At 39.7% G+C, this 71,755-nt stretch overlaps 2 protein-coding genes across 12 annotated transcripts; one reads left to right on the top strand and one right to left on the bottom strand.

The window, feature by feature from the left end:
• Positions 1 to 26,901: 26,901 nt before the first annotated feature.
• On the bottom strand, positions 26,902 to 52,250 carry LOC140844976 (putative malate dehydrogenase 1B). 9 transcript variants are annotated; one of them, XM_073218235.1, is made up of 11 exons: positions 51,881 to 52,250; positions 47,993 to 48,105; positions 43,616 to 43,750; positions 43,273 to 43,415; positions 40,843 to 41,339; positions 37,582 to 37,723; positions 36,055 to 36,218; positions 33,789 to 33,928; positions 33,463 to 33,514; positions 30,841 to 30,918; positions 26,902 to 27,289 (listed from the first exon to the last, which is right to left on the bottom strand). In XM_073218235.1, the coding sequence occupies exons 1-11, from the start codon at positions 52,248 to 52,250 to the stop codon at positions 27,267 to 27,269; spliced, it is 1,857 nt and encodes a 618-aa protein (XP_073074336.1). In that variant the 3' UTR covers positions 26,902 to 27,266. The 9 variants fall into 9 exon arrangements, 7 of the variants coding, with proteins under 7 accessions (XP_073074336.1, XP_073074337.1, XP_073074338.1 ...); XR_012123580.1 differs by lacking the exon at positions 33,463 to 33,514; XM_073218236.1 differs by lacking the exon at positions 30,841 to 30,918.
• Positions 52,134 to 69,461, top strand: LOC108408858 (FAST kinase domain-containing protein 2, mitochondrial). 3 transcript variants are annotated; one of them, XM_073218231.1, is made up of 13 exons: positions 52,134 to 52,272; positions 52,901 to 53,708; positions 54,083 to 54,203; positions 55,923 to 55,989; positions 56,675 to 56,783; positions 57,095 to 57,218; positions 57,482 to 57,621; positions 58,720 to 58,892; positions 61,808 to 61,971; positions 65,834 to 66,046; positions 66,450 to 66,537; positions 68,143 to 68,257; positions 69,249 to 69,461. In XM_073218231.1, exons 2-13 carry the CDS (start codon positions 52,995 to 52,997, stop codon positions 69,366 to 69,368), a joined length of 2,148 nt encoding a protein of 715 aa, XP_073074332.1. In that variant the 5' UTR covers positions 52,134 to 52,272; positions 52,901 to 52,994; the 3' UTR covers positions 69,369 to 69,461. The 3 variants fall into 3 exon arrangements, with proteins under 3 accessions (XP_073074332.1, XP_073074333.1, XP_073074334.1); XM_073218232.1 differs by lacking the exon at positions 54,083 to 54,203 and having other exon boundaries at positions 55,886 to 55,989; XM_073218233.1 differs by lacking the exons at positions 54,083 to 54,203; positions 55,923 to 55,989; positions 56,675 to 56,783.
• The last annotated feature ends 2,294 nt before the right edge of the window (positions 69,462 to 71,755 follow it).

Raw genomic sequence — 71,755 nt, 5'->3', positions numbered from 1 at the left:
ATTTGGTTTAGTTTCATTCCTTTATTCAAAAACTGTTTTTAAGGCATCTTACCGTCTTAAGTTATTGCAGATAAAAAGATTACAAATAAAAGCAGAGAGCTCCTTGTTCAAGGAGACTTCACATTTAATGAACAGACCAATACACAAATAATCATTATTGATGTACTGTGACGATTTCTACAGAATGCAGTGAAAGCACAGGGAAAGAAGTGATTATGCTGTGACACACTTAATTACGTGTTTAGGCAGAGGGCATTTGCAGGTAGAAAAAGAAGGTAGCTCATAGCTTGTTTGTCATGCATTTTATTAGTGACACACTCTATTCCTAACCCCATCTGAGATAATTTTAATAACTTTGGATTGTTTCACCCCATTTTCTGTACTAATACAAACACCGAATACTTATTTAATTTGTTTTTGAAACAAAACGGCATCATTTTGTATACATTATTCTGCCACTTGCCCTTTCTCTAATGTAAGATGATGAATGCCTTCTAGTATAACAAGTATTAAAATTTGTTCTTTTAAGTAGATTCATTATATTCTGTTGTATATCTGCATCACATATGTTCAAGCAGTTTTCTACCAGTGGACTCTTAGCTTATTTCTATTTTATTGTGCCCCACCCTCCAATGTGACAATGTTTATCCTCATTTACTATGTAGTGATGCTTTTATTCCTATAGGATAGAACTCCAAAAATGGAATGAAGGGACAATTCTGCATGTATTTGTTTTTATTTTGGTATCATTAACATACAATCACATGAGCAACATTGTGGTTACTAGATTCCCCCCATTATCAAGTCCACACCATGTACCCCATTACAGTCACTGTCCATCAGCGTAGTAAGATGCTATAGAATCACTACTTGTCTTCTCTGTGCTATACTGCCTTCCCCGTGCCCCCCCCACTACATTATGTGTGCTAATTGTAATGCCCCTTGTTCCCCTTCTCTCTCCCTTCCTGCCCCCTCCAGTTCCTTTCACTTTGATAACTGTTAGTCCACTTTTGGGTTCTGTGAGTCTGCTACTGTTTTGTTCCTACACATTTTGCTTTGCTGTTATATTCCACAGATGAGTGAAATCATTTGGTACTTGTCTTTCCCCACCTGGCTTATTTCACTGAGCATAATACCCTCCAGCTCCATCCATGTTGTTGCAAATGGTAGGATTCATTTTCTTCTTATATCTGAATAATATTCCATTGTGTATATGTACCACATCTTCTTTAGCAATTCATCTATTTATGGACACTTAGGTTGCTTCCATTTCTTGGTTATTGAAAATAGTGCTGCAATAAACATAGGGGTGCATATGTCTTTTTGAGACTGTGAAACTGCATTCCTAGGAGTGGAATTCCTGGGTCAAATGGTATTTCTATTTTTAGTTTTTTAAGGGACCTACATACTGCTTTCCAAAATGGTTGAACAAGTTTACATTCCCACCAACGTTGTAGGAGGGTTCCCCTTTCTCTGCATCCTCACCAGCATTTGTTGTTCCTAGTCTTTTCTATGTTGGCCATCCTAAGAGGCATGAGGTGATATCTCGTTGTGGTTTTAATTTGCATTTCCCTGACAATTAGCGATGTGGAGCATCTTTTCATGTGCCTGTTGGCCATCTGAATTTCTTCTTTGGAGAACTGTCTCTTCATATCCTCTGCCCATTTTTTAATAAGGTTATTTGCTTTTTGGGTGTTGAGGCATATGAGTTCTTTATATATTTTGGGTGTTAACCCATAGTCAGATATGTCATTTACAAATATATTCTCCCATACTGTAGGATGCTTTTTTGTTCTACTGATAGTGTCCTTTGCTGTACACAAGCTTTTTAGTGTGATTTAGTCCCATTTGTTCATTTTTTATTTTGTTTCCCTTGCCCGAGGAGATGCGTTCAGGAAACAGTTGCTCATGTTTATATTCAAGAGATTTTTGCCTATGTTTTCTTATATGACTTTTATTGTTTCATGACTTACATTCAGGTCTCTGGTCCATCTTGAGTTTACTTTTGTGTATGGGGTTAGACAGTAATCCAATTTCATTCTCTTGCATGTACCTGTCCAGTTTTGCCAACACCAGCTGTTGAAGAGGCTGTCATTTCCCCCTTGTATGTCCATGGCTCCTTTATTGTATATTAATTGACCATATATATTTGGGTTTATATCTGGGCTCTCTAGTCTGTCCCATTGGTCTCTGGGTTTGTTCCTGTGCCAGTACCAAATTGTCTTGATTACTGTGGCTTTGTAGTAGAGCTTGAAGTCAGGGAGTGTAATTCTCCCCACTTTATTCTTCCTTCTTAGGATTGCTTTGGCTATTCGGGGTCTTTTGTGGTTCCATATGAATTTTTGAACTAATTGCTCTAGTTCATTGAAGAATGGTGTCAGTATTTTTATAGGGATTGGATTGAATCTATAGATTGCTTTAGGCAGGATGGACATTTTGACAATATTAATTCTTCCTATCCCTGAGTATGGGATGTGTTTCCATTTATTGGTATCTTCCTCAATTTCTGTCATGAGTGTCTTGTAGTTTTCAGAGTATAGGTCTTTCACTTCCTTGGTTTGGTTTATTCCTAGGCATTTTATTCTTTTTGATGCAACTGTGAATGGAATTTTTTTTACTGATTTCTCTTTCTGCTAGTTCATCGTTAGTGTACAGGAATGCAACAGATTTCTGTGTATTAGTTTTGTATCCTGAAAGTTTGCTGAATTCAGATATTAGATCTAGTAGTTTTGGAGTAGATTCTTTAGGGTTTTTTATGTACAATATCATGTCATCTGCAAAAACAGTTTGACTTCTTCCTTGCCAATCTGGATGCCTTTTATTTCTTTGTGTTGTCTGATTGCCATGGCTAGGATCTCCAGAACTATGTTGAATAAAAGTTTTTACAAAATTATCTATTAATTCTTTATTAGACTTTCCAAAGCTAATCAACAAAAACAAAAGATACAGAACACAGTATTCTAATATTAAATACTTTAATATTAAAAATGTTCTGTATCTATCTGATGCCTTTAGTTGGAATATGTCTAAATGATTGGATGGGCCACTTAAAGGCATTTTGGCCTCTGTTCTATTTTAAAAATAAAGGTCATTTCTAGAGGAGATAAGTCTTAATACCTCTCCCACCCCACAGCCTGCCTGCTGTAGGCTCCTGAACTTTATGAAAACTGCTGCATATGTCCCGTGCTGACTGTAGGACCCAGCATCTGGGCCCCAGCGCGGCCGCTGTGCAGGACTGCCACTCACAGACACACACCTGGCCTGTGTATGGTTAGCCATGTGCTTTGGTTTCACCTGCTCCAGAAGCCAAATCTTCTCAAAGCTCCTTTTTTCCTACAGCATCCTTGAAGCAAGTTGTTTCTGAGGGTCCTGAGGAAGAGTTTTGTTTTTCCCTTTGCTGACACCTGCTGGAATGGCCAACGTTATAAGGGGTGTCAGATCAATCTAACCATGGTCTTTTTTCCTTGTTTGGGTGGACTGGCCACCACGAAAGTATTTGAAATTATTTCACTTACTTTTGTCCTCAGACAATCCTTATTTTCCTACTACTTAAATTTCTTCACATTCTCTCTGTCTACATTGCACACATTTCAGAAATCTCCAAATTAAATACTCCCCATCTGCAATAACTCCTCTTCCTTAGAGCAATCCACTAATGTGGAGTTCTAAGGCGAGAAGCGAGCATGAACAGAGCTAAGCCCACGGTTGTTATTTGGAGTATGGATTCCTTGAGAACTGGATGATCATCCATGGATTCTTGTCCAGAAAAAAGCAAGTACATTTAACTCTGCATAAAATGTCAGTGGATTCACAGACCATCTGAAGTCCACCCATCAACTCTGTATTAAAAACCTCTGTGAAAAGGACAAAGAAGATATGAGATGTTTTATTAAAAGATTTTCAGCTCTTGAAATCCGAAGTATAATAAAGTGACCACGTGGTGTCAATCTAACATTGATGAGCCCCATTTCTCCCCAGCCATTTAGAAACAGGAAGATCATAGGCTAATGAACCTGAACAGGATCTGGGTTGATAAAGTTTAGTGGCAATGGCCACTGGAAAATATTTGCTAAGACCCGGGCACCTGACTTCCGTGGACTATTCATCTTAAATAGAAAATGAGGGAAAACTGTACTTGGTAGAGCTAGTTAACCAACCTCCTTCACTGTTGTGGTATGAGAAGATGATGCCGTCTGTATGGAGAATCTGATTCACAAGAACTTAGTGATGAGAAGGTGTTCATTATGGAAAAATTAAAATGCTCTTTGCTTAAAATTTACTACCCTACTTCTCTTTCTTCTTAGAAAGACCCAGATTCTCCAGCTGAGTACTCACAATTTTCTTAAATAAGTCATTTGGATGGCAGCTCTTGGTTTTACACTCTTCCAGTCAAAACTGGGATAGTAATCTTTCTCTTTCCCTAAAGAAAAAGTATTTTAACTTTAGGGCTCAAGCAAAGACATGTTCAAAAAAAGAAAAATTTCCCAACATGTCTGAGCCATTAGAAGCTTTGTTTCATCATTTTTTATCAAATCCTTTTCTTTTAATCCACACCTATTTCCAGTGCCTCTCCCCTTCTATCCCTCAGATATTCCCTAGTATATGGTATAGGATTGACAGTTTTCAGATTGGACTCTGGCTTTTTCTTGTCCCCAGAGGTTTGATTAAAATCTACTATGTAAAGAAAGCACATTTATATTGAGAGATATTTGAGGTAGAGTTTGCCACTTCCTTAGTTTTAAATATTACAGTGTATGATAGCAGAATCTGTGCTCTTACTGAAGGGAAAGTTTTGAACTGCTGCAGTTTACATGGATTCAATTTATGAGTCGTTTGGTGCATGGCACCAGCTGTTACCTGGACGCAGTGGTCAGTCACAGGATAGGACTTCTGGTGGGAGTTGCTGTAAAGACCCAATAAGAAACACATTTGGCAGATGTCAAAGTTGAGACATTTCAGACAGAGATATCTGCCAGTGAAGGTGGAGGTGTGGAATATATCACTACTAGTAGGTGAGCAACCGAAACCACATTCAGGTGGGGAATGAGCACTCCAGAACATACAGGAGCTGTTGGAGCTATCTAGCGCGTCTAAAATTTCTCCTAAACTTTGTAGAGATGTTAAATGACTCTGATGTGTTTATTTAATCAAAGAAATCTTTTGATAGTTCTTTTATAGTATATGCCATTAATTATTATAGTTTTATCCAAGAAACTGTAGTACGAAAATCTGATTCAACCCCCTCAAAAAACACCACGCACTTTCCATGTGGAGGGTAGGTACTGTGCATTGCAGCCCTGGAGGATACCCTTACGTCTACAGCCACAGTTTATGTAGCTGCACAATGTGTTCAAGTATTTCAAATTTAAGTTGCCAACTTAACAGAAAACTGGGAGATTTCAATAGAGTTTGAATTCTGACTTTTCCTGCAAGTTTGCAAGATGTGATGATTCCTGCATGGTGTTGGGGAAAATAAGACCAGAGATAAAGAATTTAAAGTAAACTTTTGTCATTTTCTAAAACTTTGTTTATAGGAAAGAAAAAAAAGGGAAGGAGGGGGAGCTCCTCTCCAGCCAGTGCAGAGGAGTGACCACCACCTCCATTTCTTAACATGTCAACATAGTATGTTTTCTTTTATGAAGAGTTGCCACCTTTAATCTGAGGTCATAGGAGAGGAGGAATCTTGAGACACTGGTAAGAAGGGTGTCTTATAACACTCGGGGCAAGTTCTGTGCTATCACAGGTGGCCTGGTGGGACCTCACAGTCATGAATTAGTGACTTTTAGGGATATCTGAGTGGGAACCTACTGTTTGTCAGAGATCAGGGATCTATAATTTTTTTTTCTGATATTTGAATTCTCTTCTCCAAGCACAGCGTATGTGACATAAAGCTTTGTGTTCTTTGTCAATGGCAATAATCAGTGAGCACAAGGTGGCTGGAGATACACTCTTCAGCTCACCACAGTCCCTCCTAGCCACTTCCTCCTTTATAGTACTTGCCTTGCGCCTGTAAATGCTTGCGTTTTCAACCCTTGTCTTAAGAGTTACCTGAAAAGAAGTATGAACATGTCGCTATTCTCTCCACATTTCATATCTCACTTCAAAGCGATGGTACGGAAGCTCAAGGTCCTAACTAGCAAAGTTAGGTACATTATACCAAATGAGGGGCACAGGAATTAAACCCCTCTAGAAGAACCAGAGAGAATCTCTGTGGCCCGGAATGGTCTGCAAAGTTTTCTTGGAAGAGGTGAGGCTCCTGCTATACATAGAATGCTGGAGAGTAAAGTGGAGGAAACCGGAGAGAAAGAAGAGGAAGAGTCAGGGAATGGAGGCTGGAGTGAAGAAGGGTTTAGAGACATCAACTCCGTCAGACCTGCTGATTACCTAAAGAACAGAGGAATAAAAACTTGGAATGCCCCTAAGGCCAGATGGTAGGTCTCAATGGAGAACCACCTGAATGGAGAGCCAGCTATTCCGGCCACTATAACAGATCACCAAGGTAGGAGGCTGGAGGCTAAATTCACACATTAAGTCTATCAGTGACCTTGAGGTTGGAAACTTAAGCTCATTCTCCTGGAGGATACCTGATATGTGGTAGATTTTTCAATGAACATGAACTGAATGAAGTTAAACGAATGACTTAGTTTCTTCATAAGGGACATGGGACTAGTAAATCCTGCTCTCCTGGCCTTGCAAAGTTTTATCTTTATGAAATTTTTTACTCCATGAAAAATTTTCAGCACACATCATTGGGAAGATTCATTCTTTACATGAGAGATATAACATAATAAAGTACTTTTAAAAGGATTATTTTATGAGCCACCTGTACTTGCTGTGTCCAGCATTACTATGGGGTTGCTTTTGACTTATTTAGAACAATACACTGACCCTAACCTTGCATAAGTTCCCCTCTGCTCTGAAATTACCTGCAGGAATAGGAGAAAGGGTGTAGTGTGGATAATGAGATTGGTCTGTCCAATAGAGAACCAAGTGTTTTCCCCAACCTCAATCCAACCTTACATGGCTATTACAGGGCAAAAAATGTGACACGTCCTGCTAAAATTAAACCTTTGACTTAGGAACAATCTCTGGTCTTTGTACTTCTCTTACTTCAGGAGGTCAAGCCTTTGCTTTCTTTGTCCTTCTTCCATATCTGCAAACACTTCTGCTCTAAAGTGGTATTATTAATCTCACTAAAACAAAAGCCTTGAGGCTGTTGCTTAAGTTTGTGAGAACCAAAAACAAAGGCTTAAGGTTACGTTTAAGCAATGTCTAACAGACTCGGACAGTTAACAGCTAAAGGAAGGCTAAGACATCATTTCACCCACCTCTCCTTATTTTGCTTACAAAGAAACTGAGGTCCAGAGAGCTTAAAGGCCTTGCCCTGTCACCTGCCATCTACGTGTATGAGGACTGTATATTGCTGTGAATGGCTAGGAGGAAAGATGGTTCATATGAGGTATTTCTAAGAGGAAGTTTAATCTCATTCTCAGTAGATAAGGACTAATTGAAAACTTGAAATATGACATTTCTTGCCCTCTGCCTTTGCTATTTTTTTTTGAGTAAACTGAGCAAGTGATTCAAGCTCTTTGAGACTTGATTATAAAATAGAAATAATAAAATCTGTTTTATGTTACACATGATGATTTTGAAAATATATTTTAATATAAAAGCTGTGTTTGATATAATTGCAAAGTGAATTCTATACTTGGCCCAGTGCAGGACATGTAGTAACTGCTTAATTAGTATTTATTTATTAATTAAATGACTGTAATGTGCATATAACATGGTAAATCATATTCATGCTCCTCGACTGTCCAATATAAAGAGTTCATTTTTCAGTGTAGTGTGGGGTTTTCTTTGGTTTGGCTTGCTTGGTTTCCCACAGTCCTGTCCATTTATGTTTTATTGTTTAAAGTTCAGTTGTTTACAAAGAGTTTTCATGAGTGAAGTTTTACTGTGTCCTCAGAATTCTCTACAAATCCAGCTCATTTTCTCAGCAAAATTAAAACCTGATTTCCAGTTTTTTAGTGGATCCCAGCCAATCTACTTTGTATCTTTGGGGAGCATGTTTAAGGGCTCATTTAGGTGAGATCTGAAAGTACAGGAAGAGAAGAGGAACAGAGTAAGTGGGAGCCAGCCCCTGAGTCCTCACCTCTCCTGCCCTCCTTAGTGTCCCCTCCTGGGACTTGTTTTTAGCTGCTCAGTTGTTCCAGCTCATCAGCCGGCACTTCTCCAGCCTATACACTTGTATTCACTTACCGTGATAATGGCCTCCCCTGCTGGTGTCCTTTTCTCCTCCCCATGTCATCACTATAATTTCACTTCCTACCGTTTTATTCATGGGAGACCTACAACACCCTTTCCTTAAGATGGGATTATGACTGTCATCCACAAAGCTGTGGAAAGATCTGAGTCTCCTACCTCCAAACCTCGCTTTCACATCTGCCCTTTCTCTAGGTAGAGAGGAGATACAGTGTGAGCCGCTCCCACAAAACCTGACCATCCGTTTGGGTCCTGGGAGTGTGTTCTCAGTTGTGTGCACAGGGAGGCAGTATAGCATCATGATTGCAAAGCAGGGCCTCGACTCAGACTGCCAGCTTCTGCTCCTTGCTAACCATGTGAAACAAGTTATTTAGGTTCTCTGCAATTTGTGGATAATAAAAACACCTTTTAGATAGGATTACAGCAAGTCTTAAATTAAATGATCTATGTGATCCTGTCAGCCAAACACTTAACACTTAATACGTGTAAACTATTATTACTTTATTGTACTTCTTGTGAATGGCGCCAAAGTATTTAAAAGGTTTTTCTTGTAGCAAAATAAAAAAATGTCCCCTTAGAGGAATAAAAATGTCTATGGATCAGATTATGTGTCAATGGAAGAATTTAATATTCCCTAAATTAGAGAAGATAAACTATAATTTGTTATCAACCAGGATCCCTCAAACAGAAAATTGCTGATCCAAAAATATCAAATAAATTCCAGATGCATGAAAAGGATCCCAGAGAGAATCTGGAGATGCAGCTCCAACTCTTGACCTATTTGCAGAATGACTGCCCATGAAATACTGGTGAGTGACTGTACCGTAGTCCTGTGATTGGGAAGTTCCTGCAGATTCTACACCGAACAAGGTGAGTGACCATTTCAGTAGCTGGTGATTGGCAGCAAGTTGGGAGCCAGAGAAGGGTGGGAGGCTCAGCCTGTAACCAAGGTAGGAAATTCTCTTCTTTAATTGCGGGGCTCAACACCTGAAAAATAATGGTGGATTCTGATGCATTTCTAGGCATGGTACTGGTCTCTAGTATAGATTAAAATGTATTTTCATCTACTTTGTCAGCTTTGTCAAAGAAGTTTATCGCATGAAAAGTCAGAAGCAAGTCTACCTCCTAACTTAGGTTGTCTGGGATGTTGTGTGGAGTAAATAGTGTCTTTAATTTAAACCAGTCAGTAAAAATGTGTTTGTCTCCAACTCCCAGGGACATTTGCTTGGTACTCACCCCTTGGAAACAGCTGTGGGTAGCGCTTTCCATGGTCTACAGAGCTCAACTCTCTCCCGCAACAACTGGGATCTACAAGAGAAAAGAAACCCCCTGTCAGCTATTACAAAATGGAGAAATATGTGGCCACCAGCATCGGCAGGCTTGCTGTGGTGCTTATAGCCACGGAATCACAAGTTTTGGTGTCTGAGAGTGGATGAGTCTCAATCCAAGCAAACAAGAAATGTATATGGGGTTGTGCAATGTATGAATTGAAATTATTCATGCATTGATTGACTGGTGCATGCATGAATGAATGAATGAATAAATGAATGAACAGATGGGAAGAAGTGGGGCTGGAGAGGGAGGAGAGAGAGGAGGAGAAAAAGTCTGGCAATTGTGGCAGTGCAGAAATACTTCCCATTTTTCCACTTTCTATGCTCCTAGTCAAGTCATGGTACCCTTGCTTTGCCCTTTCTTTACTTATGAATTACATATAACAACAATACTGTATTGAAGTTCAGAGTCACTTGCAGAAAACCTTTTCAACCACTTTTGCATCATCTCATTTTAACAAACAAGCCAATTTCTGAGGTGAAGCAGAAACCATTTTCCTTTTTTAAAGCAGGGGGTGATTGAGATTGGTATTTTGCTCAAGGTAGGAAGAAAAGGGAAGGAGCAGTTAGCTGCAGAATTGAGATCTCAGTCCAGGACTCCTTACTCTGTTGAGGGATTCTCCCAGAGCTTTGTCACACCTGACCTTATATGTATTCCAGTGTCTCAGTCGGCACCACCTCACTCAATGGTCCATCTTTCAATCATAGTCACCACAAAGAGTGTAACTAAGGGACTAAGAACCCCTTGTGACGGCCAAGATGGCCAGGGACTTGGCTCTGACATTATCTATATGCACAGATATGTGTACCTGTCACCTCCATTTATGCCCGTTTGCTCATGGGTCCTAATTTCATGTCAGATATCTTCTACAGCAAGGCTGTCAGAAGGCAGTGCCTGCAAGCTCAGAAGTAATTTCAAAGACCCCCCTGCTGAGTCCATCAACTCGAATAAACATTCTTCTAATCAGGAAAGTGGCACTTAGACCCACTCTGCTGACAATTAGCCAGGCAGACGTCATCAAACATTTGCGTAATAGTGACAAAATGGCTCCTACTTTGAATCAGTAGTAACCCTGCCACCAACCGAATGCATGTAACTGCTCCCTATTAGATTTAGCATTTGCCTGAAGAATGACTCATTACTCCTACTTCAGTTTGTGAGTGAGGACCTAACTAGACCACTTAGACAGTGTCCTTGAGCCCCGGGAAAGGAGTTTAACTTCATTTATAAAATAAGGGAAGTGGATCAGATGAGACCAAGTTGCCCACTCTGTGATTCTGACTCCACTCAGAAGAAAGTTCACCTTTGTAGTGGGTTTTAACCTATGTTTTTGGCTCTAAGTGTGTGCAACAAAGATTTTGTGGATTAATTGCCTATTTGACAAACTTTTGCAGGTGTTCTGTGGGAGAATGAAGTGTAGGTAGATGGCGCACTGGCACAGGCAGAAGGCCCTTTGAAATGATAACTAGAATTCTTGGGCAAGGGGTTTGAATTGCACAGTAGCACCCGGAATTTTCTCTGGGAATCCATCTCTGAGTTCTTAATGCAAGTCAGTGGAATAATTTACTGCTCAAACCTCCACCTCTCTAACAGATTTCTCAGGAGCATTCTAATACATTATGGGGGGAGCTCTCTGCAGAGAGCTGTGGTAGCTGCCATTTCTGCAGTGTATTGACCCCAAGAGGAGTCAGTGGACCTCGAAGAGGGGCAGATTTTTAGGGCCTCTTGCAAAGGGTGCTAGCCTGGGGCCAGTTGTAGTAGTCAGGAAGTGAGCACAGTATTTCTATAGGAGAAGAAAAATGCCCTTCAGTCTTCTTTCATAACACCCACCCAAACACTCTGGTCTTACTAGTCTGATTCAATAAATGGATGGACAGGTTTTCCTACTCTACCTGACTCCCCACCAGCTTGAGTGCTAAGATGTGGGGATTGTTGGGGAAGTGCCTCCACTGTGATGGCTCCTTGAGACAGGCCTGGTCAGCAGAAAACTGGCAATGGAATCCACGTGCTACTGTGGTCCCTAGAACAGCTCTGAAATGACTGTACCTGATGCCTTAACCTTACAAATTGAAAAAAAAAAAATCACTGCTCCACTTAAGAAATAGCAATATCTTAAATATTGTTGGGAATTTCCAGAATATATTATGATCAATATGAACATAATATATTAATATTAAGACCAAATCAAAGCAAAGGTAATTTCAGAAAGGTTTTTCTAAACCACGCTCTCTGTCCTAGACTTCTGATAGTCTTCCTTTTCACCCCTTTCATAACTATCTTCTGTTCAGAATCCTTGGCCCTGAAGGGTAACAGAATATGCCCCTCCAAAATGTGCCTCTTTGGCATATGGATTATTTTGAGCTAAAGGCCATGAAGAACCAGCAGATGATGCAGGAAAAGCTGAAAAAAAGATCACAAGTTTTCCCTGTGTAAAGGAAATGTACATTTATAAAGGATATTTCCTTTTGTAAAAGGCATCTCTGTCTCCCTATCAGGAAAAGGAAGACCTATATTAATGGAGAAGGCATTGACTTAAATATGCATAACAAACTCTACTAAATCAGCCTTGTTTACCACACTTTTCCAGGTCACTTTCTCATAACTTGCTTCATCCAGAAACCCAGACCTCTTTCCCTTTGTTTAGCCTAAGATGGTATATAAACCTGAGTTCTAACTACCCCTTTGAGTTACTCATTGTTGGATGCTCCCATGTGTATTCCCCATGCATCTGTTAATAAACTCATTTCTGTTTTTTGCCAGTCTAATTTACAGGGCCCCAGCCAGAGAACCTAAGATGGGTAGAGGAAAAAGATTATTGTTTTCCTCCCCTGCAGCCTAGACTTAAGGGAAAAATGACCGCAAGTTACTATGGCTTCACAGTGCAGACAACCTACCTACCTTGGAGATTTCACACGGGCTGGAAGAAGGATAGGGACATCCTGAAGACAGGTGTGAAAGTTATAGTGAGAAAGCAACAATTTACACAAAAGACAATCCACAGTCTGCTTAGTCAATGTGTAGATGTTCTTTCTTGGTTACCTTGTTTTACATCATTTTAACACTTAAGTAACATATTTTCTTTAAGGAGGTTAAATTGTCTTGCCTAGCAAGGACAAAAACAATGTCAAACTTGCACATTCTTAAAGCCCAGGAAATGATGGAAAACCTAACTATTTGACTATTCATTGTTGCACTTCACTTATGTTTTCATTAAGTGTTTGTGGAAAGGCTTAGTACTAGGCACTTTTTAAGCCATTGGTAACATAAACATGAATGAGATAAAATCCTTGCCCCTGAGAAGCAGTCTAGTAAGGAAAATATATATCTAGGTAATAACTGTGACAAAACTTGACGAGAGCTAGAAGAAAGTTATGTACAGGGAGTTATAGAAGCTTTTAGCGAGGAGGTGACTAATAGTTGACTGATCGTGAAAGACGAGCAGTGTTTATCAAGGGAAGGGATGGACAATGGTGTTGCAGAGAGACAGACCTGCGTAAAGCAGGCATGGGGAGCTTGGCACAGGCTGGGCAGAGTAACGATTCTATATGCAGGAGTGAAAAGGTTTAAGGAGCGTAAGGAAAAATTAAGCATTATGGAATAAGCAAAAGATACCCCTGGCTATGTTTTCAATGGTGATTATCTGAACCTCTAGAGATATGCATCATGCCTTTGACTAGGCTATTTACAACTCCATAAAAGTTAAAGTTGCCTTGTAGAAAACTGGTGAAAATGCAAGTAATTCTTATCTATAGACGTGCAAGTAAATTCTGTCCTGGTTGAGGAACAATCCTTCCCTTCCACCAGAAGCCAGTCTTGCATCCAGCTGCAAATTCATTTTCGTATTCCTAATCCATCAGCCTATTCTTTGTTTTTTGCCTTCAACTAGTTGTAACATCTTAGTGGTGCCCTCTTTCAATTAATAAATTAAATGAATTTTTGGACATATGTCCATTTTATATTTTTATAAGAATCATGATTTTGACCCTTTTTGAAAAGGAAAGAATTGGGTCAAATCATGAAAGTTTTTATCAGTATGCTAAGGAGTTTAGGCTTTATTTTATAAATATGAATAGCCAGTGAAGAACTTTAGGCATGAGAGTGATATGTGCATTTTGGAAAAGTCACTGGCTTCAATGTGGAGGTAGGGTTGGAGAGAGGAGAAGCTTGAATTGGGGAAACTGGTTAGGAAATTATGGCAATTGATCAGACCTATACACAGATAACACAGTGGCTACAGAGGGCAGAAGCTGCATGGAGAACTACATTAAGGAAGAATTGACACATAAAACCAGAATCTTTAGTAATAAATGTTTACTCTTTAACTATTCTTTAGCTATTTGTAACTATTCTTTAGGTAACACTTAGAATTCTTAAGTATTAGAGATTTACCTGCTGTAGATCTGTTAGTAGGTTTCTCAAAGCCCTTTGATTCATGCATGCCCCAGAATCATGACCACCCCTGTCAGTTTCTGCGTAGAACTGAAAAAGAGCTACACAAAAAGGGGAAAAGAAGTCTTTAAACTGAATACTTGCAATGTATCTTGGAAGAGTATTTTGAATTCTGGACAGTTTATTCATGGGCATGAAGGGAAAAGGAAGGCAAAGTTATACTTCTTGATTCTTTGCTTGCTATTTTGAAGGATTCCCAACTAGATAATGTGTAACTAATGAAAATCACATTTCAACCCATTGATAATTCAGCACATCCATGATGAAGACCATGAAGTCGGTAAAAGGCAATGTGAAGGGGGTGCCAGCTTTAATGGAATAATAAGTACTTATATCTGAACAATCCCCATGCAAATAACTATCAAGGATAACTAAGCTATGAGTAATTAAAAAGCATTGATCAACATCTTGAGTAATTCCAAGGTGCGCTGAGTACATGCTGAACAAGCCATAGAGGAATGAGTGAAGAAGATAACGTTTTGGAGATTTGGGGGTCACTGCCCCTCAGACACTCGGAACCCCTGCATCTGTTACCTCTGTATTTTGTAAGAGGGCTGTCCCCTGAGAGGGCAATCAGGGCAGTGGCTGCAGATGAAAGCTTGAGAAAACCCTTTCCTATGCTGCTTAGAAACAAAACACAAAGACAAGAATGGGGAAGGCAGGGTTATTCTCAGTGAAGTGGTTTCTAAAAACCAAAACTATTAGTGGAGGCTTCTAACACAGTGTTACAAGTTCAAACTTTTCATGGTCTGATTTCCTATATCTAGAAATTGTCAGGCTAAGAATTTAATTAAAATGTTCATTATTCATTTATTCATCCTTTCATGTGTTCAAAAACATTTATTGGGTTCCTCCTCTGAGCTCAGAGCTGTACTAGCACTGGGGGTGTAGGGCTACATGCTGCCTTCCTGGAGGAGGCAGTCCCGCTCCCCTGGGACTCACGTGCCTGGAAACCAACCACCAAGACAAGGATCAAGAGGCAGGTGAAAGGAGAAATCTATGTTTAAAAAAATCCACCAGTTCCCAGGCCCTCACAGCCTAGTGTCCCTTGCCTACTGGCCCTGCATTTTGCAAACCTACAAAACAGTGTATCAAAGGCAAGAGGTTTGTTAGAGGCAGGCACTGATGTCAGAATGACAGTCAAAAAGCTTAATGTTTAAGGAGGCTGATATCATGGAAAAAACAACTTGAGAACATGTTTATATATTATTTGTGCAAGAAAAACAAAACAAAACAAAACTAGAAAGGGAAATACTGGAGGGGATTTGCCAGGTGGTTAAATTGTGTTTGCCTCTGCAGGGCAGAATAGTGGGTGATATTTCCCTTTGTTCTTTTCTGCACATTCTAAATGTTTTATATTTACTATGACTTTTTAAAAGTCCATTTTAAATGATGAGACCTACTGGGTCAAGATCACAGAAAGTAGAGAATAAAGTGGGATAGAAGAATGGTAAACCCCTGAGCCAGTGTAACACAGAGAAATACATACACTGATGCCACTGACTCCGGGATATGCATAATCAAGCCTCTGATCGGTCTAAACTGATTTATAATACAACAGACTAAACGTTTAGGTCCCCGCAAAATTCATGTGTTGAAATCCTAAGCCCAATGTGATGGAATTTGGAGGTGGGACTTTGGAAGGTGATTAAGTCATAAGGATGGAGCCCTTATGAACTGGATTAGTTCTCTTAGAGAAGTGACCTCAGAGAGTCCCCCCACCCCTTCCACCATGTGAGGACCTAGCGAGAAGATGGTCCTCTACGAACCGGGAAGTGGGTCATTTCCAGACACCAAATCTTGACCTTGGACTTCCCCAGCCTCCAAAACTGTAAGACATAAATATTTGTTGTTTAAGTTATACAATCTGATGTTTTTGTTGTAGCAGCCCAAACAAACTAAAGCAATAGGTTAGCAATCCACCCACAGGTTATTCAACCTTACTTCACCTAAGAAACAAAACAAAACAAAAAAATGGTAAGTGGTTACAAAGAATGAGCAAAGAAATAAGCTACCAATGACCCAAGAGAAAAGTGTAATTTTTCATCTGTATAGATATGTAATCACCCTAGCAAAAAGTGTGCATGATTCACTAGGGTGGAAATGAGTTCGTATGAGAGAAAAGTAATGTGGTGTCTTTTTTTCCATTTTTGGTATCCATGGGTCTGTTATATTCATGAAGCTGATGAACGTCTACTTCCTCATTCTGAGTAGTACATTTGTGGACAACAAACACAGAAGCCTTCTTATGTGTCAGACCTTAAGCTAGCATTTTGTGTATGGGGTTAAACAATAGTCCAGTTTCATTCTCTTACATGTAGCTGTCCAGTTTTGCCAACACCAGCTGTTGAAGAGGCTGTCATTTCCCCACTGTATGTCCATGGCTCCTTTATCATATATTAGTTGACCATATGGTTGGGTTTATATCAGGGCTCTCTAGTCTGTTCCACTGGTCTGTGGGTCTGTTCTTGTGCCACTACCAAATTGTCTTGATTACTGTGGCTTTGTAGTAGAGTTTGAAGTTGGGGAGCATAATTCCCCCTGCTTTATTTGTCCTTCTCAGTATTGCTTTGACTATTCAAGGTCATTTGTGGTTCCACATGAATTTTAGGATGATTTTCTCTAGTTCATTGAAGAATGCTGTTGATATTTTCATAGGAATTGCATTGAATCTATAGATTGCTTTAGGCACGATGGCCATTTTGACAATATTAATTCTTCCTATCTAGGAGCACGGAATGTGTTTCCATTTATTGGTATCTTCTTTAATTTCTCTCATGAGTGTCTTGTAACTTTCAGAGTATAGGTCTTTCACTTCCTTGGTTTGGCTTATTCCTAGGTATTTTATTCTTTTTGGTGCAATTATGAATGGAATTGCTTTCCTGATTTCTCTCTCTGCTAGTTCATTATTAGTGTATAGGAATGCCACAAATTTCTGTGTATTAATTTTGTATCCTGCAACTTTGCTGAATTAAAATATTAGATCTAGCAGTTTTGGAGTGGATTCTTTAGGGATTTTTATGTACAATATCATGTCATCTGCAAACAGTGACAGTTTGACTTCTTCCTTGCCAATCTGGATGCCTTTTATTTCTTTGTGTTGTCTGATTGCCGTGGCTAGGACCTCCAGTACTATGTTGAATAGAAGTGGGAAAAGTGGATATCCCTGTCTTGTTCCCAATCTTAAAGGAAAAACTTTCAGCTTCTTGCTGTTAAGTAAAATGTTGGCTGTGGGTTTATCATATATGGCCTTTAGTATGTTGAGGTACTTGCCCTCTATACCCATTTTGTTGAGAGTTTTTATCATGAATGGATGTTGAATTTTGTCAAATGCTTTTTCATCATCTATGGAGATGATCATGTGGTTTTTGTCATCCTTTTTGTTGATGTGATGGATGATGATGATGGATTTTCGAATGTTGTACCATCCTTGCATCCCTGAGATGAATACCACTTGATCATGGTGTATGATCCTGTTGATGTAATTTTGAATTCGGTTTGCTAATATTTTGTTGAGTATTTTTGCATCTATGTTCATCAGGGATATTGGTTTGTAATTTTCTTTTTTTGTGGTGTCTTTGCCTGGTTTTGGTATTAAAGGGATGCTGGCCTCATAGAATGAGTTTGGAAGTATTCCTTCCTCTTCTATTTTTTGGAATACATTAAGGAGAATGGGTATTCGATCTTCACTAAATGTTTGATAAAATTCAGCAGTGAAGTCATCTGGTCCAGGGTTTTGTCCTTATGTAGTTTTTTGCTGGTAATTGGTCTGTTCAGATTTTCTGTTTCTTCCTTAGTCAGCCTTGAAAGATTGTATTTTTCTAGAAAGTTGTCCATTTCTTCTAGGTTATCCAGTTTGTTAGCATATAATTTTCATAGTATTGTCTAATAATTCTTTGTATTTCTGTGGTGTCCATAGTGATTTTTCCTTTCTCACTTCTGATTCTGTTTATGTGTGTAGACTCTCTTTTTTTCATGATAAGTCTGGCTAGGGGCTTATCTATTTTGATTATTTTTCTCAAAGAACCAGCTCTTGCTTTCATTGATTTTTTCTATTGTTTTATTCTTGTCGATTTTATTTATTTCTGCTCTTATATTTATAATGTCCTGCCTTCTACTGGCCTTGGTCCTCATTTATTCTTCTTTTTCTAATTTCATTGATTGTGAGTTTAGACTGCTCATATGGGATTGTTCTTCTTTCCTGAGGTAGGCCTGTATTGCAATATACTTTCCTCTTAGCATGGCCTTGGCTACATCTCACAGATTTTGCAGTGTTGATTTATTGTTGTCATTTGTCTCCACATATTGCTTGATCTCTGTTTTTTATTTGGTCATTGATCCATTGGTTATTTAGGAGCATGTTGTGAAGCCTCCATGTGTTTGTGGGATTTTTCATTTTCTTTGCATAATTTATTCCTAGTTTCATACCTTTGTGATCTGAGAAACTGGTTGGTACAATTTCAGTCCTTTTGAATTTACTGAGTCTCTTTTTGTGGCCTAGTATATGATCTATTCTTGAAAATGTTCCATGTGCACTTGAGAAGAATGTGTATCCTGCTGCTTTAGGTTATAGAGTTCTGTAGATGTCTGTTAGGTCCATCTGTCCTATTGTGTTGTTCAGTGCCTCTGTCTCCTTACTTATCTTCTGTCTGGTTGATCTGTCCTTCAGAGTGTGTGGAGTGTTAAAGACTCCTAGAATGAATGCATTGCATTCTATTTTCCCTTTTAATTCTGTTAGTATTTGTTTCACTTATGTAGGTGCCCCGGTGTTGGGTGCATAGGTATTTATAATTGTCATATCTTCTTATTGGATTGACTCCTTAATCATTATGTAATGTCCTTCTTTGTCTCTTATGACTTTCTTTGTTTTGAAGTCTATTTTGCCTGATACAACTGCAACTCCTGCTTTTTTCTCCCTATTAGTTGCATGAAATATCTTTTTCCATCCCTTCACTTTTAGTCTGTGTATGTCTTTGGGTTTAAAGTGAGTTTCTTGTGGGCAACATATTGATGGGTCTTGTTTTTTTATCCATTCACTGACTCTATATCTTTTGATCGGTGCATTCAGTCCATTTACATGTAGGGTGATTATTGATAGGTATGTCATTGCAGGCTTTAGATTCGTGATTACCAAAGGTTCAAGGTTAACTTCCTTACTATCTAAGAGTCCAGCTTAACTCACTTAATATGCTATTACAAACACAATCTAATGGTTCTTTTTTTCTCCTCCTTTTTCTTCCTCCTCCATTCTTTATATATTAGGTATCATATTCTGTAGTCTTTGTCTATCCCTTCATTGACTTTGGGGATAGTTGATTTAATTTCACATGTGCTTAGTAATTAGCTGCTTTTCTTTCTTTACTGTGCTTTTATTACCTCTGGTGACAGCTATTAAACCTTAGGAACATTTCCATCTGTAGCATCCCTCCAAAATAGACTGTAGAGATGGTTTGTAAGAGGTAAATTCTCTCAGCTTTTGCATATCTGGAAATTGTTTAATCCCTCCTTCAAATTTAAATGATAACCTTGCCATATAAAGTAATCTTGGTTCGAGACCCATCTGCTTTGTTGCATTAAATACATCATGCCACTCCTTCTGGCCTGTAAGGTTTCTGCTGAGAAATCTGATGACAGCCTGATGGGCTGTCCTTTGTATGTGATCTTATTTCTCTCTCTGGCTGCATTTAATAGTCTGTCCTTATCCTTGATCTTTGCCATTTTAATTACTATATGTCTTGGTGTTGTCTTCCTTGGGTCCCTTGTGTTGGGAGATCTATGGATCTCCATGGCCTGAGAAACTATCTCCTTCCCCAGATTAGGGAAGTTTTCAGCAATTACCTCCTCAAAGACACTTTATATCCTTTTCTCTCTGACTTCTTCTGGTACCCCTCTAATACGAATATTGTTCTGTTTGGATTGGTCACACAGTTCTCTCAATATTCTTTCATTCCTAGAGATCCCTTTTTCTCTCTGTGCCTCAGCTTCTTTGTATTCCTCTTCTCTCGTTTACATTTCATTTATCATCTCCTCCACCATGTCTAATCTGCTTTTAATACCCTCCATTGTGCTCTTAAACTATTGGATCTCTGACTGAAATTCATTCCCGAGGTTCTTGAATACTTTTCTGTACCTCCATGAGTGTGTTAATGATTTTTATTTTGAAATCCCTTTCAGGAAGATTCATGAGGTTGATTTCATTTGAATCTTTCTCAGGTTTTGTATTCATAATTTTACTTTGAACCAGGTTTCTTTGGCATTTCATATTTGTGTATGGCACCCTCTAGTATCCAGAAGCTCTTCTCTCTGGAGCTGCTCAGCCCCTGAAGCAATGTTGGGGGTCTCAGGGCAGCGGTATTGGTGCCGGGGGGGAGGAAAGAGCTGTTTCCCACTTCCTGGCTACTATGCCTGTCTCCACTGCCAGAACCAGTGGGCCGAGCACAGCGGTACAAGCTTCTATGCTTTGTATTTGTAGTTGCTGTAGATGGGGCTTCCCTCTGGCTGGCCTAACACCAGAGTAGGCTTTGCTGGTTTGCAAGCCAGGTGGGGCTGGCTGGGAGAAAGGTGCTGCAGGCTGCGTATCATGGAGGGGGTCCTTCGAGCTCTGTAGCCACCCGGGGAGCTGGAGCGTCTGAAGATTGAGAAAGTTCCCAACCTGCTGGGCAGAGTGCACCCGGACAATTTTGTCTACCTGTCCTTCTCCTGAGCAGTAAGCTCTGTGCAGTCATTGCCCCTTTAGTAGCCCTCTTGCTGTTAGGAATGCTCTCAGACTGCCCACTTTTCTTTTGTCCCCAAGCAGCCAGATATGGATCCCTGCTTTCCACAAGTGGCTGGAATCTCAGTGTCTCCAGGTATTCTGCTTGTCTCAGCTTTCCAACCCCCTAATCACAGAGTACCATGAAAGCACCATGAAATGTAGGTTTGTGCTTCCAGAGCAGATCTCCAGGGTTAGGTATTCAGCAGTGCCAGGTCTCCATTCCCTCCCCACTCCATTTCTTTTCCTCTCACCAGTGAGCTAGGGTGGAGGAAGGGCTTGAGTTCAGCTGGGCCATGACTTTGGTACATTACCCTGTTCTGTGAGGTTTATTCTTTTCTCCAGGTGTATGCAGTTTGGCATAGCCTTCTTCCCTGTTGCTCTTTCAGGATTAGTCATATTAATTATATTTTCATATTATATGTGGTTTTAGGAGGAAGCCTCTGTCTCACCTCTCATGCCGCCATCTTTAATCCCCACCACTGCCTCAGCTTATTTTTTAACTTTACCTATATATTGTTTTTTTTTTAACCTTTGGTCCTAATGAAGTAGTTTGCAACCTAATTTAGCATTCAGGCCCAGCCATAAACAGCATAGTAAAAGGCAGGAAGGATCCCATCTTAAAAATAAGATTGCATTTTAATACCCAGGAAGTTAAGAAGATTCTTAACTTACTCTTTAGCAAAAGGACAATAACTCAGCCCACCTTGGGGGCTGGGCAGTCAGTCTTGTTTGATATGCTTACAGACCAAGATGCTGGAGAAATCAGAGCATGAAGTTCCTTGTGTTAATTCTGAATATTCAGAGACCACCTAAAAAGTCTGCATCCCCAGCCCTTAGTCACATTCCTGAAGAATCCTTAAAAGGGGTAACCCCCAACCTTTTGGCGCACTCCTCTCTCTGAGGTCACCTGCACTTTCTAAGGGCATAACTTCTTAACTTTAAACTCTCTCTTTTCAACCTTTCAGGGGGCACTCCTCTATCTGTAGTCGCCGGTACTTTCTTAAATTTTTTCTCTCTGACCTTTCAGGGTGCCTTTCCTTACTGGGGTGGCCTGTACTTTTTCTCTCTTTAAGTAACTTTAAATAAAACTTTATTTCACTACTGTGTCTCTGCCTTTCAATTCTTTGTTGTGGCAGGGAAAAGGACTGAGGAAAATACACAATGCTCCCCCAAGAGTTTTGTTGACTTGGTTGTATGAGGATCATTAATGGTGCCTGCAAACTACATTTCTAATGCTGTGAAAATGAATAGGCTTTGGTGGTATATTCTACCAACATAATATTACTACAGTACATTATCTTCTCAGTTCTTTAGAGATTTAGTCATTTTTCATTTCTTTTATATTTCAAAAAATAATACTGAATACCATTAGAATTTAGAAGAGAGGGATCAAAAACATATTTGGGCTTGAGATCACTAAGAGGGGTAGATTACAATATTAAATAGCTGGTACATTTAATAAATTTAGGAGGTTGTGAAATTTGAGCAAATACTTGAAGGAAATGAAGGTGTTAGCCAAGTACCATTTAGGGAAAGCTTTCCAGGGAGCAGCTCTGAAGTGTGAGTGTGCCTGGCAGATGTAAGATAGAGCCAAGAGGCCAGAGCGGCCAGAGCACAGCGGGATGAGCTGGGGGGAGCGGTGGGAGAGAGCAGAGAGGTGCAGAGGTGGGGTGGGAGCAGACTGCATGGCCTTTGAGGCCGTTGTCAGGACTTCGGCTTTTACTCTGAAGTAAATTGAGAGCCTCTAAAGACTTTTTGAACATAGATGAGGTATAATTTGATTTGCGTTTTTAAAGAAAGGATCACTTTGGCTGCTATTCTGAGCACAGTCTGTAGGAGGCCAAGGATAGAAGACCAATTAGGAGCTCTGCAATAATGTAGAAGACAGACAGTAGTGGCTTAGACCAAGGTGGTAAAGCAGAGATTGGCTTCTGGCAAATTCAGAAGAATATTTTGAAGATAGAGCCAAAAGTTTCCTAAGAGATTGGGTGTAGAAAGTGAAAGAGAAGACAAGGATGACTAGGAGTTTTTACACAAAAAGAAGAATGACGTTCGCCTTTATTGAGGCTTTGTGGGAAGAGTAGGTTTGGGATGGGAGATTTTGGAATTAACAGACAAATTTGGAATTTGCCAATTTCTTTGCCTATTAATCATTTAACTGGAAATCTCAAGTAGCATAGACTTGTTTGAGGATTGAAACAGATGACAACCTGGACGTATAAATTTAGGAGTTACCTACATCGAAATGGTATGCAAAGTCATGGGATTGGATGGGATCATTAATAGATGAGTATAGAAAGAAAAGATATCAAGGTCAGATCCTTGGAAGCACTCCAACATTACGAGGGGATAAGAGGAAGAACTAGCAAGGATACTGAGAAGAAGTAAGGCCCTTCATGGGGATGAAGTAGAAAAAAAGCAGGAGAGTGCCATGCCCTGGAAAGAAAATGTATCAGAGAGAAGGAAATGATCAGTCATGTCAAACACTGCTGATAAGTCAAGTGAGCATGAGGACTGAGACCTCATTCATCATGGGATTTTCCAGACATCAAGGTAATTTTGGGAGAGTGGAGTTAAAAATTTTATTTGATGGCATTACTTGAGTGTGACTATTGCATGTTGTTGAGCAAGACACACCTGGTTTTGCAGGCACTTTCCCAGCAATAGGGAGCACGCCCCCAAGGAGGGAGGAGCCGGCATGCGACCTGCAAACCCTTGCTTATGGCCCCTTTGCCCAGGAATCATGCTTCTTTGTGCCAGTGAAGAAAGTTGTGATTAGATCTCTTTGTGGGCTCATAATGCCTGCCCAGAAGAAATTAATAGGGGCAGAGCAGCTGCTCACTGTTAGGGTTATGGTATTGCTTCCAGCAGCTGAGTTGTAAGTTCTGGTAACCTTTCTGGGTCCTCTGCAGAATGAGTAAATATTAAATTCTAGGCCAGGGCCACTTGAGAGTTAAAGATGCTCAAGTAAAGGCCAGCAAAAGAGCAAATGCAGATTGTACATTACATTTCCCACTTGCACCGGCTAGGGAGTAGAGGGAGGAAAAAGGCTCCTTAATCTATTTCTGTCTGTTGGAGTCCCATAATTTTCATCTCTCTGAAATAAAAAGAATGAAATAATGATTTGAGCAAGAGAGGGAAGACCACCCCATTGTGTCAGACTTAAAGAGGGTTCAATGAAATAGGCAGGACAAATGGTTATGTGCAAAGGCAGGGAGGCTGCAAACCTAAGCTGCAAAGGATTGTGGCAAACAGGATGAAATTAAGAAGTCCTAAAACAATTTACTGGTAAGTATGCAGAGGAATCTTGTGGTCAGAAAGTGAAATTCAGACTAAAGTATCTGAGGTGTAGGTGTGGGCAAAGGGAATTGGGAGATGGCTTACTTAGGAGGTGACTGCCCACAGGTTAAGGCAGCAGTGGTCAAAATATGGTCCCCATGAGCAGCATCGTTATCCCCTGAAACTTGTTAAGGATGCAAATTCTCCAATGCTACCTAGGACCTGCAGAATCAGAAACCTTGGAGATGGGGTCCAGCACTATTTTAACAGATGATTCTGATTCTGGTAATGTTGAAAACTACTGGTCTAGGACTGAGCTAGGCTGATGGCATTTACTAACTGGAACTGGGGAGAATGTTAAAAATGTAGGAGTCAATACAGGTTTTAAGCTTGGATGAGTGGGAGAAGTCACTTGTTTAAACGATCTAACTATATTACTTATTCATTCCACTAAAAACAAATAAAAACCTATTGGAAGATATTTTTCTAACAAGCTATATAGCTCTTTGGCTGTAAGTACAGATAGTCATGTACATAAGAATATATTCATTGGCTATAAGTAACAGAAACCACAAGTAACAGGGGCTTAAACCATAAAGTTATTCATTGTTTATTTGACAGAAATTCTGAAGTTGGTCCAGGGTTGGTTCAGAGGCTCTTTGAGACCACCAAGTCCTCAGGCCAAGATGCCAGGCTTTTCTCTCTTTCTACACAGCTTCCCTCTTGTTGGCACCCCACTGGTGATGTCTCTCTTCATGGACCCAAAGTAGCTGCCCAAACTGCAAGCATTATATCCTGGTAAACAGTACTGAAGTAGGGAGGAAATAGGTGGAAGCCGAAGTGCTTTCTCCTTGCATACCACTCTCTCTCTCTCTCTGTCTCACACCTCCAGAGACCTCTTTATGTGTCATTGTAGAAAACTGGGTCACATACCCGTCCCTAGACAATCTGGCTGTGGGAGTAGCTTAGATCTATCAAGATTCATGCCTTAGGTTTGGGCCCATTGCCCATCCCAACAAAATCAGAGCGCAGTTGGTAAAGAGAATGGGGACAGGGCTGTAGAGAGGGCAACTAACAGTGCCCACTATAGTTACAAGGATATATACATTTAACCTCTATTTCCATGACCAGTAATTATTTTACTCACACAATGCCTTTCTCTAAGTAATATTCTAAAATTTCTACAGAATATTTCTCCTGCAGGCCTTAACCATGACAGTTTTAATAATACAGAGAAAATCATTTTTAATAACTGCACATTCAAGTTACTCTAAGTGGGATGAAGACATGTGAGATTTCCCAAGTTGGGCCACTATATATATCAAGCTACCGTGTGAACTAGTGCATTAGCTGAAAAACAAAATAAAACACCTTGCTGAGAGGTATTTTTGAAATGGCGTCATCGTTAGTAAACAAATAGCAAACACTAATACTTCCCTCCGTGTGTAATTCCTTATCTCATATTAATTTGGGACAAATGTGTATAGTAGGTATAGTGATTAAAATCAGTTTGTTCTATTCTCCTATGGGAGTCTATCCTAGAGCATCCCAGTCATCCTGTAGTGGTACAAAATAAATGATACCTTATGTTCAGGCTGGAAAGTACAGTCTGTTGGGGGAGGGCCTGAATATTTCCTACAGTGTCCCTAAAGGGAAATTCTCATGTCTCTCTCTCTCTGGTCCTTTTTTAGATGTCAACCTTTTAGAAAGTGTTGACTGTCTCATCGGTCAGAGCTTGACACCACTGGGAAGAATATCATTAAGAGGCAGGATTGCTACCTTGAAAAGCCATGTATGTCTGTGGTCGTATTCTCTGTTCTGGCTTTTCCACCTGGTTTCTGCTGATAAGTGACTGGCATATCGGATTCAGGGCAGTGGGGAAGCTGTGCTTGGGTGAAGAAGCTCTGCATGTTACGGGGCAGCCACCGCCTGCCCTGCTGTGAGCACAGCAAGAGGCGACTTCCCATTTGGGTTCTGTTCTTTGTGTTCACCCTCCTCTGGTTGACGATCCCACAAGGAGAAGCAGGGGAAATGGTAGGATTAAAGACACAACATGTCCTTAACATGGGCAGACATTAAGTTTTCTTCACAGTAACATCAAATGAGGTGCTGATTTGGAAACAAGCAAAAGTTCGTCATGATTCTGAATCATGATGATATGGAAGCAATGTAGAGGCATCTGAAATACTCCTGAACTTTCAGAAGGTAATTTGTACCCTAAGAGCTGTTCATAAATTACAGAGGAAGCACAGACATCAGCAGTTTTCAACATCACTCCTAGGCTTTTAAAAGCTCCTAATTGGCATTTGTAAAGGGAACTATTAGCTTGAAGATTTGTAAGCATATTGGTTTGACACCTACTTTAATAAGACTGTAATCTTTACTTAAACCATCAACTATATAGTAGAAATATTATGCTTTTCTTTCAAAAGTCAGTTTATTCAGGCCAGACCTGGTGTCAAGAAACAGAAACCTATTCAGTCTAAGCTAAAGTAAAAATGTGATGAATTGTAAATATAACTATCCCAGGCAAATCCAAGGAAAACCTATACACAGCCAGGCTGTATGGAGACGGTGGCCCTGCCTAGCTCTCACAACCTCACGGGCAGGACTTTGTAGCCGGCTTTAGTTCACTTCCATCACTCAGACACCAATTTACTCACCCATTTTTCGCAGTTCAAATTTTTTGAAAGAGCAAGAGAATATCTGATTGATTCACTTTGAGTCAGGTAAGTCTATTCTGGCCCAATCAGTTGAGGCCAAGGTAGTTTGGACATCTGAGCAAACAGGGCCATGGAGGCCCGTGTCTTAGGTATGGCCTGAGGAAAGAAGCAGCTTCTCTCAGATTGTTGTACGGGCAGGGATGCAATGACTGATGCCTCTATTTTAACTTAGTTAAAAGGATAGCAACTGGCACCAAATTATTTATGAGAAAACGCAACAGTAAGCAAGCATGTGAGTGGATACAGGTAACACAAAGTGATCGAACTCCGCCCTTCTGTGTGTTCTGTCACTTACTCGTCTGGCATGATATTATCTGAGACTGAAATAAATCTTTCATATTATTCTCTCCTAAATACAGACATTTATGGGTCTTTCTCTTTGATATTGGTCTCTTCTACCCAGTTCCATTTACAGATTACACTCCCAAAGAGTTTTATAGTTGGTCTAATCAGATCTGTTCCTGTTACACAGTTTTGCCTTCAGAATCTGTAAAAGGAAGAAAATGAAAAGATATAAGTATTTTAAACATACATTACTGATTGTGTTTTTATAAGCCTATTTTTCATTCTCTTCTTCCTTGTGTTTGCTGGATTCCCATATGCAGTCCTACTTAACAGCTGAGGAGAGTGCATGTGAGAAGGATTTGACGAGGAAAGTCAAACCACAGCCCTGTCCTTGGACATTTTCATAGAGCAAAACTAAGTTCTGGCCTCTGCCCTGACCTCAGGCTATTTCACTGAGCAGTTTCTCTTGGCTCCTTGGCTTCTCATCCTGAAGTCTGCAGCTGCACTGTCAGTTCCACGTCCTTTCCTGTTCCTGCTTCTCCTCTGTGGACCAGTTTCAATCCCCCATGTCTAGCCCCACTCTAAAGCCCATCATACTGTACATTTTCAGAGATACAAGTTATATCTTTTGAAAATCTGGGCTTGTGGACATACCTGTGTCCATTTCCTTACTTATTCACTCTGAGGAAAGGCTTCAGTTGTTACTGACATACCTGGGTTATAAGAGTAGGAAGTGAGGTGCTAGGAGAGTCAGTAAGCAAGGCAGAGTCCCGTGGATGTGGGAAGAGGGAAGGTTTGAAAAGAGCTGTGTCGTAGGGACAGTTGATTTCTTCTACCCAGTTCCTTGTAGAGAATAAGAAAAGACTAATGTTTTGTCTTATCACCTGCCGCTAATGACTTCTTGACCTTGTGGCTTTTCAGAAGTGGTTTGAGGCATCAGATCTAAGAAATCCACTGCAGTAAATAGAGAATTAATGGAGGGGAGTTGTTAGCATTTAAAGCACATGCTGTTTGCAGTGAGTCTTTCTCCCCTATCTTGTTCCTTCTATCCCAGGTTTCTCTGAATGCCTTGCTCTGTGTGGGAGCTGCAAGATGCCAGACCACTTTTATTCAGAGTCTCAGTGCATAACAGTGGCTTATCCTTGGGCTTATACACATCCACTGGCTTACACCTATGTATACACATCCTTGAGGAGACAAAAATTCCCAGGTTTTCCTTCTCAAAGAGAATTCTAACTAGGCTCTCTCAGTCTCTTCCTTTCGCTCACCTTCTGAGGAGGCTGACTTGCCACTTCTGCTCCTTGGGGCAGTGAATTGAGAAGGAAAGGGAAAGGCCACAAAGGTGAGACACAGGGCTAGAGCTGAGATTACAGTCTCTGGGGAAGGTCTGAGGTGAGTATGACATGTTCCAGTATTTTTTTAAAAATCGTTGACTTTTTTATTCCTCCTTCAAAATGTTTATGGAGTATAAGAAAAGAAAGACATTTCAAAATTACTTTGCTGGACTATGTTCTTTTGATCACAGCATTGTTCTGTAAGATTGGACAATGTGAGTCATGACAATTAGCATCACAGGGATTGTTTGTAACTCGCCTGACTTACCCTCTGACATAACTGGTTCTTTTTTTCCTTCTTTGATTAGATCAGCACACATGCTGTCCTTTTGTTCTTGCAAAATTAAATAATCTGTTGGTTTTAGAATATCACTAACAACTTGTCAGATGTTCCAAGCCAATGTTCATCAAACTTTCTTGGCCATGACCCACCGTGAAAAATGTGTTTTATGTTAGAGCCCAGTATGTGCACTTGTGTGCATGAAATGAAACAAAAAGTTGTGTGAAATAATACTTGCCCTTTTATAATTTATTCTTACTTTTTTCTTATGTTTTCTACTTGTCTTCTTTTTATTCTATTCTATTCATTGGAAAAAAACTTCTGGTCTCCTTACTTATCCTTTTCTTTTCAGTTTTATTCTAGGAAGAATGCTAGTTATTAAATTGATTTCATGGCCCACTAAATTTTTTTTTACAACATACCTAACCCACAATATGGGAAACACAGTGTTGTATTTGATTCTAATGTTCATTCAACAAACAACCCTCAAAACAACCTGAAATCAACCCTATTTTCTCCACTTTATCACTACTAAAGTTTTTTGTCTATGTACAATCAGGACTTAGTAGAGGGTCTAAGAACCTAAAATTTTCATCAGCAGAGCTCATTCTGATGCAAAGATTTGGGAATACCTAGTCTACAATCTGGCTTCTTTTACTCCGCCCTGGAAAGCTGCCCGTTGCCTTCCTCGGATCATGTCTCGGTTCTTGCTCAGCCCTCTCACAGGGGCTCAGAGCCCTCAGTCCTGCCCTTGAGTATCGCATAATATAATAATGCTGCCTCCCAGGTAGGTCCCTAGGGACACCTTCTCTCTGACTGGGCCTTCCCTATTCAGACTGGAACTGAGCTCACAGTGCTCCTCTGGATGGTGAATCGGTGCTCGGTCATCCTCTGGTGGGCCAGTGATAAAGCCAGGTTGATGATGATGAGCCTGACCCCATTGATTTCATGCTTTGTCCCACCACCCATCAGTCATTTTGCTGAGTTCTTAGTAATTCAGGCAAACAGCAGATGGCCTCTACCTTCCTTTTCTAGGTTTTCTCATCCTTTATGGATCCTCTGCTCTAGCCCAGCTAGTCTACTTATCTTCTAATACAACTGATACTGCCTCAGGCTCACACTTCGGGTCAAACCCTGGTCACCTGAAAGGTCTCCTTTGCCCGTGTTTTTTCCTTACAATCTCTTTTCTACCACCCCTCCACTTGCATGCACCCTTCTCACTAAATTACACAAGTAATTCCTCCTCATCCTTCTAGACTCACCTCCCATTTTCTCTCTTCCTGAAAGCCTTTCCTAACACTCCCAGTCTACGTCAGGAGGCCCCCTATGCAGCCTCACTATACCTTGGCCTTCCTACCCTGACACTTCTCTACTGAGCTGTGTTCATTTTGCTTTGTTGTTTCCCATGCTAGACAATGAGCACTTTGAGGCTAGAATAATGTTTAAGTTTACGTCCCTAATACCCAGCACAGTCTCATTCTGTTTTTTGAGGTAAAAACAATATAACCTGAAATCTATCTTAACAAAATTTTAAGTGTACAATGCAGTATTATAAACTATATGCACATTGCTGAACAGAAGATCTCTAGCATTTTGTCATCTTACATGACTGAACTGGCATTGTTTCTGAATAAATAAATGACTACTTGATTATCTTTAGCCATCTGAAATCCCAACAAGATCTCAGAATTTTATTAAATTTTATCCCTCTTACATTACAAGGATCTTCCCCTTCCTTGTGAGTTTCTAGATTATTACACTCTTTCTTTTCCTTTTATCTGTCTTGCTCCCCTCCCCCACCTTTTTTTGAGCTCTGACTCATTGTGTGTCTTGGCATTTACCTCTTTGTAGTCTTATGGTTCCTTCCCCCCAGACATGTTTGTATGGTCGTAAATCCATGATTGTGTTCTTCAATGTCTCTCATAGTGACCAGCATATAGAAGGTACTCAATAACTAACTGGTAATTTCCTTTGAAGATTTCAATAGATTTTAAATATGACCTTACTTTGGGGTATAGGATGAGGGTGATGAAAGACTTAACTCAGATTTCATGGCTACTGGGTGATCAAATTCCTTTCTTTGAATTTAGTGTTAAGCTTTGGATAAGAAGTGCATTTTTTTCCAGTTGACATACCCACCATCTGAGTCTCTTTGATTTTCCTGGTTGCCATTTATGGTACTTAAGGACTTTTCATCTTTTTTGGCTAAGTCAGTTTCTAAAAGTCAGGAAACTAAGTATCAGTTAATTGCAAAGATTAAAATAACGGAATCATCTCGGTAAGTTCATAAGCAGAGATATCTGAACTCTGCAAAGGTCTGATTATTGTCAATACTCTGACCATGTATATATACACACATATACACATGCTTTGACCTTTCTTAAAAAAACAAAACCGCATAAAATCAGGTCACTTTCTTTCATGAAACCCTCCATAATGCAAGTGTTATGGGAAATTTAGAACTATCAGTCAAGAGAGTAAACTTTAAAATGACTGCTTGGTCGTTGTTTTCCATGAAAGCACTTTGCAGCTCTAGACTGCCACATGCAGGAAGCTGTACAAATGGCCTCTCACTTCTGAGAGTGAAAGAGTTCAAGTTCAAACCAGTTGCTCTCTGGACTTCTGAGCCCACCCCTCCTCCTCCTCCATGCTGCACTGGGGCTTTGCTTGGTTTGGCCCATCGCTGGTGACTTGACCACCTGCCCAAGTTGCATCTGAATTCCCAAAGCCCACCCTCTGCCCATATAACCCTTTTCCTCCCTGTCTCTCTGCCCTTCCTACCACTGCTGGTATTTTGGCCTCATTAAACCCTCTCTGTTCAGGACCAAGAGCAGTCCTGTCTCCTGCCAGGTTCTTTTTACCAGTGAATCCATTCTGAGAGGTGAGCAACTGTTTTAATTGGGTGGCATCTGTACCATATTGGTTGTTAAATATTTCCATATCACCCTGCCTTTTATTTCTATTTGTTACTCCCTTCTTTATCTAAATTTAAATTAGACCCTTGTAGTCCATCACTTTATCAGTTTTCTTGCAATTATCTCCAATTTCTTTGCCTCACCTCCCTCCTTCTCAAATGCTATGTAACAAAACTATACTCATTTTTTATCCCCATATTCATTGCCAATAACCAAATCACCTTAGGCCCCATAGAGTGACAGCAAAACAAGCACACACAAAAATATGAGAAAAATAAATAGTTGGGGGAGATAATTTGGTATTCTGAATAAGATCATCATGGAAATATTCAGCATTTTGTTGGAATACAGTGTAGTGTTATTTTTATTCTAATTGCATTTGTTCTAATTTCAGGGGTGGCAATACACTCAAATACTTCCGGGCTTACTACAAACCATGCATCTAGGTTCCCACTTTTGCTTTTACGCAGCCGAGCACCTCTGCAAGAAATAACAAAACTCTATCTGGGAGTCACTACAAATTCAGTCTCTAACTTCCACTGAGCCCCTAGCTCTGAAAAATAAATGGGGTTTTTTTTTCTGTTGTCCTTCTTTCCTTTTGTCTTCAAAGTTGTTTCAGACCTTCACCTCTTTCCCTACGACACTAGCCTTTTCTCTAGTTGTTGACCTTTGGGACCTGGTCTTGCTGCCTAGTTGTTCTGAATCCTTCCATTCTACACACTTCCTTATACCCACAGCCATCATCTCTTTCTCTTGGGCCTCAGCAGTGGAGACACCTTCTGCTGGAGGCTGATCTTGGGCTCTGGTTTGTTTTCCACTGCTGTCCTGAGGATCTTCCTCCTCAGCCCACTCCATTTTCATCTTCTTCCTCTCCAATGGTAGTTAAATGTTAACACCCATTCATCCAGCTGTCTATCTACCTATTTATACTTTTGAATGTCTGAAACATGCACATGGAACAAAATTCAAAAGGTATGAGAAATCATGCAGTGAAGTCTTTCTTGCCCAGAGGATCACCATGGTTATCAACTTTTAATAACTGATAACTCCATATCCTCATCTCCAGCCCATACCTCTTTCCTGGCCTCCAGAGACATGTGTCATCACCCCTCAGACATTCTCACTTATATGATAGTACTTCCTTGTAAGTTTATGGTCACAGAAAATGCCAATAAGAAAAATGAGCTTTTACATTTATTTAAAAGTAAATGTAGTGTTGTGGGTTGAACTGTGTCCCCAAAAAGATATGCTGAAGTCCTAATTCCTGATAACTGTGAATATGACCTTATTTGGAAATAGTGTTTCAGCAGATACAATCAAGTTAAAATGGGGTCATACTGGCTCTAAATTCAATGACTGGTGTCCTTATAAGGAAAGGGGGATTTGAAAACATAGACACACACACACACATATATATATATATGTGTCTATATAAACACACACACTAGAAGAGGGAGGGAAAGGTTCTTTCCTAGGCCCTTCAGTGGCAGCATAGCCCCGGAAACACCTTGATTTAGGTGTTCCATTGTCCAGTCCATGAGAGAATAAATTTTTGTTTTAAAACATCCAGTTTGTGGTAATTTGTTACGATAGCCTTAGGAAACTAATACATATGGTGCACACCAAACTTAAAAGGTCATGGTGTTTTTAAGATGTGCTTTCTCTAGCATTCTTATGAAATGCTTTATTTCGAAGGGTACACTGAACCTGGAAATTTATTTTGTCAAAAATTTAAGTGTTAAAATATGGATTATAGTTATCTGTATCAAGTAGTGACTCAGTTTTAACAAATATTTCAATACTCTTTCACTAGCAGCCCAATAAAACATCACATCTAAAAGTTTACCTGATTGATATGGCTGAAAACTTATCAAATCTCCAAGAGCAACAAGTTTTTCCTGTTGAAAAATTTTATAATCAGACAATTAAATGGCCACAATGACTAACTTAATTGTTCTTTAACAAAAAAACACTTATTCTTAATTTTTAAGTAACCAACAAATATTTTTTAACATACCAGAAATTATATAAAATAATGAGTAGTGTTCTTTTGCTGATTTCTTCAAACTTTTATTGCCTCCTTACTGTTTTTAGGAATATGATGAACACTGAACCCACAGAAAATCAAGGTCATTATCAAAGTCAGTTCCCTTGTATCTATTCTGACATTACCTGAAGTAGATCACTTGTTATTCTGGTCATTATTTTTTCATTTATTTTGATATCTTTGAGATCTGTAAGAACCACCCAAGTTCCATTCTCAAACTTCACAGGCATAGAAAAGACAATCCCTTCAGGAATCCCAAATTGGCCTGTAGTGAGCGAACCAAGCACAGCCAAACACAAGCACCGTTAGGCATTGTAGACAAGGACAGGCAGCGTACGTAATTTTTAATGAAAATGGTGGGATCACATTTCTGGAATTCCTTCCCAGGGTGGCCTGAAACACCTACCCTAGAAGTATTGATTGGGCACCTCTCCAAGTTCTGACCATTCCCCTTCTGTGTGCCTCTCAGCAGGAAGAACCACAACTCTGTTTTTTTATACCTTTTGGTCTAGCACTTCAGATCCTCTGCCTCTGCCTCGGGGGCTCATGTTGTCTTTCTCTTCTGCCTTGTCTGGATTCCTTTAGTCTTGCCTTCTGGGGCTTTTCCTTGTCCCTCTAGGTACCCATGAGCCCCAGGCATTTGTCCAGTCTCCTAGCCTACTACAGCAGTCCCACAGCCAGCATGGGATGACAGGGCTTGGAAAAAGAGAGGGCGGGAAACTTGATGACTTCCTCGCAGCTCCCAGTTCCGAGTTAGGATGTGCTCCAAATAAAAAAGACTGATGATCCTTAGTACTAACTGAGCAACAGTCACATTAAATTGCCCTCCCCACCCATTTTTGTGCCTCAATCAAATAAGAAAATTATTCTTGCCATTCTAGTCATCAAAAGTGTCACTAGAGCAAAAAATTGAGGATAATCAAGAAACCAGGATCTAAAAGACTTCCTTAAAGGTACCTCACGTCCTCTATTCACTCTCCATTTGTTGTATCTGTAAAGAGCCAGACTCATGGGAGGACACATGTGAGGGTTTCCCTGTATGATGCGGTTTCAGGGACACAATGATCACCTGCTCCTTGACCTCAATATTGCATTATTTATTGATGATTCCTAAAGAAGTTAATTAATTTCTTTTTACAAATAAAGATAAGGCCTTAAATGCCTATTTCAGTGAAAAGGTCACATATTGATATGAATCCACATCATGGGGGTGCTTGTGCATCTTAATTCTAATTGAGCTGGCTCCACTGAGCATCTACCCATGAAGGGGCAGCAAGAAGACCCAGCCAAAATGCTGCCCTAGGGCGCACACGCACTAACAGAGGGAACAGATGCAGCTAAGCACATCACCAATAAATGCAGGCTCTAATATGTTGTCTGATAGAGGATCAAAATGATCAGTGAGTAGAGACAGATGCATGCTGACTTGGGGGATTTGGGGATATTTCCTTGAGCTGCACTGTGTCCTTGGAACAACTGGAAGGATGGTGGTTCCTCTAATAACATAAGGAGCACAAGAGGTGGATCAGACTGGGGAGGAAGACCGTAAGTTCAGTTTGGTGTATGTTAGTTTAAAGTGACAGTATGACATCTGGGTGACAATGTTTCAGTCTAGGGCTGAGAGGGATGTCCAGGCCTGAAGCTTCGGGAGTGAATGAGCTCGCACAGGGAGAAAGAAAAGCACAAAAGGAAGAGATGCTTTAAGTAAACCCTTCAGAACAGGACACACCAACTGTTCTCTGATTCCTACTTTTCAAAAATGGTAGAAGTCCTCTGAATAGTGTTTAGTAGATTAAAGCAGTAAAGCTGTAAACATACTTATGCAGAATTTGTAGATAGAGAGCAAGCTTTCCGCATTCTTGTTGCCCTAACACCTGGGTCCTGACGGGCTCTGCATCCTGCCCCTGTCTTTGCTCCTACGGCTCCTGTGCCCGGATGTTGTTCCCACACTTAACGGCAAGTAATCATTACTCAGACTTGAAGGCTTCCGCAGTGTCATCTCCTTTATGAAACTTGTCCCGATTCTTCCAGCAGCCTGCCCAAATAAAACTGACCATGCTCTCCTTTCCTCAGTTAGGATACAGCGAGAAGAACTTGATAGAACTATTTTGTTTATGTATCTGGCTCTCTTGTACTCTTATAGAATTCCAGAAGGTGGAGGACAGATCTAATACCTCTGAGTGTTCCCAATGCACGCATACAAAATACTGCTGAATTTCTGAATGGATAACTGAATGCATACATGAATAAATGAATGGTTGTGGAATTAATGAAAATCCAGACAGCTTACAGACCATGTTAAAAGGTAGACAGGTGGGGATGCATAAGTAGGAGCACATGGAACACATGGAGGTTTTAAAATATTACAGGATATGAAAAACCCAGATTTACCTTCACTTAATACTCCTAAAGACACAATCTCCCCCGGTGGTGAGCCATGGTACCAGTATTTCAATGTAGTGGCTATGCTGTGTGCTGCTAAGATGCCTCCAAATTGTCTTCCTGTGGTGGTCAACTTTTTAAGAGTTGCCACAAATTCCTGATTTATCCACTCACTATAAGGAGAAAAAGAAACAATTTTACAATGGAGGGAGGAAATGGAAATGAAAAAGAATGTTCTTTGAGTCAACGGATCTAACTATAAGAAAGCATCTCTCCAAAATAGAAATATGACTTTTTGTGACCCTACCTCAAGCTTCTTTAACCCCATTAAAAAGCCTGCTGAAAAGTGATGAGATATAGCAGAAGGGAGTCCCAAAGTTTCCTACTAAGCATCTGATAATATAAATATGGCACACAGAAAAGTGGTCAAAGGCTGCAAGAAAATTACTTTTATTACAAGGAATTTATTCTATGTAGATGCTATTTTGGAAGCAGTGGTATCCTTCATTTTAAATAAAATAATATCATAAAATGTTAAATCATTCACATTGAGAAATAGGGAACTAATTAAGTTTTTATAATCTGAAATTTAAACTCAGGGACTAGCCCACCTGGGCTAGAACAAACACTAAATGGCTTCCCCTGATGAGGCAGCGCGATTCAGCTCCACGAGACACGGCCCTTACGTGGCAGCCAGCACGCAGGCACCAGGCTCCAAGAGGGTAGACCCAGGACACACAGTTTCTAGGCATGGATGAAGTGCCTATGTTCTGAGGAAGGGAAGGTGAGTAGGGACGACGGAAGGAAATGCTACATCTGAGAATGTACTGCGAAGTTTAGAAAAATGCTTCCAGGCCCTCTTCTGCCTCATCATAATGGTACCGTTGACTGTGACAGGTGCAGTTCTAAGTGCTTTGCATATGTGAATCCATTTCATCTTCCCGACAACCCTATAAGGCCCATACTATGTTACCATTTCGACTTTGCAGATGAAAAACTTGAGGCACAGAGAGGTTAAGGAACTTCTCTGAAGTTGCACAGCAAATAATTGTCTACGTGAGAATTCCAACCTAGGGGCTTGGTTCTAGACACTGTGGTCCTCACCACTTCTTGATTCTGCCTCTTCTGGGACCAAGCACTCAGCATGGCCTGGGCCTGCTCAAGATCCTAATCCCTTATTCCCAAAAGTGCTGCAACTGATTTCAACTTGTATAAATATCTCTGTCTTTATGTTAAATAAGACTCACTTTACATATGCTTGCTTTAGAGATAATCTTAATGGAATATATGAGCTGCTTTAAGGATAATCTGAAATAAAAAAATGCATAATTTCAAAATCAAATAAATTGGAGGTGGGGATTAGCTAGTTGAAATTCTGTGAAATTAGCCATTTGTTCAACAGAGAGTATAAATAAAGATGAATGTGAACAATGCTAAATTATTTTCGTACAAAGATTTGTAAGATGATTTAAGATTACAACAACTAATACACTTATTCAACATTGTTAGCATACTTCACTGAAAAATTTACTATACCTATCAAAAATCAAGCTTAAAACAGGGCGTGAATAGTGAGGAAGTCCCCAAATAGCACTCTCATATCCGTAAACTTTGGCTTTTCTCAGATCAACATAGTTATTTCCAGTAATATTACCCCAAATTATCACATCTTTGATGCCTGTGAATAAAAACAATAGAAAATTAATGTACCAATGGGTGTTAAAATTAAAAACTTGCCTGCAAACTATTTTTTGTTTGTGTGTTTGTTTTAGGAGTGGTCCTTTTGCTGTAAAACAGATCTAAGTTTATGCTCCCGAAAAATGTGCAAATGATGGGGATCACCTCCTTAATTATTAGACTGGCAATTCCTCATAATGTCTATAAATAGTGTAGGCATATGATTGAATTCAAGAACTACTGAAGGAAATGTTCCCTGAAGAATATTATTACTGAAAATTATACCACTGGTCTGGTCCTAACTTCACTACTCTTGTTTTCCATTAGGAGAAATTTTGATCTGCTTTGATTCTGACAGAGTCTTTGATTTTAGACTGGAAGAGAAATTTAGGCAAATCGCTTTAACTCCCGGTGGGTTTCCTTTCCTGCGGAATAAGGGTGTTGTAATAAAAAGACCCTGAGAAACATCTTAATCAGCAAACAGTTAGTGAATTAGCTTCTATGTGTGAAGCACTTTCAGATGGGAGGCTTAGCAGAAAACAGATCAGCCCAAATCCTCGCAATATTCTCGGGTTGAGGAGAGTGGGTGAGAAAACAGCTACTATAACACGTGATATACACTATGAAAAAAAAATTAGGAGGATGGGATTAAAGAGAAATAAGGATTGGTGTTTAATATGATTCCATAATTGTGGATTTTCTAGGTATGTCATATCCAAAGTAAAAATAAGTAATTTTATTGACTTATTAACTTATTTGCTTAAAAACTTAATTCTCTTATACTGTCATACCACATCCTATTGTGGAGATTAAATTCTTTCCTGTTCTGTATGAGGTAAAATTGTTGTTGGCTTCAAGTAACAGAATATTCTACCTGCTTGGCTTAACTAGGAGTTTACTTTTCTCAGATTAAAGTTTCAAAGACATTAGTCTCTTAGCCTTCCTCTCATGGTCCTAAAATGGCTGCAGCAGCTCCAAGTATCACATTCTCACACAGCTGTGTTCAAAAGCAGGCAGCTGGGGAAATAATTTTTCCTATCAGCTCCAAGGCTCTTCAGAGCCTTAAATGCCCTGAGTTATGCTGGAGAAAATTATAATGGACACCTGCAGTTTTTTCTTCCTACCATCTCTTCCTACTTTCTTTCTTTAACAACATCCTGATTTTTCTTTAAATAACTACCCTTTTGCCAATTTCAGCCCATATGGTTTGGGTGGAGCTGTCCTCACCCCTTAGGTTTATCAATAGGCACGAGCCCCAGATTCTAGATTCTTGGCTACAGTGATTGATTTGGAGATGGGTAGGTAGTCCCAGAACAGCCAATGTGATATCACGCTAAGGCTTTTGTACAAAGAATTGAGAGAGAGAGCCCTCTTTCTTCTGGGGTAGGTAAGCTACAAATGTACGAGTCTGGGGATGTCAGTGGCCATTTTGCCGCTTTTTAGAGAGAGCCTTCCTGAGAATCAAACCAATGCTGAGGAAAGCAGAGACGAGTGATAAGCCAAGAGAGAGCACAAGCCAGACTTGACATCATCATTTGAGCCCCAGCATCCAGCTGTGTCTGCAGTAAGAACTACCTTTTGCACTTTTCACTCACATAAGAAGTTCTCTATCTGACCCCAGTGACTTTGAGCGGAGTTTCTGTCACTTGCAACAGAACTAAGCCAATGCACATGGCCTGAGAAACAGGGTTATGTGTGACTGAACTCAAGGGATGTCCTGAAAGGGCATGCTACTCACTTGGCATCTGTAATGTTCCCTGACTGATTCTCTTTGATGGTTGTTCTATTTCATTCCCTTTGTTTAACTTCTTTGTTGTTGTTGGGTTTCTACTTTGACTGCTGATCCTCTAATGTCTCTTTTCTTTCCCTAACTTTTCTGCTTCTCATATGCTTATTGGCTTTGAGTGCAGCAGGGCATAGAATTTATGGCCCCTCACCAGCCCTACAAAAGAGCAGCTTTCTAGTTGAAAGCCCCTGTCATGTTTTAAATTGTGCAACACTGCCTTTTCTTGACATGTTCATCAGTGTATCATAGAGCTTTTATGATAAATCAGTGCTACAATACACAACAAGGTTGACAACAGAGATAAAATGATTAACAAATGTTTTCCTTTCCTACTGAACAATTTTGGTATCAGTTTGGCTGAGGTATGCAGTGACACTGGGGTGAGACACTCAAGATTTATGTGCTAGAATACCAGAAGTTATGATTCTAGGGCTTCAGTGTAAAGAAATGGGTAATACAGCCCATGTTGTCATGTGTTAGGGACTTAGAAGTCCTTTATGCCCTGATTTAGGGCATCCTAGGCTCACATCACTGTCTTCCCAATTTTGCTTGAGGGATGCCCTGCACCTCCTAGCATTCACAACAGACTCTGCTGGGACTGTGCTGCACCTGCTCCGTAAGGGCCTGGATAGCTAAAATTTGTCAAACATGACAAATATTTTTGAATACAGCACTCCCCTTTTAAATACAACAATCCATATTCCAATCCAGTCTCATCCTTATAGGATTCTGATGACTACAAAGATTAATAGGAGAAACTGTTTGGATATCATAATCTCATTGACAAGTTTAATATCCTTGCAAATGTTTATCAGGTGCCAGCTGCTCTTCTAAGTGCTTTAAAAATATTATCTCTTTGAATCCTCTCATCAGTTCTAGGAAGCAGGTGCTATTAACACCCACATTTTACAGATGAGGAAACAGAGGCATGGCAAAGTTAAGTGATTGTCCATTGTCACTCAGGTGGGAAGTGGGTAGAGCCACTTTAACATAGCCTTGATTACTTTTTTAAAAAGCACTGATTATTTTAGTTGACTATTATCATGGAAAAAATTAATATTAGGTTTCAAATTATTACTTGAAAAATATTAATCTTAAATATTTCTTTTTTAGTATTTTATAATGATGGACAAAGTTAGATATTCATGAAAGACAGAAACAAAAACTATTTGCATAATAGTCAAATCGCACAATGAAGTTCTTTGTGTTTGCTTCATACTTCCTATTCCAGGTACCCCAAATGATCCTAGAGGATACAGGGTTCTTCCTAGCTGCTTTGAAATCACATTATTTAAAAACAAAAACAGAAAAAACAGACACAGGAGTTCACTCACTTGAGGGAGTTGTTTTCAGTTTTCTGGCCAGCACAGCTTTAGCTTCACCTTCCACCCCCAATGCAACAGCGATAATATTACGGGCGATGCTTGGGGCATATTTCATAAGCAAAAACGTCTTAAGATTCACAAAGGTTTTTCCTCCTACAATAACTCTGACGGAAGCATGCGCGTTCTTCTCAATCAGGTACCCGTACAGCCTACACAGAGGAACCCTGCTTTGGATGCAGTCCTCTAACGTGTATACCTCCTTGTCGGTACACTCGTCCAGAATGATGACTACGTGGGCCTGGCGGAAGGCGTCCTCCACTCTAGTGCAGAAGGAGACACTCCGGAGTAAGGGGGACACCAGGTCCCGAGTCTCCGTCAACAGGAGTTTCAGATATTCTTCTGCCTGCTTATTGTCAAATAGATTTATGCTAATTTCTGTTTGCATTCCAAACACTTCACCGCTTGTCAAGATGGGAATTAGGTTGTAGCAGGCAGGAGTAGAAGCACTGATAAAAATACAAGGCCAGATTGTGAATGGTTACAACTTTCACCCCATTTTAAGCCTTTATTCTCAAGAGACATTTCTGTATGTGCATTAATAGGGTGATTTACTATGTTAAATAGGCATACACAGTTGAATAGGCATTTTTAAGGCAGAAATCAAACCAGGACAAAAGAATTCTCACTACTAGCCCCTGGCTCTGGCCATCTAAGAATAACCTCAAAATTAGAAGTGCACCTGTTTACAAGGCTTTTCAAATGAAATAGAATATTCAGAAAGCGAAATTTAAAAGAACTTTCACATCACGCTAATTACATGTTTATATTTTCTCTTAAAAGGATAGAAAAATAGCAAGTTTAATTTAACCGTAGCTCTTTTCTATTTTATACCTTTATCTACAAAGCAATGACATTTTTTTGAAAAGGACTATCTTTTCTGAATCCTTATGAATAAGCCTCGGCCAACATCAGTTAGGCGTCACGTACCTGCACCCACCTTTCAGCAAGTATCCAGGTACTCTGTAGCTTGGCTACCAGCTGGGAGCTGAGTGACCCCTGAGGGGAGTTCAGAAATGCATCTGGGCATTTTTGGTTTTCATAGTGGGTTTGGGGAGGAGTACAACAGTATCTCTACAATTTTAATCCTTAAAAAATAATCTAAAATTAAATATGGGTTTCAGGTTCATGTATTTTTACTATATCATTCTTAGGTTTTTTTTCTATATTCGATACATTTTATAACAAAAACTTTTTCAAGTGAGTGTCTATATTAGAATACACACATGTGTGGTGGGAAGGGCAGTTTGCGAGGTGGAAGTTGGGGGAAGGAAACGGGGAGAGAGCAAGAAGAATAGCAAGACAAAGAGAGACAGACGCAAAGACAGAGAGCAGGCGATGACATACGGCATGCCCCAAGACCTAGAGTAATGAGGGGCAAAAGTGAGCGGTGGGGTGGAGGTGTAAACCCTGACAGATTTTTTTTCTTTTAAGTAATGCAAATTCCTGACTTAAACTTTGACTGCCAGGGAGGCATCCTCTTCAAAGATGGCTGTCTTGAATAAACACACTGCCAGCCACTGACTAGATAGACAGCCAGGCCGCCTCCCCACATGGAGGCTCCTTTGTTTTAGCAATCTTGGTGATTTCCGTAACTGACCACTCGTTTTGTCTCTTCCTGAGCTTTAAATTCCTGCTCTTGGTTTTAATTTCCCCAGTAAGAAGTGAGCCTGCGAAGCCTCAGTCCCTGAGTGCTTGCATGTTCTCGCTCTTACCTTCTCTCTCCTGCCTCACTCTGTGCCCTCAAGTGTGCCACATAATTTCCAAAACTTCGAAGTAATAAACCCTTATTTTCCAAGTTTCCTGATGGTTAAGGGTGAGGGCATCTTGCAATCATAAGATCCACACAGGCCAGTCCAGCCTCAGCATTAGTTACTGATAGGCTGAGCCTGGCACACAACAAGGGGTTACAGAGAATGAGCGCCAAGCAAGAGCCAAGGAGGGCGCTGGCAGGCTGGAAAGAGGGAGAGGGCAACAGCTAGTGCGATGGGGGTGGGGAAAGTAAGCAAGGGGAAGAGAAAGACGGACAGCAAGGCAAGGAGCAGGATGAGAGCCGCAGAGCATGAAAGACACAGGATGAGGGGACAGGAGCTGGAGACAGTCACCAAAGTAATTTCTTCGCTATAAAGTTGCACTTAGATTCACTATGTGTGTATATAAATATTATCTAAAACTCATACATGGGGCTATAATGGGGGACATATATGTATAAATACACCTATCTATCTAACTAGCTGGCTACCTATTTATCTATCCATCCATCCATCCAAATCTCAGACTTGACATTCAGCTATTCTTCCATCATGGAATTAATCCCACATCATTGTCCTTTCTAAATACAAAAAAACCAAACTCATAGACCCTGGGGTTTGATTCTCCCACCTGGTGATCCAGACCTGCAAGGGGTTGATGAGACCTTTCTGGTCTTCTTCCTCCAGCTCTTCTGCTATGTGTGTCTCTAGGTTCTCTTGAGCAACTACCTTCATCAGCTCAGTCGTCATGCTAGGGGCGACTCTGTAGTAAAGCTAAGTATCGGAAAAGGAAAAGTCAACACCAGAGAGAGAGAGAATTAGATGACAATGGCTATGATGGAAAGTTCTTGTTTAAAGCCTGAACAGAGTTAAAAAAGAGAGCTGAGAGAATACCTTAGAAAGGAAGACGTGAAAAATAATGAGAGAGAATGGCAATGTTTCAATAAACAGAGAAGTCAAATTAATTTATATACCTGGGCATGCTCCAGGAATTCATTATATCCTCCCAAAAGCAAACCTTTCCCTCCACGATCCAACAGCTCTCTCCAGATGATGGGGGAATTTCGGTGACTCCACTTATTCTTTTCACACAAATCTTTCAGCCATTCCTAGTGGGTGATATTCCATGGGAAGTCACACATTGAATCTGCCTCAGAATTCAATACTTTAGAATTTAAACACTAACTACCTTGTTTTTTTATTACTACTGTGTATAATAAAATTTAGATATCTTTAGACTGTCAAAATGTAAATATAGAAAATAGTGGCATTAAGTAACAAATTAATCAAATAAGAAAATATTCTTCAAATCCCTTGACCAAGTAAAGGCCAACTGAATAAAGGTACTGACAGTTGCTCTCTTTGCTGAGGAGACAAGAAGTATGTGTTTAGCTTAAAGAGAAACCAAGTCTTCCAACTCAACTGATTTCAAAAATACTTCAGCTGATTCTTTGCTTTTCTACTGTATGAGATATTTCCAATCTTAGGGCCATAACAATATGACATTGCTTTCAAATGTGTAGATATAGTTTACATCATTTAGATTGAATTGATTAGCTCAAAGTTACCTGGGGATGTCTGACAATATTTATTAGAAAAAGTTTAAATCATGATTATCCGATTTGTGAAAACTAGGCCTCCCAATGACAAGAAGTGGGTAGAGACAGAGAACAACATCCTGTGGGTAAAGGACATGATAGCATTCTTATCTTTGGAGGCATGTGTAATGAAACTACTTACAAATCAATCTTAGAAACGAATTCCTTTTGCTGATGTTGAAGAGATCTCTGCCTTTATCCCACCTTAAAGCAAGTAGTGCTGCTGTGAGGCTTCCACCAGAGTCCCCTTCGTCACAGCAAAGCTGGACCAGGGAAGTGCTGGGCTGCTGGAGGAAGGGGCTGTTGCCGGGAAGCTGGTCCCTGAGCACTAGGAGAAACCTCAACCTGGACCAGCTGAGGGCTCTTGACTCTGGACGGGAAAGAATTCTCCAACAGGTCAGACGAGTATAGGTAAGGAAGGAATTCATTAAAGCGAGAGTAGTAGGGAATGGCAGCTGCCCTCTAGGCATCTGAGAACAGGGAGAGATCTTGGCCAGCCCCCAAAAGATGATACTGGGGTTCTTGTTTATGGAGTCAAAGAATGAACTTCGCAAATGCTCAAGGTAGGCAAGCAAGCAGTTAGCTCTCCATTGATAGAAGCAAAAATACAGAACTCCCAGGCACATACTGGGAGGAGCAAGGCTGCCCCTTACGGGCTCAGGTCTAGGGGTTTTATGCCTGTTGCATGGACTACGCATGTGAAAAATAATGAGAGAGAATGATTCTAGCCAATCATACTAAAGGTCATTTCTATTTTTAACTAGTATTCCTTGGTCAAGCTAGTGAGCTATGTGACTTAATAGTCAGTAAAAATGGTTCTTTATTACAGAGGTTCAGTGAGAACCTTCTTATACATTGTTGCATTGTTTCAGCTGCAAGTCTCCTTTTTTACATTTCCAAGGTCCTTAGTAAGCGTCTCGTTTGTCCTTCCCAGGGCCCTTGTCTTGCTCTAACTGGACAGGGGCTGCCCCCCTGTTCTTCCCTGTGTCAGGACTTTAACCCAGAGGGCCTTCAGCACCAAGCAGGGCATGTTGGTGTCCTGGCAGGAGCTGGGGGAATATGTATAGGATGGGATCTGAGGGGCTAAACAAGACTGGAACGTAAAAGTTGGACAAGGGAGAATTAATCAATAGGAATCACTCTTCTGCAGTTCAAGAGTGTACACCCTGGCAAGGACTTCTCAAGATAGTGACAACACATTGCTCGGATGGCTTTCTGAAGTTTGGAGAAAGTGATGGTTCACACTGTGAAAATTAATACAGGGAAACCTCCCTGACGTGACACTGGCAGGCCAAGCCAGTGCTACTTCACTACCAGCAGGAGGGTGGAAGATTTGGGTCTCCTCCTCAACAGCTCAGCCAATGAGAAGCCACACACTTGGAACTCCTAGTTTATTCCAGTGGATATTTTGTTTATAACAGTGCTTCTCAACTGGGTACTTCCTCTCTGAAAGAGTGTTCCTATCCTTTGTTCTCTGGACTTGCCCATGGTTTTGCCACAGATTGCATGTCCTGAAGTGCAATTCTCTGCTATTCCTGAATAAAGACATTTTTGCTGGTAAAATAATGGACTGTTTTATTTTTAAGGTAACAACATGAAATGAAATAGAAAAATAAAAATGCCAGAACTGCCATGGAAGACAATGAAAGAAGGAATCAAAAAGCTTACAAAAAGTGGACATGCTGGAGTGAATTTGGTACAATGCAAGGTTGGAAAACCTACTAGTCAACTGTGTTCTCAGCCTACAGTCACCAAAACGATAAGGACTGCACTGGGGAGAGGGGTCTCAGGATCACTGAGAAGTGTGGCGCATTCTAGGCCAGGGCTGTTAAAGGACATGTTGTTATAATGCTGGACTCCCTGGCAGTTGGGTTGATAGAATCCTGAAACAAAAGAGGTCAGGAGGCAGTGTCCATTAGAGAATTAGAGAACATCTGTTGTGAAAGAAGCATGAGACAACTAAGCAGGTAAGATGATTTAGATGCTGAAGGTGTGATGGGCTTACAAAGAACACAGCCCTAGGGAGGCAGCTACTGTTCACCAAAGCTGATCTAGCCAGCCTGCTGCTAAACGTCCAGTGTGCCAGAACAGAGACCAACACTGATGCCCTGATAATGGCACTATCCCTTGAAGATGCCAACTAGCCTCTTGGTGACTTGTTGATTACATTGGGCCCCTTCCACCTTGGAAAAGGCAATGATTCCCTTTGACTTGATTCAGCACATATACAGCTAAGGAAGCTGCAGGCAGCAGCTTGGAGGCTAATACCTTGCAAGGATGGAGCACCATCTTTCAGGATGCAATATATACCATAAATCAATATAGTGTTTTGCCCAAATAGGTAGAATACATGAATCCAGAAGCCAAGGGATGAAATTAAGAGTGATCCTGTCTACCATTGCTCCTCCTTGGGGAATCTGTGCTTCCCTCAACCCCCTCCTGTAGATACTATGGGTCTGGAGATTCTAAATCCCACAGTAGGGCTGCTTCATCAGAAAGACTCCTATTAAAGTCTAAGCTATGGCTGCCACTTGGTCACTTTGAGCTCTTGTGCTAAGAGGCCAGCAAGCAAGGAAAGGAGTTACCATCCTGGGAAGGGTAACTGGTCCTTCTAATTGGAAGCAAGTAGGGCAGCTACTACCCCATGTGGGCAGGAAAGACTTTGCCATCTAGGTGATCCACTGGGGCATTTTTGGTACTGCCTTGCTCAATTTTACAGCAAACGGGCAAGTACAACAGTCACATCTTGGAAAGGAATAGAGACTAAGGCTCAGATCCCTAAGGATATAAAGCTAGTCAATAGAGCTAGTAAGTCACCTAGACCAGCACTGAGTGAGGGGAATCTATAATGGAGAGTAAAAAAGAGGTGATGAGTATCATTAAAGCCCTGAAAAAATGTGCAGGGGAGACTGCAGGCCATTTGATGAACCTTGCTCTTGTAAAGCTGCCCCAGGGAAAGACGCCAACTGGAATCCCAGAAGGGCTATTCTCAGATGGAGCGCGTGTGAACTTACATGGAGCGCATGTATCCAAAAGGCACAACTGGATAGTAGAGCAGATCCATCTTGTATAGTCCAGATTCCCCTTCATGATCAAGGCACTCATTCCCTCAGCCACCAGGTAGACTGGCTGCTGATGGCTCAGTGCTCAGTCTCCAGGAATTGACCTCAGTCCAAGGAAGTTCCCTTGCCTAAGGTTAATTCCCTCCCCCAAGGGCAGCCCCAACCGTTAGTAACTGTTAGCTGTGGGAGTACAACACCCCAGCCCCCTTGCCTATATTTGGGGTCGCTCTGGAGGGTCAGCCCAACTTCAGGGTCCCTTCGTGGGGCCAGCTGAGCCTTCTGTTGCAGCTCTTCGGCACTTCACCTTCTGTTGCCCAGCCCTGCTGCTCCCATTCCTTCCTAGGATGTTGTTCCCAAGGGCAACTCCTCAGTAAAGGAAACTCCTTCACCCAGATATCCATCTCAGGCTGTTTCTGGGGAAACAGTCCCCCAAAAGGGTATTTCAGATGAACAAGTCCCTGATGTCATTAGAAATCACTATGAAAGAGAATTAACAGTTTAAAAATTCAATATAAGCTACCTGGTTTCTTGGGGGGGAAACCAGCCAAATTTATTCTACATATTGGTTAGGGTCTTCTTTGTTCTACTGGGTATTAGGGGAAAGTGCATAAATAATATTTTGAGACTGATAACTGGAATTTATTAGTATTAAAATATCAACAGTACATGGGCATGTATTGTAAAGGCTTACCTCCCAAACATGAGGATGTTGTGTAATTTTATGTATCCGAAAGTCAGGAAGATTCTTTTGCAAGTAGTCTGCTAGAAGTTCTGCTTTAGCATAATATGGGCAATCTGCTCTACCTAAAAGAGTTCAAAGTAGCGATGTTTTTTTTTTATCACATAGCAATTATCACATAGTTATAAGTATTTGCCATATAATTACAGAATTAATCAGTTGTGATAGGTTTTATAACAGAATTAAAGTATAAACTACAACCACATAAACTTTTGATTTTTATTATATTGCTAAAAATAAAACAAATTTCATAAGAGGTCAGATTCTCAAGTAATAAAATGTGGAAAGGAAAATAGACTACTGAATATTTACTCTCTTCTAGTTCTATGCTTAGACCTCACCTCCTCTAAGGGGCTGCCATGCTACTAATTAAGCATGAACCACTGAAAATGAACCACTCATTAGAAGCCACTAAAAGGCAAAGTGTGAAGTGAGGAGTGGTGGTAAAATCACATACAGATTTGATACATGTGGTAGGGAGTATTGGGGGAAAGAGAATGAGGGAGAAAGGAGTTTGGGATAACTTCTATTTTCAGGCTTGGGTAGGTGATCCTGACCTTGCTAGAGAGAAATCATGGGAGAGAAGTTTAGTTATAGACAAATTTAGTTGGAGATATTTGTAGTTTATCTAAGTGGGTAGGACCATCAGGTAGCTGTGTGTGTAAGTCTGATGTGCAGGCCCCACGTAAGGGATTAAGATGCAGACTTTGCAGCCATCAACATACAGGAAATTAAGCCACTAAGTGGATGGGATTGGGTGTCTGATAGGAGAGAAGGGGCGAGAAGGGGCAGGGGCCAAGTGCAGAATCCTCTCTATAGCATTCTACCCTAGTTACTCCTGACCACTAATTCTTTAACCTCAGGACAACTTCTAAGTCATCAACCTCATAATTCCCCCATGTCTAGTAGCTTTCTTGTCTAATTCAAATCCATGGTACATGCATTCAAACCACTCTCTGGCTCATGCCTTAAACTATCTTGCTCCACTGTGCTTCTGGCAATCAGCCTGGTAAAAGCCCCTGGTAAACCTGATTACCTGCTTTTTCTGTGCCTGGATCCCATCTCCCAGGTACCCCTGGGGAAACATGGTAAAACCAAGCAGAGAGGTGGCATTACAGATTCATGGTCACCAGCCTCACTCAGCCTTCAGCACTGCTTGGAGATCCCTTCGTTTCCCTTAGTGGCACTCTTTTGTTCTTCACAATTACTGTGCCAAACTTTGTCCACTTTCTGCAGACTTTTTCCTTCTCTCCATCTTTCTGTCCTATCAGAAGACAATAGACAGCCTTGCTTTCTACTTTAAAAAAGCTAAGCCACATCTTACAAAAGGCATCAGTTGGGAAATCCCCTAGCCTCCTGCCACCACACCTACAAGCCTGCCTGCATTTGGACTCATCCTTTCCTTCCTTCTATTCAGGTCTAGGTCTAATCTCACCACTTATGCCCTGAAGACCACCCTCTTCTGCCTTCTGAATTGCCACTAATTCTGCCCAATTGGTCGTCCTCTTTCTAGCATGTTATCTCTATTTGTAATAGCCCTTTTCTATCATCTTTAAATATACTCATCATAAATTTAAGTTCACCCTGTCCTAAAAAACAAAAGGCCCATGTCTTTTTCTAGCTATTGACTTCCACCTGTCCCTTTCTATTAAAACATCTTGAAAGAATTCTCTACACTCGCCATCCCCAGTTCTTGATTTCCATTTGTTTCTCACCCCACTGCAATCTGGCTTTTTCCACAATTCTTTAAAAGGGCACCAAGGACCTCTGTGTCACTAAAGCCAGTGGATACTTTTTGATCCTTCTCTTGTTGACCTTTGGCAGCTTTTGTTCCCCCTTTTGATTCTACCCTTTTGAAACCCCCACGATGGTGGGGTTATTCTTCAGGATTGCTTCCTCCTTCTCTGGCCACTCCTCACTATATTTTGTAAGTTCTTATTACTCTATCAATCCATTAAAAGGTTAGCATTCTGAAAGGCATCTTGTCTTCACACTGTGCATTTTCCTGACTAGTCTCCTCCACTCCCTTGGTTTCAAGTAGCAATCTGTATGTCCAGTTCAGAACTTTCTCCTTGTACAGAAGTCTATGCCCTCCTATATTTTTCCATCTCTTTCTGAATGTCTCAGAGGCACTCCGCATGTCTATGACAAACTTTGCTACCACTTCCTCGCTAAATCTTCTCCTTCTCTTTTGTTCTTTCTGTGCATCTACCCAGTTATTTAGAAGTATTGAGAGTATCCAGAATATTAAGCCTACTCTTCTTTTTTCCAGACTCCTTCTCTACAGTTATCCAAACCAGTGCTTGAGAACAATCTTAACTTCTTCTCCCTTACTTGCCTTCCTCCACACCATTAGACATCTAGTTCTATAGATTCTGTCTTCCCAGTATCACTCAAATCCACTCACTTCTTTCCATTTCCATTGCCTACCATTGTAGGCCAGGCCACCATTATCTCTTTCTTGGACTCTAGCACCTAACTAGGGTCTTTGCATCTACTATTTCTCTTCCAACACTGCAGAGATAACACTCAGATAAAATGTAAATTTGATTATGTTCTCCCCTTCCAAAACATCCCATGTACTTTGGATAAAGTTTAAAATACTGGACGTGTTTCACAAGAATCTGCATTATCCAATTCTGATCTCAGCCTCTGATACGCCTTCCTGTACTTTTTGCTCCAGTGTTACTGAATCTTTTAAAATTTTTTGCTTATTGTAACCTCTCAATCATCACCAAACTAGCAAATTAGCTCCCCTCATTCCAACCACACGCCTTGCCATTCATGCCTATAAATTACTCTCCTCCTTCTACCTCCTTTCTGTGAGACAATTCTTTCTCATCTTTCAGATCTGCTTAAAAATCACTCCCTCTGGCAAGTCTTTGCCTGACTAAATAAAGTCCCCTGTCATGGCTCCTATAGAGTTCTGCCCGAACACTGCCACACATGCAACCTTGTCTGTAAGTTTATTTACCACCATCTTCTCAGCGTACAGTCTGTCAGTGCTCAAAAAAAAAAATTCTTCTGAATGACTAAAGAAGCAAAGGAAATAGATTCTCAGACAGATGGGAGATGTCAATTGTGGTAATGCATCAAAGAGGTTAAGTAGGACAAGTACTGGTAAGGGCCATTTATGAAGGAGGTAGAAGCTAGATGAGTTAGAGTAGGACCTAGAGATAGAAGAGCAGTCTACTCTTTCAAGAAACTTGCTGAGAAAGGAAGGAGGCAGGTACAATATTCTGTTGTAGTAAAAATCTCTTTCGTGGTTTCTCGGATGCCACCGACATTTCCAATCCTTCCCTCCACTGCTGATAAGGTGGGCTTCCTAAAATGTAAACCCATTAAGGATACTCTCCTTGAAAACTTTCACTGACTCCTCATTGCTTTCAAGATACAGTTTTTACAAGAGTTTGCTTGGTGCACTTGAGGTGCAAAGATCTGGCTCCTCAGGTCGTCATTTTCACCATATCCAGAGATAATAGGGTGTTCTAGCCTTTGTATTTTCATCTGGAATGGCATTCCTATCCCAAACCTTCACAAATCAGTTCCTGCAACACCTAGAGTTCTGTGTACGTCTCCCTCATTGCATAAATCACGCTGTTTCAAAACTACTTGCTCACATGCTTCTGTATCTATCAGACTGAAAGGCCCTCTAAGGGAGGGATCTGTCTTCCCTCTACTGTGTCCCCAGGGTCAACAATGTTTTGCACATTGGGTGGTCCATACAGAGGTTGGAGTTAGTAGAACAGAAGCCAGTTAAGATCACTGCCAATTGGCCACAGGGGGTGAGAAATGGTAGGCGTTTTGAGAGCTCTGTGGACGGACGCGGGAATCACTCACCAGCCAGCACGAATTTGGCCATGGTGAAGCCGAGACCCCCGCCGCGAAAACCCGGCTCCGCGGTTTCCTGGCAACCCTGCCGCCCGTGGCATGGCGCAGGCGCTCTTTGACGCTGAGCGCGGCGGTCTGGAGCTGGGCAGGAAGGGTTAGGTGCTGCGGGTACACGATCATACATTGCCTTTAAGAATCTCTGTGATCTCTCTGGTTCCTGTTCCTGCAGCTCGAAAAACTTGTTATTCTTTTTGGTAGACTTTCTTTTCTGTAGACTTTCTCCAACCGCCGCGAACCTACATTTTTTTGACCTATGAAGGATCCGTAATCTCGCGATACGCGCAGCTGCCGGGGACGCAGTCATGGCGGCGCTGTGCATGATCAAAGGGTTCTGACCTAAGGTGAGTGGTGGGCGAGCATAGGTGGTACTTCACCCTAATTTATTATTTTTCGGGTGAAAGTTTTAGGAGTTTCCCCGGGCATTAAGTTTGGGGTGGGGGGGGGTTAATATTGCGCGGCCAAGCTCCGGAAGGACCGGCTTCTGACACTGGTTCTGACATCTAGTGAGACTGGCTGGTTGCATCTTTTTCACGAGCGCAGGCCACATACAAGCATCCCTTCAGTTTGCTCCTTCCCCTCCCGATCTGTCTGAGCCTCTATACTTTAGTCCGGGTTCGGCTGTTGCTAAATCTTTATGTTTTAAAGTATCCATCAACATTCAACTCTTAATTTTCATTGAACATATGTTCAGGGGAAGCTTTATGGGAACACTTGATGACCAGAAATCCAGGGTTTTTTTTTTTTTTAAACTTATTTATATAACGACTACTTCCAAAGTATCCTGACTCCTTTAAGACAGCTTACACGTTGTGGTAGAAGTAGGAGACGCTCTTACTGGTAAAAATAGTTGTACAGTTTTAATGTAAATCTTCATTGTCTCCATAGGTTCCTGTTTTTAATTAAAGGCATTTTATTTCTTGAAAAGCGTCGCTTTAATTTTTATTCCTTTCGTAATCCTTTCCTCTATAGGAAAACAACCGCATGTTTGCTCATTCACCAGTAGAAGCAACGTTTGTGTCATACAACTTGAAAGCCATTTGAAAGTGTTTCAGTGGATAGCAAAATGAATCACAGAGCAGGTTCCTTTTTATGGAATCTCAGACAACTTAATACTTCAGTTACAACAATCAGAACTGTGAGGCTGTACAGTTTGGGATTTTGCAGACCAAATATTGTTTATTCACACTGGAACCCAAGAAACCTCTTAAATAACTTTGATAATGGAGTGCAGTCATCTATTAGATATCTCGTGCAGGATTCCTTAATTTTTAAATCAGGAGATGACAACTTTCAAATAAAGGGCATAAGCACGGTAACAGTTCCTGCAGTTGACAGACTGCTTTGTCTTAGAAGACTGTCCTTTGACTCAAAACACTCTCCTGTTCCTGATGATGATTTGAAGAAAATGAATGAGGCCACTTATGAAGATGTTCTCATCAAAAAACCCAAACCAACCCCTAACAAATGCAGAGAACTGTCTCAGGAGTGTAATTCCCTGGTTGATGTGTTAGATAAATACTCAGAAGTACCAAGATATCTTAGTAATAACTATCTCTCAGCAATGTGGTCAATTGCCAAAAGGATGTCTGAAGACCAGAAGCGCTTTGAAAAACAGCTGATGTTTAGCCACCCTTCATTTAGCCAACTGTGTGAACAAACAATGCGAGAAGCCAAGGTCATGCCCTTTAACCAGTTGCTGTTCAGTCTTCATGCTGTGGTGAAGCTTGGAATTCCACAGAACACTCTGCTGGTACAGACTTTGCTGAGGGTGGTCCAGGTAAAATCTAAAGGAGACTTAAATCTCCTTTTACTCAATTTGGCATATCATTAAAGAAAGGGAAATAGAGATGTAGCTTCCTTGAAGGAGACTATTGGGAAATGGTAGCTTCCTTTATATTTGTTCCTGCACATACATGATTTAGAGATCATAAATTAGCGAGGTCTTTCCTTCTGTTTGCTATGGAAATCTATGAAAACTTGCTCTATTTTTCTTTTCCAAAGCTGAGTAATGAATAATAAGCTAAAATGAAGAGAGATACAAAATGTTCAAGGGAAGGTTGGGCAGTTGAAGGAAGGAGAGAAGAGAAGGGAACTAATATTTACTGACTACCTACACCTTTTACCTATATAATGCAATTTAATCCTCAACAGCCCTGCAAGGTCAACGTTACCTCAGTGTTGCAGATGAAGAGACAGACTTGTGATGTTAAGCAACTTGGCCAAAGTCACACAGCTAATGGAATCATTTATGCATGCAGTAAACATTTATTGGGTATGAACTTGTTACTGCACTTGTCACTAGGAATATAAAGATGTAGAAGACATGATTCCTGCCCTTGTATTCTAGAGGGGAAGACAGGTATTTTGTAGGGAACTACAAAAATAACCAACATTCATTTAATGAATCATACAGTTACTGAGTTATATGAGCACAAGGGGATACAATTATGAATAAAATATGGCCACATAGAGCTTTTAGTGCAATGAAAGAGAAATAGAATCTTGTGAGAGTGTATAACAGGATCCAAACTAGTCAGGAGAAGGCCTTCATGATGAGAAGTAGAGTTGTGAGAGGAGGATACAGGATTAGTATCTGGTCATAATTAAATAATTTTTAAAAAGACAGTAATTTCCTGAGGATTATCTGGCATAAATCTATCAAACTCGAGAGCTGGGTACATAGGTGTATGATAGTTTTTAACTTTAACTTTTTACATTTCTAATTTCCATATGTTCTCAACCAAGAACTGATTTTCAATTTGTGTGTGTCTGTTTAAACTACAGAATTTCCATGTTTATTTGATGGACTGTGTTCCCTATATAGTTACTGAGAAGAGATTATAGTAAGTCACTTTACCTCATCAATGATGCTCTTACTAGATCTTGATAGGTGTTTACATCAGTGTAGTATCTGCATTGGGGAGATTGAAGCAGTTAAGTATTTGGAGTCAGAATATCTGCGTATATGATCGTAACTCATTGACCTGTTGGGATGTTGTGAAGATATTTTAGCTAGAAATGAAAGGTTAGTCTGTTGTCAGTGAATTTGCCCTTCAAACACATAGTCAAATGATCTTTCCTTTCACAGCAGAGATTGATGGAATGTTGTAAATTGTTACGGAAACCCTTCTACAGGAAGTGAGACCTATTTTTTTCTCTCAGCCTTATTCATCTCATCTGGTTCTGACTTGAGATTTTTGTGCCTTGTTAGTCTTGTAATTTTAGCAAAAGAGTGTATCTCTTTTAACTTATTTCCCAGTTGTAATCACAACTACTCTTGTGAGGTGTATAGACTAGTTGGGATTTAATTGTAGAGCACTGGTAAACTATGTTGTTACTGTTCACTTCCCAGATTATGCTTATTGCTATTTCTGGAACCTAAATTAGTATTCTAACCCAAGGGGCCTGAAGGAATAATCTGGGCCCTAAGGCTCTTCTTGAGACTGAGATAGTTGTGGTGAATGTGACAGCAGATATGGATCAGAAAATTCACAACTAAACTTAACAGTTTGATACCAAGGAGAGGATATAGGGAATTTATAGGGGCACAGCTATCTAGGGTTCTTTAGGGATGGGCAAATTGTTCCATATACCTCAGTGGCTCTTATATTGCTACACTTGCTATCTTCATGACCTTGAGTCCTTAGAAGAGGTAAAAATAATGTTAGATAAAGTTACTTCAGAAGCAAAGAAATATAGTCAATATCAAATGGATTTTCAGCAAAAATGGTGAATGTAAAAAAGTGTTGATGCATAAAAAAGTGTATATTGGGTGTTTGGAAAATGCACTATGTGTGACATCCCAAAGGTGCTTTTATTGCGGACTAACTGTATGAATTGCTGGTTTGATACTTAATTCTTAAGTGGAAAGCATCATTTCAGTAGATTGGCTTGGGTAAGATGCTCTACTATGGGCTCATTACCAATAGTGCTTTTGTGATTATATTTCAATAGGAGCGTATCAATGAGTGTGATGAGAAATGTCTTTCAGTTTTGTCAGCTGTTTTAGAGGCAATGGAGCCATGCAAGAATGTGGACGCTCTTCGGATAGGACTGAGGTGAGAAGACTATCCTGTGCTTTCTTCACGTGGCATTCTGTGCTCCTCTTACATCTCAAATCAAAAACTGAGATGAACGCTGAATTTTATTGGGGTAGGAGGACACTTTGTTAGTACCTATAGCCTCTAATACCTTAATGAACTTAAAATCTTGACTCTGTATCAGGTAAAGTTGTAAATAATGCTGCTTTTAGGGTGCACCAGAAGAAAGATGTGGGTAATATTGACATTTAAATTGATCTTAAAATGTAGTACTGAGGTGGGCTGTGGGAGAATTGACATGTATTCAATTCATAAGAGTTATTTGGCTGCTATGTGGAGGTTGCATGACACTGGCCCACCTTGAAAAAGGAACTTGAGTTTTAAAATCAGTGCAACTGATCTAATGTCATAGGTCAGTGAGAATAATAACTAATTCCCTTTTTCATTGATTGTGCATTGGGATAGCAGTATATCTCCTGATGTGATTTTTTTGTTCATAATGATAGCAGAATAACGTGAGAAGAAACAATGCTAGACTGGTTCTGGATCTTTCACTAATTATATGTAATTTCTTGGGCAGGGAGTCATTCCTATGGGCTTCTTATTTCTTGCCTAGTCGTAGGAGCTGGACCAAATGACTTTTAAGATTTCTTTTCTGGTTTTAAGATTCTAGGATTGTGGTATTTATCGTGTTTGATTACAGGATACTAGTTGATCAGCAACTTTGGAAAATAGAACATGTCTTCACATTACAAGTTGTGATGAAATGTATTGGAAAGGATGCACCAGATATTCTTAAAAGGAAACTGGAGGTATACACCTTCTGAATTTTCTCTAGTGAGTGAGATTTGAAAAAATTTCTTGTGACCTGCTATCACTTTCTGAAGTCAGTTTTAGGAGGATGTTGTGCTTTGGGGTTAAACTTTGCTAAAGTAAAATAAGAGAAGTAGATTTATATTTATTTGTGTATTTAATGTCCATATATTTAAATAACTTAATCTACATATTACTTTATAGTTTATATATTTGAGTCATTGTGTTCAACTTTATACTTTTCATTTCAAAATAAAAGTTTAACATATTTTGCTACAAATGATAAATTTAAGTTTGTTTTTTTTTTTAGATGAAAGCCTTGAGGGACTTAGGCAAATTTTCTACATTGAATAGTCAGCACATGTTTGAGGTACTAGCTGCCATGAATCACCGTTCTATTTTACTTCTGAATGAATGCAGTAAGATGGTCATAGGTAAGAGGATTTTTCTTTCATGATTTTTAGCATCTCACCTGTTTTGGACTACATTTGCTCTATTTTAGAAACTTTGCTGTTACATGAAAAATATCTGATGATATGGTTAGATCTAAATGTTATATTTGCCTATAGATTTTTATTTTTTAAAAAATACAGTAATTTTTTTTTTTTTTACAAAGAAACAAAAGTATTTAATATAGAGAATCTTGGATCTAGTTTTCAAAACTAGTAATTTTTGTTTATTTAACTCATTTTTAAAGATAACATCTATGGGTGTCCTTTAAAAGTATTGATCAACATACTGCAGTCTTGCAAAGAACTCCGATACTATAATTTGTATCTTTTCAAGGGAATAGCAGATTATGTGGCTACAACTTTTGACATCTGGAAGTTGAAACATGTAAGTATGTTGAGAGTTTAGAATAAACCTTTAAACTTTCAAGAAGCATATTACTTTGTTTAGCATTCTAATTATTTCTCTATCAAGGTTATGGCAGTTATGACCAAAATATTCTAATGGTAAATTGACTTGAACGGCTAGCTTCTTCACATTTCTATCTGGAGTTACCTGTTAATATTCTATTCAATATTTTGCTCCATCTTTCTATCTGAAATAAAAATTTTGTTATCTAAAGTTTGCCCTTGTATTTGTTTTTCAAAAGGTTGGATGGTATTTTGTATAATTAGGATCATTTTTGTCTTTCTACTTTTTCTTTGTTAGATTTAGAGTAATAAAAAATGGGTGATGTGACAGGTTTTTGAAGAACAAAATGTTATTACTTCAGTGATCCTGTCTGTTGTCTATTTATGGATATTAACTTGTGTCCTTAGTAAGAGCCTTTAAATTTGGGGGAAATATTAGTACTGTAAACATTTAAATGAAGCAGTTGGTAAAAACTTGTTTTCATAGTAAAGCAGTGGTAACCATGTAAGATCATGAGGTTTGGTATACTTTAGAGGAGAAGGTGAATATTGAGTTTGCTATGGAAATTGATTTTGGAAAAAAAAGTGCTAATTGTGAGAAATTCCAAGAGGTGAACTGGAAATTTTATTTTAATCATATTATTTCTGTTCCCATTTATAGCAATTAGTACTGAATATAGAAATTTTTGAGTTATCTCTTATGTATTAGAATGGAGGAAGTGGAGCAGTTCAAAATTGAGTTGGTCATTTTGCAAACTTTAGAAAAGGTGTATTTAAAGGAGTGTTCAAATCTATTATATGAAAAGCACATAAGAAAGGATTTATCTTTAAATGAAATGGAAATGTAGAAACCATTGTTTGCTCTGGTTCTCAGCTAATAAAAAGAGGTTGCTTATTCTACCTATTCAAGAATTACTGGAACGGATTTTGTGGGGAAAAGTTAATTTTATTTTTAGGGTAGTCTCTCAATCAGGACAATTTTATTGCTGTTTAAATTTTTTGAGATCTAAAGATATTGTTACTCGCATATTGTAGTTACTAAAAAGTTTTCCCTCAATTCACTCTTTTTTTAAAGGTTATTTCTCTCCTCATTTTATTTGCAAACCTTGGCTTTCGACATACCGGTTTGATGGACTTACTTAAAAAGAAAGTAATAGATGAACCTGACTGCCTAAACATCAAAAACATTGTCCCTATTCTTCATGTGTATTCTTCTCTCAATCACTTCTATGAATGCCAGGCCCGAGAGTATGTACTTTCTTTTTAACTTTTTATTGCCAAATAACATTCTTACAGAAATGATTACAAATCATTATAAGCTCAGTGAATTATTACAAGTGAACATATCCATGGCTAGAAATAAAACAGTACTCCTGATTCATGAAGTTCAACAATTTTATCTTATTTTATTCTTGCTATCCTTTCTCTTGCTTGTTTCTTTGTTTTTTATGATGTATGTGTTAATTTAGCATAGGAGTCCTCATTTCAAACTCTCCCAGCTTATTCTCTTAGCTCCTGAGTTCATAGTTCAGTTTTGACCCTAACTATTCATTTGGCCCCAAACTACTGCTTTCTATTCTTTCCATTTTAACTACAGCCATGCACTTCTACTATTAAATACAGCAATTCCTCAGTTACACTAGGTTTTAATACCTCTGCTTTCTACCCAGAATATCTTTTCTTCCTCTCAAGATCAGTTAGGGTTCATCAAAAACCAGAAACACAAATAAAATGTCATTTTTTACAAGAGTGGTTAAAACCACAGACTGGAGACATCTTGTTTAGGTTTGTATCCCAGCTCTGCCGTTCACTGTTGGCAAGTTACTTATCTGTGCCTCAGTTTCTTCATCTGTTAAAATGAGGATTAAAAAATAAGGGTTGTTTTTAATTGCAGTGAGCTATAAGGATTAAATGAGTTAACCTATGTCAGTTTCTTAAAACGGCTGGTACACAGGTTAAAAAAAAATTTAGAGTGTGGGTCACAGAGGCCTTGGAAAAATAAACTGGGGCAGTTCTGAGAGTCTCAGTAGTAAGATTCACAGACCATCTCTTTGCCATTATGTGGCTTGACTCCAATTGCTTTCTGTCCTTGTGGTTTTCTCTCAAAATTCAGATTTCCTAAAGAGAAAATCTGGTTGACTGAGTTTGGGTCAAATGCCCATCCCTCTCAGGCAGGTAATCAAAAAAGTGATGCTGGCCCTGCTAGGAAGCAGCTGCCCACTGTGCTCTCCACTGTACTGGAAGACTCGGCACCTACTGCCCTGCCTCGTCGCTCTCAGAGCCCCTGTGCTTGTTGTGTCTTATACACGTCTCTGGTGGAGCTCTAATTATTTGTCAGTGAGCCTGTCTCTGCTTCTCATTTGGAAAGTCCTCTAGAATTACACCCAGCTTCCTGTTACTCTGAATTTAGTCCAGGGCCTCGCACAGAATAGGCATTGTAAAAAACAGGATGAACTGTATCCCTCTTCCCTTGGCTTGGTTTTCTTTTGAGGCTCCTATGTACCTCCTATAGTTTCTTGACAAATAATGTCAAGCTGGGTGGTAACTAATATTCCAGAAACAGCTCCACAAATTCCATGGGATTAGGATTGGTTGGTTAGAGAGTTTTTCAGCTATAGGCATCCTAAGAGATAACTTGGTCCAATAAAATTGTTATATTTGAAATAGAGGGGGTATAACAAAGAACCGTAACCAGTAACAAAGGTTGAGAAATTGAATAAAACACACGAGGAGCAGAATCATACAGAAGGGGAATCATGAATATTGTACTTCTGTCTGACATGCTTTCATGTATCCCATGGTTCTCAACTGGGGGTGATTTTCCCTCCGAGGGGGCATTTGGTAATAGCTGGAGGCATTAGTGTTCATGGCAGGGGAAGGGGAAGAGAGGAGAGTTCTCTTGTCCCCTAGCAGGTAAAGGCCCCAAACGTCTTCCGGTGCACAGGACAGCTCCCCGGCAAAGAACTGCCTGGCCCAACATGTCAGTAGTGCTGAGACTGAGAAACCCTGATCTAACCCTTACTCTCCCACTTCAGCATTTTGCCCGTAAAGAAATTAGGGCAGTGAGAGTGTGGCTGGCTGATCACTCAAGATTAATCAGTCAGTTTCCTGAATGCTCATGAATGTGTAGTTGTCTGAATTTGGTATTCTGAGGATTATAGAAAAAGCAGTTTGTGTTCCCTGTCTTTCTTGTCATTTCAGTCCTTTGATTTCTTCTTTTCTTGTTCTGAATTTACCACCTAAAGATAATCCCAGACTTGCAGCCTAGTCATTAGTGTGCCTCTGACCTCTGGGACTCCTTTGGGTTGCATGTGACCACTGTAGATCCACAAGTGTCTTACGTTGAGAAATTCTGAAAGTCAGCTCATTCTTTTTGAAACCACTTTATTGAGGTATAACAACATGTTAAAAAACTATGCATATTTAATATATACAATGTGAGTTTTGAGCTCATTCTTGACACATCCTTTTCCACTAACATTGTACTCATCATGTCTTCCTCATCTAAGTTTGTTTATTTAGTCAGAAAACATGTACCAAGCAGTCAGGTACTTAGGACAAAGATGAAAAAGATAACCATCCTTTTTGCCAGAAGATTCTGTGTAATGGGTAAGGTAGACACATAAACTGGCAATACAGTGTAGAACAAAAATTGGAGTGATGAGTTTTATACAGGATATATGGCAGGAGAGGAGGGAATTGTCAGGATGCTTGCCAGGAGAAGTGGAGGGTCAGAGTGGATGCCAAACAGTGCTGCTGTGAGGAATGGTACCTTAGCAGACTTAAAGATGGATAGATGGGAGTTAACTGTGGGCAGATAAGCAGGAAAGAACATTCTGAGTAGAAGGACTTTATATTCAAGCGAGGCAGGAAAGAAACAGCAGAGCAGGTGCAGGGAATGGCATCTACTGGGTGTTGCTGAAGCATGAGGTACAGCAGGAGGAGGGGATGAGAGAAGACTGAGGTACTACCACTTACTCAGTATGTGTATCTGTTATGAGAAGGACACTGCACCTGAAAGACGTGTGCACACCTACTGCAAGCCTACTTTTCTTCCTCCTTTGAACTCCTTAAACTACTGGTTGTATGGCATCTCGCTAGCTCTGCCATGACTTTGTCTTCTGTTCATGTTTGGAAGCTGACCTTTCTTTGTTCCCCTGCAGGTTTCTAGAAGTTATGGCTAGTACTGTGACTACTTATCTTTACCATGTCTCTTCTGAAAACCTATTGAATGCTGTGTGTTCATTTTGTATGATGAACCATTTTCCCCTGGTCCTTATTAATCAGCTGCTCCAGAAGGATGTCATCAATGAGCTGCTGCTGTCAGGTAGGGTGTCAGTGCACAATGGTGACTGAAATGGGCAGTACCATGAACTACTACCTGTGATTCTGAATGATGTCTTAGTTGGAGCAGTGATAGTTAGAATGAACAGAGCAGACACTACTAAGGAAGGACTGAGAATGGTGGAGTCAAAGGTCAGTGCTTAAACCTGCAAACCTATGGAGCCTTATTTTTTTTTTTATTTTGTTATCATTAATCTACAGTTACATGAAGAACATTACGTTTACTAGGCTCCCCCCTTCACCAAGTCCCCCACACAAACCCCATTACAGTCACTGTCCATCAGCATAGTAAGATGCTGTAGAATCACTACTTGTCTTCTGTGTTGCACAGCCCTCCCCGTGCCCCCCACAACTATACATGCTAATTGTAATGCCCCCTTTCTTTTTCCCCCCCTTATCCCTCCTTTCCCACCCATCCTCCCCAGTCCCTTTCCCTTTGGTAACTGTTAGTCCATTCTTGGGTTCTGTGATTCTGCTACTGTTTTGTTCCTTCAGTTTTTCTTTGTTCTTATACTCCACATATGAGTGAAATCATTTGATACTTGTCTTTCTCTGCCTGGCTTATTTCACGAACATAATACCCTCTAGCTCCATCCATGTTGTTGCAAATGGTAGGATTTGTTTTCTTCTTATGGCTGAATAATATTCCATTGTGTATCTGTACCACATCTTCTTTATCCATTCATCGACTGATGGACACTTAGGTTGCTTCCATTTCTTAGCTACTGTAAATAGTGCTGTGATAAACATAGGGGTGCATATGTCTTTTTGAGACTGGGAAACTGCATTCTTAGGGTGAATTCCTATAAGTGGAATTCCTGAATCAAATGGTATTTCTATTTTGAGCTTTTTGAGGAACCTCCATACTGCTTTCCATAGTGGCTGAACTAGTTTTCATTCCCACCAGCAGTGTAGGAGGATTCCCCTTTCTCCACAACCTCGCCAACATTTGTTGTTTGTATTTTGGATGGTGGCGATCCTAACTGGTGTGAGGTGGTATCTCATTGTGGTTTTAATTTGCATTTCTCTGATGACTAGCGATGTGGAGCATCTTTTCATGGGTCTGTTGGCCATATGAATTTCTTCTTTGGAGAAGTGTCTGTACAGCTCCTCTGCCCATTTTTTAATTGTATTATTTGCTTTTTGTTTGTTGAGGTGTGTGAGCTTTTTATATATTTTGGATGTCAACCCTTTATTGGATCTGTCATTTATGAATATATTCTCCCATACTGTAGGGTACCTTTTTGTTCTATTGATGGTGTCCTTTGCTGTACAGAAGCTTTTCAGCTTGATATAGTCCCACTTGTTCAATTTTGCTTTGGTTCCCTTTCCCAGGGAGATATGTTCATGAAGAAGTCACTCATGTTTATGTCCAAGAGATTTTTGCCTATGTTTTTTTCTAAGAGTTTTATGGTGTCATGACTTACATTCAGGTCTTTGATCCATTTCGAATTTACTTTTGTGTATGGGGTTAGACAGTGATCCAGTTTCATTGTCTTACATGTAGCTGTCCAGTTTTGCCAGCACCATCTGTTGAAGAGACTGTCATTTCCCCATTGTATGTCCATGGCTCCTTTATCATATATTAATTGACCATAAATGTTTGGGTTAATATCTGGTATCTCTATTCTGGTCCACTGTTCTGTGGCTCTGTTCTTGTGCCAGTACCAAACTGTCTTGATTACTGTGGCTTTGTAATAGAGCTTGAAGTTGGGGAGCAAGATTCCCCCAGCTTTATTCTTCCTTCTCAGGATTGCTGTGGCTATTCGGGGTCTTTGCTGTTTCCATATGAATTTTTGAACTATTCATTCTAGTTCGTTGAAGAATGTTGTTGGTAATTTGATAGGGATTGTATCAAATCTGTATATTGCTTTGGGCAGGATGGCCATTTTGATGATATTAATTCTTCCTAGCCAGGAGCATGGGATGAGTTTCCATTTGTTAGTGTCCTCTTTAATTTCTCTTAAGAGTTTCTTATAGTTTTCAGGGTATAGGTCTTTCACTTCCTTGGTTAAGTTTATTCCTAGGTATTTTATTCTTTTTGATGCTATTGTGAATGGAATTGTTTTCCTGATTTCTCTTTCTATTAGTTAATTGTTAGTGTATAGGAAAGCCACAGATTTCTGTGTGTTAATTTTGTATCCTGCAACTTTGCTGAATTCCGATAGTAGTTCTAGTAGTTTTGGAGTGGAGTCTTTAGGGTTTTTTATGTACAATATCATGTCATCTGCAAATAGTGACAGTTTGACTTCTTCTTTACCAGTCTGGATTCCTTGTATTTCTTTGTTTTGTCTAATTGCTGTGGCTAGAACCTCTAGTACTATGTTGAATAACAGTGGAGAGAGCGGGCATCCCTGTTTTGTTCCTGATCTCAGAGGAAAAGCTTTCAGCCTCTCTCTATTCAGTATGATGTTAGCTGTGGGTTTATCACATATGGCCTTTATTATGTTGAGGTACTTGCCCTCTATGCCCATTTTGTGGAGTCCATTGTGATTTTTCCTTTCTCATTTCTGATTCTGTTGATGTGTGTAGATTCTCTTTTTCTCTTAATAAGTCTGGCTAGAGGCTTATCTATTTTGTTTATTTTCTCAAGGAACCAGCTCTCGGTTTCATTGATTTTTTTCTATTGTTTTATTCTTCTCAATTTTATTTATTTCTTCTCTGATCTTTATTATGTCCCTCCTTCTGCTGACTTTAGGCCTCATTTGTTCTTCTTTTTCCAATTTCGATAATTGTGACATTAGATTATTCATTTGGGATTGTTCTTCCTTCCTTAAATATGCCTGGATTGCTATATACTTTCCTCTTAAGGCTGTTTTCGCTGCGTCCCACAGAAGTTGGGGCTTTGTGTTGTTGTTGTCTTTTGTTTCCATATATTGCTTGATCCCTATTTTAATTTGGTCATTGACCCATTGATTATTTAGGAGCATGTTGTTAAGCCTCAATGTGTTTGTGAGCCTTTTTACTTGATTTGTACAATTAATTTCTAGTTTTATACATTTGTGGTCTGAAAAGTTGATTGGTAGAATTTCAGTCTTTCTATGGAGCCTTCTTTAATGACAGGTCCTCCATAGGGAAGGCAGGAGTAAGAGACATCATTATTGTTCCTCTTACTTATATTTTGTACATTTATACAAAAACTAAATGTTCTCTTTATGCCTTGAACAAAGGTATTGTACTTCCTAATCCTTAGATGTCACATTTGAAGCCAAATTAAGTGAACTTTTACAGCTATGAACATGTTGTTACCCTTGGCCTTTAAATGAGGGCACAGCCTGTTAGATCAGGAAACCAAATAATTAACAAAATAATGAATTTATTTACTCTTGGAAGCAAATTAATTGCTGACTTTTGTCTTTAATTAAATAAGGAACAGCAGTATATAAATACGGTGATATGTGTGAGAGAGTAGTTAAATTCTTTTAGCGACAGTGTTATGAAATTTCAAAGTTGAACTGTAAGGAAGGTATAGCATGTGCTGATCTTTCAGGCAGTCTAATGTGGGGGGGAAACAGCCTTGAACCCAGGAGACCTGGATTCTGGTCCCAACTGTACCTTTAGTTGATTATGAGGCATTTTGACATTCCTGAGCATTTCCTCATCTATTTAGTGAATTAAATCACCATGAAAGATATTTTAAACCTTAAAACATTATCAAGTACAGGGAATGATCTAGATGCTATGGGTACTGGGGAAACACAGAGAGATTCCTCTTGATAGGAAACAGATAATCAGAAATACACGTGCATTAGTACATTTCTTAAATGTGGCATTCATAAACAATTAATAGTGCCACAAAGTCAATAAACCTTAACTGTATATTTTCTTTCTCTTTTTTTTTTTAGCTGACATGAAGAGGAATGTTGGCAAGCTTCATATTTTGGCTGCATGTCTAAAACTCGATGACAATCCTTTTCAGAATGCCAAAGACTTAGTGCTGCCACAGCTACCCTCCACGCCTCTGTACCCAAATGCGAAGGTTGCAGAGGTGCTGAGTAGTCTACTGGGAGAAAAGTACTTTTCTGAAAACGTACAGTTGCCACATAAATATCATATTGGTATAAGACTTTATATGATTTTCCTTTTTTATTTTACTGATTTTCCCTTTTTTCTAACAAAAATTGAGTTCACTGTGGCAGGTTTTGTATAGTGCAGCTTGGGCTCTGGAGCTGGACTGCCTGGTTTGGGTCTCTTGCTGTGCTGCACACATGCTGTTAGGCACTTGCCAGCTTCCATTTCTTACTTGTCAAATGGCAGTAAGAGTAATACTACCCACCTCATAGGGTTCCTGTGATTGATGAGATTATGTATGTATAACCCAGATGAGTGTCTGCTACATGGTGAGCTCAATATATTTTAGCTGCTGCCCATTATCATTATTGTTAGTAGTAACAGACACTTTGAAAGAGAAACTCACTTTGAGTAATGTTTGAAAAATCAGTATCAATTTTTTTCTTTCAGATTTTGAAATCAGAATGGATACTAAAAGGAATCAAGTGCTTCCATTTTCTCCTGTGGATTTGTCAACTCCTGCTACAAATATTCAGAGGTTGTTTACATATATTAATTTGTTGAGCTTTCTAAATTTTAAATCTTAATTCCCAAAGACTTCATATTAAATAGCAGTAACAGTACTAAGACTTTATAGTTGTATGGAGCTTTTCATCTATGCATCACCCCTTAGGTGTAAGTGTGGGTCCTGTGGTTGAAGACTGGACTAGTGTTGGGCCAATCAACAAAATAGGCAATTTTTAAAAGTTGGGTTTTAAAGCTAAGTAGTTCAGTAAAACAGTGCTTAACATCATTGAAACTACCAGTGTATTGTAAATGTCTGACAAGGTAATGTAATAGTGATCAAAATAATTAAGTTTTCTATAGAAACCAAATATTCAATAAACATTTTGCTGTACTACCAAGAAGACCTTTCTAAAGGTAGAAAAACTAACTTTTTAATTATGCTGTATTGTGTATGGGTTGTGTTGAAATGAATACACTGCAAGTAGGGTGTCTCTGGGAAAAGTGTGATGCTGTGTGTGAGGGAATGTCCTACTTTTTAAGCAGGTTCATCAGATCATGTTGCACACAATCCGTGTCAGTCAGCCTTGGTGGAAAGGCTTTGCTAGGCCCTGTGGGACACACAAAATTGAATCAAACATGAATCACGATCCCCAGGAACTTATGTCCCCTGTTGCTCAATAGGACATGCATATAAATACAGTAGAGAGAGACACAGAAAAGAATCAGTAGGGATTCAAGCTCTTATCTACCCAGCCTTCTCCGTTCACATGCAACATCTGTAACTTTTACCCCTTTCTGAATCCATCTAACTCATTCCTTGGCCATCGTTTTCAACTGCTATCTTTCCTATTCAGGTCACCCATATCCCCTCAAAAGTTTCTCTCCTACCTTTGAAAGCTAATTTCCCGTTTTTAGGTGCTCCACTGTTCTTACACAATAATATAATATAGTAGCCTAATGTACTGAGAAGAAGTTAGGAATCTGAGCATGCCTTTACAAATTTCTCTTACTTTATCTCAATTAATAGCCAGAGTACAACAGAAGACAATAAAGATAGAAGCAAACTTAGTATTTCCAAAAGGCCGAGAACAATGAGAAAACAAATTACACCTTCCGCATTTGTTATACATACAGATGTTATCTTTTTAACAGTCTTGCCTTTCGCTTTGTGTTTTTTTCTTTGTATTTGATCTCCTCGTTCTGTTTTTTATGTGTTTCTCTCTGGTAGAGAGCATGTACAACATGTGCAAGAAAAGCATTTACTGTTTGGTATCCTCTCCATTAGTTTTTCTAGCAGCATAAATAACTATGTGAGATCAGAGATGAGCACCACTGCACAGGAACGCCTCAAAATGGGTACTTTCTTAACTGAAAGTTTTCCTCATTGACATTGTAGCCATCCTGGAAGATTGTTGAGGGATTCAAACCTGCTTTGCATTGTCAGTACAAAGCAATTATATAAGCTTTCGGTTTCTGAAGTAGCCTTCATATCCTGGAGGACTAAGATAGTAGGAAACAGTGAAGGCTGTGCCCAGTGGAAAGCTCAGCTTGGAAATCTACAAAGAACAGAAATGCACAAGATTATAAATGGTAATCTCCTTAATAACTAGTCTCCTATGTGTATTTTTGTTTTTAGAGTGGCTGTACTGTGTGTTCCTAAATCTAATTACTGTTTGGATTCAGCCCACCCTAGAGGATTCCTTGCTATGAAAATGCGGCATTTGAAAGTAATGGGTTTTCATGTGATCTTGGTAAGAAAAAAATGCTAATGAAATATTATTTTATTGATATCCATTCTGCCAGGAATGTTGTCATTGAAGTTGGCTCCAAGGGCTCTAGTGAAATTGTCAGGAGTAGTGAATAAGTGTTTTGGTTATTATTCTCCTTGAAAAAGAACATTTCCGATAGATGACTTGACTTCTAGTCAGCTGATTACTATTATTTACTAGAGGCTTTCTAAATGCAACATTTGGTCAGCTTTAATCCTCTCTGTTAAGAGGGAATATGTAAATAATGTTTTTTCTTATTTAATTTAAGACACATGAAGCCATATTCAATTTCTAGGTTATCTTGAATGAGGGAAGGAAAAAAGATGTTAATTAAAGCTTTGTTTTCATGGGCCAGTGTGAGGTTGTTACAGAATGTTTGTCACTAGAAAAAGCTGGATGGTTGTGAAGAGGATGGTTAGTCCTCCTCCTCTTACATTTCATTTTGATTCCAAGTACCATAACTTTCTTGAATAGCCTCTCCAGATGTCTCTGTACGGAGCCAAGAACTTTATAAAGATAAATTTATATTAATGTTAATGTTGACATCTATCCAAATGCCACTCATTTGGTCTTACACATATGTCAGATGTAAACATTTGATTCTTCATCATGATACTTTAATATCCAAAAATGAATCATGCACAGACTACTAAGGTTAAGATGACTCATTTCTCTTAATGGAGTTCTTAAAATTCCACACTGATAATTATATGTGTTCTAAGTTGGAAAGGAATTTTTGCACAATATCTTTAGAGGACCCTTAAAGTTTTTATAATTCTCACTGTTAGAACTTTCCTTAGCACATAGTCTTGCTAAGCTAGTCTTGCTGAGTAATTATAAGATATTTGCTTTTAAAAAGCAGTTGGCTTAATGTAACTTTAATATGCTTAAATCTCGGACCAAGCTTTTTTCATTTTTTTATGGGTCATCATCATCTTGCAGACTGATCGTTTTCCTTTCTTTGTTTGGTAAGGTCAATAATTGGGAGATGGAAAAACTAGAGATGAAGGATGCAGTCAAATTTTTGAAGACTCAGATCTATTCATCTGAAGCCTTTCCTACTGGTGGTGTAAATTTGCAAAGCACACATTAAAGTGAAAAGCAACTTTTTCATATTAGGAGAAGTAAGTTTGTAAAAATAACATTAATAAAGACTACAATTCACTTGTCAGTGGAATTCACCTGACTGCTCAGTTCACTGTTAAAATTCATTTTAAGAATGGAAAAAATGTTACTGGCATTTTAAAATAAGAAAATTCCAGGATGGTCATTTTTCCAACCATACCTATTCCTGCTAGTGCCCAGATATTTGACAAATCCATAAGCTGTAGGTTTCACTTGTTCTCATTAGCTTTGATGAATTGAAAACTGGTTTCTTAGTTATATGTTGCAGGTGAGTTGGTGTGGCAGTCCTTGCGTTTGGAATCTGTGTATTTATACTCCTGCTGTAAGCTGTTCTAGGACTCGGACACTGACCACCTTTTCAAGCATTGGTCAACAATTGGACCAGGTTCCCAAGTTATAGAATGGGTAAGAATTAATGAGGTAGCATGTTAATAATGGGTGAGGATCGGCATCTTCATTTGCAGCAAGCATCGTAGGTGGAAGTGGTTCATGGGCCATGCTAAGAGAAACATGAGATAATACAGGGATGGCAAAAAGTCCAAAGTTATTAAACCAACAGGCTATGGGTTGATAAAAACTCTTGCTGTCATTGAGGTTATTCCTCTCTCTTTCTTCTCTTTGCCCTCTCCCACCATTTATGAAGTCTTTTGAATTATGTGTATACTGGAACTGTTTTGTGAGTCAGACATGACAACTGTGTTTCAATCACATTTGTTCATTCTTCCTTTGAAATACTTGTTCAAGTTTGCTGTATGCCTATCTACCTAGTGTTTGACCCACTGGGAATACAGTGCATTTCACTTGTGAAAACTGAGTGTCAGGTAGGTTGGCATTATTTTACCCCCATGCAGAAGACTGAATCTTTGTGTCCTCCCAGAATTCGTATGTTGAAACCTAATCCTCAATATGATGGTATTTGAAGGTAGAGCTTTGGGAGGTGATGAGTTCATGAGGTGGAGCCCTCATGGATTTGTTAGTGCTCTTATGAAAGAGACCCAGAGAGCTCTCTTGCTGCTGTCGGAAGGTGACCATCTGTGAGCCAAGAAGGGGCCCTCAGCAGACACCGAAGCTGCCAGAGCTTTGATCTTGGACTTCCCAGCGTCCAGAACTGGGAGAAACAGATTTCTGTTGTTTATGAGCTACCCAGTCTAATGGTATTCTGTTCATATCAGCCCAAGTGGACTAAGACACCCCAAACAATTACTGGCCATCTTACTCTGTGCCAGGCATTGCTAAACATTCACATGTATTCTTTCTTTTCATTATTTTAGCTCTTTGAGGCATAGCTACTGTTACGATTCTCTCAGGGCCCTTATTACCTTATCTCTAATATAGGATAAATTATTTGCCAAGTCTACACAGATAGTAAGTAGGGCAGTCCTAGAGTTGAACCTGAGCAGACGTGGGCTTATGAGAGAAGTAGTTGAGGAACCCCAAGCAGTCAATGAAAAAACTCCTGCAGTATGATTGCAATTGTCAGAGGTTTCATCGATAAAGTCAGCCTGCGTTTAGAAAGGTTAGAGTTGAAGGGAAATTAGTAATCATTTAATCCACTTCTCATTTTATGGATGAAGAAGTTAAAGCTCAAAGAATTCGACTTTTCTGGAGGCTTAGCCATTTAACTGATTTTCACATCATTTCAACCTCTGCTGCTCTTCAGCTTTTGTCTCAGGAAATCCGGATTCTGATTAGATGACATTTAGTTTTGTGTACTTGGTCAAGTGATTTAATCCTTACAAGTTTCAGAACAAGAGTTGAAAATACTGTTATTAAAAAAACTAAGGTTCGTTCCTTTAATGTGTGTATAGGTTTCTTCTAGTGGCTAATTAGGACTTACATTCAAAGGATTGGACATATTTATGAACACTTTGTAAACTACCTTTTGGGAAGTAGTTCTCTTGAGTTTGTACCAACTGGCCTGGCAGACAAAAGGCTTTCCTCTTATACTAATATTACTAGTATTTGCAATCTTCTGTGCTTTGTGATCTAATAAAGTCTTGTGAGACTCAGTACAGAGTGAAGGAAAACAGTTTAATAATATATGTCTTCTCAGGATAAACATTTACTCCCCACTCCAGAAGAATATATTACATATTATTCTTTTCTGGTTCTTATTCATTGGCTCAAGAAAAATCCCACACAACCGCAGTTTGATTTCATGTACCCATCTCTTACACAATGAGAGAGGATCAATAAATAAATAAAAAATGGGAGTTTATAAATCAAATTCTGACTGCTCTTGATCAAATCACAAGATATTTTATATGTTAGTACCACTACATTTTTAAAATAATGAAGCTAATTTGTTTTACCATATTAGCCAACTAAAACAGTAAAATATGGAAGGTATAAGTT

Source organism: Manis javanica, chromosome 12 (genome assembly GCF_040802235.1).
Source record: "Manis javanica isolate MJ-LG chromosome 12, MJ_LKY, whole genome shotgun sequence".
NCBI lineage: Eukaryota > Metazoa > Chordata > Mammalia > Pholidota > Manidae > Manis > Manis javanica.
This window is presented reverse-complemented; position numbering and strand designations above follow the sequence as displayed.

Bases quoted from the DNA above. Each gene is read 5' to 3' on its own strand.
- LOC140844976 (XM_073218234.1), bottom strand. From the start codon at position 52,250: ATGCACAGCGCCGCCATGACTGCGTCCCCGGCAGCTGCGCGTATCGCG. The intron at 43,416-43,615 runs GTATATAAATTA...TCCGATACTTAG, and splicing joins AATTCCTGGAGCATGCCCAG to CTTTACTACAGAGTCGCCCC. The intron at 36,219-37,581 runs GTATAGTAAATT...TTCTCCTTATAG, and splicing joins TTAAGCTTGATTTTTGATAG to TGAGTGGATAAATCAGGAAT.
- LOC108408858 (XM_073218231.1), top strand. From the start codon at position 52,995: ATGAATCACAGAGCAGGTTCCTTTTTATGGAATCTCAGACAACTTAAT. The intron at 53,709-54,082 runs GTAAAATCTAAA...AATCCTCAACAG, and splicing joins CTTTGCTGAGGGTGGTCCAG to CCCTGCAAGGTCAACGTTAC. The intron at 66,047-66,449 runs GTATAAGACTTT...TTTTTCTTTCAG, and splicing joins GCCACATAAATATCATATTG to ATTTTGAAATCAGAATGGAT.